This window comes from Cucumis sativus, chromosome 5 (genome assembly GCF_000004075.3).
Source record: "Cucumis sativus cultivar 9930 chromosome 5, Cucumber_9930_V3, whole genome shotgun sequence".
Lineage (NCBI taxonomy): Eukaryota > Viridiplantae > Streptophyta > Magnoliopsida > Cucurbitales > Cucurbitaceae > Cucumis > Cucumis sativus.
The window spans coordinates 11,937,670-12,009,758 of NC_026659.2; the positions used below are offsets into that span (position 1 = coordinate 11,937,670).

General features: G+C 31.5%; 3 protein-coding genes and 1 long non-coding RNA gene across 9 annotated transcripts; 1 reads left to right on the forward strand and 3 right to left on the reverse strand.

Moving 5' to 3' along the window:
• Positions 1-11,747: 11,747 nt before the first annotated feature.
• On the reverse strand, positions 11,748-12,659 carry LOC105435404 (MLP-like protein 328). The gene is made up of 2 exons (XM_011656177.2): positions 12,430-12,659; positions 11,748-12,238 (listed from the first exon to the last, which is right to left on the reverse strand). Exons 1-2 carry the CDS (start codon positions 12,620-12,622, stop codon positions 11,970-11,972), a joined length of 462 nt encoding a protein of 153 aa, XP_011654479.2. The 5' UTR covers positions 12,623-12,659; the 3' UTR covers positions 11,748-11,969.
• A 6,701-nt stretch (positions 12,660-19,360) lies between these two features.
• On the reverse strand, positions 19,361-20,310 carry LOC101203043 (MLP-like protein 328). The gene is made up of 2 exons (XM_004151715.3): positions 20,074-20,310; positions 19,361-19,862 (listed from the first exon to the last, which is right to left on the reverse strand). The coding sequence occupies exons 1-2, from the start codon at positions 20,264-20,266 to the stop codon at positions 19,594-19,596; spliced, it is 462 nt and encodes a 153-aa protein (XP_004151763.2). The 5' UTR covers positions 20,267-20,310; the 3' UTR covers positions 19,361-19,593.
• Positions 20,311-29,345: 9,035 nt separating this feature from the next.
• LOC105435405 lies at positions 29,346-33,426 on the forward strand. Of its 6 annotated transcripts, none has more exons than XR_969408.2 (5): positions 29,349-29,737; positions 31,815-31,907; positions 31,999-32,088; positions 33,028-33,075; positions 33,154-33,426. It is a non-coding gene; the product is annotated as an uncharacterized LOC105435405 (long non-coding RNA). The 6 variants fall into 6 exon arrangements; XR_969406.2 differs by having other exon boundaries at positions 33,172-33,426; XR_004217062.1 differs by having other exon boundaries at positions 33,032-33,075.
• Positions 33,427-57,619: 24,193 nt separating this feature from the next.
• Positions 57,620-58,548, reverse strand: LOC101206688 (MLP-like protein 328). The gene is made up of 2 exons (XM_004142232.3): positions 58,285-58,548; positions 57,620-58,158 (listed from the first exon to the last, which is right to left on the reverse strand). Exons 1-2 carry the CDS (start codon positions 58,475-58,477, stop codon positions 57,896-57,898), a joined length of 456 nt encoding a protein of 151 aa, XP_004142280.1. The 5' UTR covers positions 58,478-58,548; the 3' UTR covers positions 57,620-57,895.
• Positions 58,549-72,089: the final 13,541 nt, after the last annotated feature.

Genomic DNA, 72,089 nt, shown 5'->3' on the forward strand with positions numbered 1-72,089 from the left:
TAATGCAGAAATAGGCAAATTAATTAATTAATTTAGAAATATGCAAAATAATTAATTAATTTAGAAATATGCAAAATAATTAATTATGTCAGACCAAAGTAATAAATAATTACTTGAGGATGTCAAATGGGTGAAATAATAATTAACTGCAAAGTGTCAAGGTATGATTAATGCAAGATGCTAGCCAATTGATGTCAAATAATTTTAGTGATTAATTAATTAATACAGAATACAAATAATTTGAATGAGTAATTGACCTAAGATGTCAAATGAGTGCCAAAATAAGTTAACAATATGCAAATAATTAGCTCACAATGGAGGATGCCAAAAATTAAAACTGTCAAAAAAAAAAAAACTAAATAATCAACGCAGCGCATGGGTGTCAAATTAATTAACTAGATGCAGAACTCATCAATCAAAATAGTCCAATGGCCAAATGAATGTCAAATAATTAATGATGATGCAGAAAATTAACACAGATCAAATAATTAACATAGCATTGGTAGTATGCTAATTAATTAACCAAATGAAATAATTAATAGCAGCCAAATCAGATAATTAACTCACAACATTCAAATGGGTGCCAAATAATTAAACGGATGCAGAACTCAACCATCAGAATAGTCAAACTGCCAAATAGATGTGCAGAAATGAGTGTAATCAGATGCAAAACAAACACTATTTAATTAGGGCAGCAATCAAAAAGTCAAATGGGAGCCAAATGATTCAATTGATGCGAATAATTAAAAGATATGAAATGAGTGTCAAAGGATTAACACAACAACTAATTAATGAGTGATTTAAATGAATAATTAAGACAGCACCCAAATGGGTGTCAAATAATTAAGCTAGTATCATCAACTTGAATAAAAAAAAAGAACTTACAAGGTCTGCCTTAAATGCAAAATGTTTTGAGTTGATCCTCTTCACCTCTTCCAAAAAAAATTCTTTTACGTGTCTCTCTTCTCTATCAAATAATCCTCCTAGCAAAAGAAGTTCCCCCCACAATTGAATCTTCTCATTCTCTTTTTATAGGGAAATGTCTCATTTTTTTTAGATAGAAGTGGAGTAGGTTTAGATAGTGAAATGTAGTACAACAGATAAATGGGGAAAATGTGGAAGAGTGGAAGAACGTGAGAGATTGGGGAAGAAGGTGGAAGAGTGGCAGAACGTGAGAGATTGAGAGAAAGTGGGAGGGTTGTGACTCAGGAAAACAGGGGATGGTTGAGAAAAATAGGGAGAAGGAAAAAAAAATCTTTACATTTAATTTTAATTTTAAATATGTTTTTATTTTTGTTTTTGTTTTAAAACATAAATTTAAAAATTAAGATTTAAATTTTAGAATTTAAATTTAAATTCACATTCAAATTCTTTTTAAAAAAATAATAAATAAATTAATAAAAAAAATAAAAAGGCAGGACAAAATACGGTATCTACAGTTTGCCCCCCTTTTTCCATCCTGAAAATATTTAAAGGTGGACAAAGGTAATAGATAAGGTATTTGGGCCAATTTTTTTATTTTTTGAGAGAGAAAACAAAAAATCAATCTTAGCTCTAAGACTAGGTTTGATAAATAAGAGAAAGAACCAGGCTTCGACCCCAGCTTTAGATCTGGGCTCGATTTAACCAAATTTTTTAAAAAAAAACATCAACCTTAGCTCTAGGACTAGGTTTGATAAATGAGGGAAAGAATCTGATAGACAGGCTTCGGCCTCAGCTTCATATCTGGGCTCGATTTAACCAAATTAAAAAAACAACCATCAACCTTAGCTCCAGGACTAGGTTTGATAAATGAAAAAGAAAAACCTGATAGACAGGCTTCGGCCTCAGCTTCATATCTGGGCTCGATTTAACCAAATTTGAAAAAGAACATCAACCTTAGCTCTAGGACTAGGTTTGATAAAGGAACCTGATAGACAGGCTTCGGCCTCAGCTTCAGATCTGGGCTCGATTTAACTAAATTTGAAAAAGAACATCAACCTCAGCTCTAGGACTAGGTTTGATAAATGAGGGAAAGGACCTGATAGACAGGCTTCGACCTCAGCTTCATATCTGGGCTCGATTTAACCAAATTTTTTTTTTAAAAAAAACACATCAACCTTAGCTCTAGGACTAGGTTTGATAAATGAGAAAGGACCTGATAGACAGGCTTTGGCCTCAGCTTCATATCTGGGCTCGATTTAATCAAATTTGTAAAAAACAACAATATTAGCTCTAGGACTAGATTTGATAAAGTGGACTCATCCTTTTTTAAAAACTTATTTTAAATTTAATTTAAAAATATTATGCTTTTCAAAGGAATAAATAGCTCACTACTCCATTTTACCAATACCATTAACAATCTATCTGCATAATCGTCGTAGGATAGAATAAGACATGTATCACGAGAACTTTTTAAGCTGTAGAACTCGCCTCTCTTCGTATCAAACAAATGAATCCAAACTGCGAAAGATTGTACTATGTTGTAATGACATAATGTTGTTTTCGTCTTGGACTTCACAAAACATGAATCCTTTAGGATTCAGACTTCCAATTGCAGCAACTCAACAATCATAGAGAAATTTGTCTGGACTTGTAAACACTTACAATTCCTTAAGTCTTAACAAGAGAAAATCATAGCTTTTACTTGGTTTGCAAATACAATAAGTTGTACTGAATCATTGTTAATTAACAAATAGATAGAACAATAGACTAATGAATAATTGATGTTTACTATAAGTTGATGATATTTTTTTAAAAAAGATGAAAGAATGGATTGACAAATAACAAAGTGTTTGATAAATATGATAAGAAATGAAAAGATAACAACGATTCTTGGAATAGGAGTACAAAGAGAGGAGGTAAGGGATAATTTATACATATGAAATAACATTCTAAGAACTAAAATGTAAGTTTCCTAGAAATACCCTTGACTTCTTTCAACACTACGAAATTTTCTATGAAAAGGCCTCACGCATAATATCTTCGAACATAATCTGAATTCACATGATTTTTTTAGCTTAACACCATCCATATTGGTTAAAAGCAAAGCTCCTCCTGGAAAAGTCTTTTTCACCACAAACGAACCTTCATAATTAGGAGTCCATTTTTCTCGATGATCCTTTTGAAATGAAAATATCCTTTTTAATGCCAAATCTCCTTCTCAAAAACTTCGAGGGTGCAATTTTTTATTGTATGCTCGTATTAGTCTTCTTTGGTAAAGTTGTCTGTGACTTAATGCTGCCAAACATTTTTTTTTTCAATGAAATTCAACTGCTCATAACGACATTCAACTTCATATAACTTAGCTTCCATGATAACTCTCAATGAAGGTATCTTAAGTTCTAAAGGTAGGACAACTTTTATACCATAAACCAAATAAAATGGTGTTGCCCCTGTTGAAGTATGAACTGATGTATGATATCCATGCAGTGTAAATGGTAAAATTTCATGTCAATCTTTGTATGTTGTTGTCATCTTCTCAATAACTCTTTTAATATTTTTGTTGGCTGCCTCAACTGCCACATTCATCTTGGGTGTGATATGGAGTCGAATTTCTGTGATTGATCTTGAATTTCTCACAAAGTTCGTCCATCATTTTGTTATTAAGGTTCTTGGTATTATCTGTAATAATACCCTCTGGTAGACCATAACGACAGATCAACTCTTTTTTATAAACTTGAGCACCACTCCTCTTGTAACATTGCAGTAAGATGTTGCCTCTAATCATTTAGTGAAGTAATCAATCGCCACAAGAATAAAATGTTGATCATTTGAGGCTTTAGGATCAATGGGCCCAATAACATCCATTCTCCATAAAGAAAACGACCATGGTGCTGACAAGACATGCAATGGAGATGCTGCTGCATGAATCTTATCCATATAAATTTGACATTTTTTACATTCTCTTGCATATTTTATACAGTCTGATTCCATCGTTGTCCAATAATAACCAGATCTAAGTATTTGTCTAGACATAATATGTCCGTTCGCATGTGTTCCACATATTCCTTCATGAATTTCTGTCATAATTTGTTTTGCTTCTTCCACATCAACACATCGAAGGAGTACCATATCATGGTTTCTTTTATAAAGAACTTTACCACTTAAGAAAAAGTTCATGGCCAACCTTCTTATTGTGCGCTTGTCATTCTCTGAAGCTCCATATTTCTCTACAATTTATGTATTGCTTGATATCAAAATACCATGGCTTATTATAATACAGGTGGGCTCTGCAAATACTGCTTAATTTTGTTGAAAGCTTCTTCACAATCCTCATTCTATTTTCTTGGATTGTTTTTACGTAAAAGCTTGAAGATTGGTTCGCAGGTTGAAGTTAAATGCGAGATAAATCTGGATATGTAATTTAGTCTTTCAAGAAAATCTCGAACTTCTTTTTCTGTTTCAGGGGATGGCATGTCCATGATAGACTTCACTTTATCTGGGTCTACTTTGATCCCTTCTTCACCGACAATGAATCCGAACAGTTTTCCCGAGGTTGCCCCAAATGTACATTTGGATGGATTTAATTTCAATTGATACTTTCTCAACCAATTAAATAATTTTTGGAGTATAGTTGTATGATCTTCATTTGCTTTGGATTTTGCAATCATATCATCAACATACACCTCTATTTCCTTATGCATCATATCATGAAAAAGTGTAACCATTGCTCACTGATATTTGCCCCAGCATTTTTTGAACCAAAAGGCATTACTTTGTAGCAGAATGTTCTCCAACAGGGTAATGAATGTTGTTTTTTTTTTTTATCTTCTTCAGTCATTTTAATTTGATTATATTCTGAAAAACCATCCATGAAGGAGAAAGTTGAGTATCCTGCAGTGTTATCCACCAACATGTCGATATGAGGTAAATGGAAGTTGTCTTTGGACAAGCTCGATTTAAATCTCTATGGTCCATACACATTCTCACTTTTCTGTCTTTTTGTTTGCTTTTTGGATACTGGAACAATGTTTTCCACTCGTTCAGGATATTTGGAGACTGTGAGGAACACTGTTTCGAATTGTTTAAGTACTTCCTCTTTTATTTTAAACAATATATCAAGCTTCATTTTACGTAGCTTTTGTCTTACTAGGTTGCATTCTGGCTTCATAATGTACTACAATATCCGTATTTAATCCCCGCATATCCTGATAACTCCAAGCAAAAATATCTGAGTACTCACGTAACAAATTGATTATTTTTTTCGAGTTTCACTGGTCATTGATGTGCCAATTTTTACATCTTTTAATTCCTCCTGAGAACCCAAATTGATTACTTCAACTAGCTCTTGGTGAGGACCTAAGACCTTATCTTCTTCTTCTACTAATCTTAACAGTTCTGAGGATATTCCTCTGGCATTTTCATCGTCACTCTCTTTGTCAGATTCCATAGTGTATATTAAGGTATCAAGGGTAGAACTGGAATTACTAACATCTTCGTTCTTATGAATGTTGTCTATGAAAAAGTTTGGACTTTTGTGTTTAATTTGCAAGATGCAAGAAAGAAAGCAGAGAGAAGAAGTTGGAAAGAACGAAAGGAAAATGCGAAGATTTCATTAAATAACAAATAAAACAGTACATTCATATTGTAAAGCAAATAAAACATTGTGGCCTTGTGTAGAGCCACTATAAAATAAAAGGAATTTGACAAATAAAAGCTTAATCATTACTCTTGAAATTCTTTTGAAAATGTAGGTATATCTACAACATCCCAAGTATTAAGCTCGAAATCAGGTGGACATGCATAAACTGTTTCTCCTTCATTTTTTGCACTTTTGAAACAAAGCAATCTACAATGTTCACTTTTGGATTTTCATGATTAGGCAGTGGATTGTTGTTGACATCCGGCTTCTCACCAACTTTTTTGAAGCTTAACCATCCATCATTAATCAAAGATTGCACATTCCTTTTTAAAGCCAAACAATTTTCAATTGAGTGTCCTGCTCCTTCGGCATAATAATCACATCGAGCATTTGAATCATCATATTTTGGATAAGGAGATTGTATAGGATTCATTGGGATAGGAGCTAACTGTCGATTTTGAATTAGATGAGGTAAAAGTTCTGTATATGTCATGGAAATTGGATCAAATTGCCATGTATCTTAGTTGGTCTCGCTACCTTGACCTTGTACAAATGGTTGAGAAGAGTTTGAATTAATAGGCTTTTGGGCTCTAGAGAAAGAGTGAGTTGGTACATAGTTGTTATGAGGGACGTGAGAACTAACATTGCTTATATATGAAGAAAAATTTTGGTCATGTTTTCTTTGGCTAAAAAAACGATTTGTGGTTCCCTAAATTAGGAAAACCAAATGCATGAACCTCATCTTCTTTCTTCTTAGATGTTGTTCCTTTCTTTAATCCCTCATACTCAGCTGAAGTCTCTGCTAATCTTCCGTGCTTTATCGCATATTCAATTTTTTCACCAATAACAATAATGTCACAAAAATTGGTTGTAGCATTACCAATCATTCGATCATAGAAATGGAGCCCGCAAAGTATTCATATATATAGACGTCATTTCTTTGTCTGTTAATGGTGGTTGAACCTCTGCACCCATATCTCTCCATCGTTGAGCATATTCTTTAAAGTTTTCTGAATTCTTCTTCTTCATACGTTGCAAGTCTAAACGATCTGGAGCCATATCAATATTATGTTTATATTGCTTTAGAAATGCATCAGCTAAATCCTTCCAAACATGAATGTGTGTATTATCTAATTGAATATACCATCGAGTAGCTGGACCAGTCAAACTGTCCTGAAAGCAATGGATCAACAATTTATCATTACCAATATGCATTGTCATCTTTCTACAATACATTATAAGATGACTCCTTGGACACGATGATCCATCATATTTGTCAAATTCGGGAACTTTAAACTTTGCTGGAATGATCAAGTCTGGCACTAAGCACAACTGTGTTGCTTCTATATTTCCATAAACATCAGTCCCTTCAATTGCTCGCAATCTTTCTTCCAAAACATCTAGTTTTTGCTTAGCCGAAGTGTTCTCATTTTGCCTCATGTCTTGAATTTTAGCCTGAGCTTCCAATTGTTCTATATCTGGGACAGGAGGTGGAACATCAAAAAGTGGATTCATAGCAACATAGTGTCCAGCGGTTTGAGACTGTGTAATGTTCATGTGGCGTGACGTAAATGTTGGGGGGTAAATGGGATCATTAGTGTCTTGAACTGGATTGCTTGATTGTGCTGTTTCTATGACGACTTTTCCTTTTCCTATTGAAAGCAATTCCAGTATTTTTGAAACTTGTTCTCCAAGACTATTAATATCTTGTCTCATTTTATCCATGTCTTTATCTTGTTCTTCCATGATTCGACTTTTATGCATCGTATTGTAAGGATGATGAATTGGAGTAGGGTGAGCTATGTTTTACTTTGATTATTTTGAAAACTTTGAAGACTAAAGAGCAAGGGAAGAAAGAGAAAGAAAAATTTCAAATTTCAAATTTCAAATCAAAAATCAAAAATCAAAAATCAAAATTAAAAAGAAAAAAAACATGAAAAGAAAAGAAATAAGAATTTTATGTACTTTAGCTTAATTGTTTTTTAATATTTAGTTAATTTTAGAAAATATAAAGGTTTTCATGTACCTCTACAATGTAAACATTACTTTCTTTAAAGTATGCATGAAGCCAAATGACCCAATTTCTAGGGAACTAAGATAAATAAAATTTAAATATCAAACTCAAAATAATAATAATATAGAAAATACTGTTATTGAAATTCTTTTTTTTTTTAAAAAATGAAATATGTATTATTTAAAATTTTAGGAGAATGTGAAACTTTGTTAAAATAAATAAATAAAAATAATTTGAACAGTTGACTTTTGGATAAAATATGTTAAAAAGAAACTGACATGGTGTTGGTATCATCTAAACTCTTAGAAATTAAAGGCCTTCAAACTTATTCTAATGTTATTTAAGAAATAACAAAAGAATTAATCTGAGCGAGGATTTTTCATGTGCCTACATGGGAGTCGAAACCCCTCGAAGGTCAACACTACTCCATCCTCAATTCTAGTCCTAAAAGGTTGTAGCCCGGGTAGAGGGCTTGTGAGTGTGTGTAAATGCATGCTGGCATAAAAAAAATGTACCAATAACATAGTACAAATTATTACATATGAATCAATAAAAAAAAAACAAATAATTAAGTGAACCAACATATTATAATATAATAAGAATAAAAGATAAAAATGTACTGGCTTGACTCTCTTACACATTGCAATGTCCCCAGTGGAGTCGCCAAGCTGTCGCGACGTGATCGCTACGCGGAGCGGCCGACCTCCCCGTTTATTTAATTTTAATAAATAGTTTTGGAGTCGCCACCAACCATATTAGGGTGTGATTGGTCACCCAAAAAAAGAAAAAAAAATGGTCTGCGTACATTCAGAGATTTAAGTTCGGGAGTCAGTTGTGTGTAGGGAAGGTGTTAGCACCCTACAACACCCAAAAAATGGTTACCCAATTTTATCTTTTAAATTAAATTATAGAGGTTCACAAAACAAAGTTTTTATTTAGGTTTTGTTTAAATGTCCCATGTTTATCAATTCATATTTATGAATTCATATCGAAGAAAGTAAAACCTAAGCATGAATTGATGATTATGGGTGGCATAAGAGCCATTAGAAAAATTAAGTTTATTTTTGTTTTAAAAGATTTTTATTCACTTTAAGAATATTAAGATACCAAAACTTGATATTTTAATCTCTATCATAGGTGTTTAATGAGAAATTTCATGTATCTAGAATGAAAACACTACTCAGTCTCATTTAAAATATAAAATGTGTTTTATCTATTAATTAAATTTCAAACGAAAAAATTTCATGTATTCATGGAATTTAAATTATAAAATCCATAAAAAACAATACTTTCTCCAATTTACATTTTTATATTTCAATTGGAAAATGAATAATAACAGTAAGCAAAACATTATGAAATTTGAAAAATACTTAAAGAGTAATATGTTGAGATAAAATAAATGCATAAAACAAATACAGGATAATGTAAGCAATATGCAGAATGTACAAAATGATTAATTAATACAAGCAAGATAATTAATTAATGCAGAATGATGCAAAATAATTAATTAATTCAAAACATGTAAAATAATTAATTAATTCAAAAGGATGCAAAATAATTAATTAATGCAGAAAGATGAAAAATAATTAATTAATGCAGAAATACGTAAATTAATTAATTAATTCAGAAATATGCAAAATAATTAATTAATTCAGAAATATGCAAAATAATTAATTATGTCAGAAATCACATGTACTTGACGTTTATAAACTGTCAAATATAATTTTACTTGACGCTTAAAATATGTCAAACATAAAATCACTCTTATTCTTAACACTAAATTACTTGACGACTAAAAAGTGTCAAGTAATCTCATATATTTGACGTCTTTTACCTGTCAAGTAAACTGGTCTTACTTGACGTTTAAACACAGTCAAGTATACCTTCCTTATTCTTGACACTAGATTACTTGACACTTTTAAAAGCGTCAAATAAACTTTTACTTGACAGTTTTTAAGCATCAACTAAAGCCGATTTTGAAGTAGTGTAGTTACCATTGTGACCAAACTTTCAGGGTGTACAATTAATAGAGATGAATGAGCAAACATTTGTTTTAGAAAGCAAAAGAGTTATTGAGAGACAAAAAGAGTTCTTTAAAGGCAAAAAAGAGTTCAGCAGGTGAAAGGTCTTAGAAATTTTTTTATATGTATTATATTTGAGATATTATTTATGCTAAAAGGTAAACTTAAGGTAGTATAACTATTTCGAAGGCTATGTATCTTTTTAAAATCATCAATCACAGGGTTATTTAGCTCACTTTTTTCAAATGTTTTTCACTTTTCAAGAAAGAGGTCGTGATACACGGCCCGATGGCCAGCTATCACACCACTTTGTTGTTAGATTTTTGTTTACTTAGTGATTAGTAGCTCAAGATAAAACTACATCATGTACATATGTCTTAAGTTTAGCGAACTTAGTTAGGATGTTGAATAGTTGTTCTTGTTTTTTTTAACCTTTAGTTATTAGTATCACGTGGTTTTGCTTTTAAACAAGGTGGTGTTTGGAAGAGTTCTATTTCACAAATAAAGATATTGTTAAAGTTATTGGCTCGTTAATTTAATTCTTAAATATTAAGTTGCATTTATATGGTAAAAGTCAGTAGATAAGACTCAGTTGATGTTGTTCAAAAGGAAAATGATGTCGGTTGACTTTCCACCATCTCTCGAATCGAGAGTAGGTGATTCGGGAGAGGTGTGGTTAAAGTAATTTGGATCGGATAAAAAGTTTGGAATTTGAATTTAAATTTGAAGGAACTAAAAAGTTTTGGTGAAGCTTGCTATCCTTCGCCATGGGCCACCTTCATCTTCTAAGTTCGCTTCTGATCTGGAAAGCTTTCTAAGGAAAATCCCTGGAGTCATCTTCCTTTTCCAAACTTTCACTCTCTTCAACACAATTATAGCTTATTTTCTTGGAAACTTGAAGGGTCTCAATCTTTCACTATGGTCCTACTCAATCGGTATATGTACATATATGATTGTAAATTTTAATTTATTTGGGGTTGAATACTCAAAAGTTTATGGACCAGTTCTTGGCTTACCCTGGTTGATTTGGTCTTAGTTCAGGAGTAAATAGTTTAGAAATTTGGTTAAGGATAAAAGTAGGATCAAATGCATAGAATAGAGAACATCATGAATAAAATCTAAGCTAGACTCCTTTTGACATTCAATCTTTACAATTTCTCTTTATTTATTGCAGTTTATTTTCTTGCAATTAAATTTCTCTCAACCAAACATAGGTTGATTGAAATTAGTGCTTCCTGAGTTTTAACCAAGTTTACCACTAAAATGAGTGCTTGCATGGTATATGATTAATTCAGTAAAAGTAGTTGACACACATTTCGGCGACAAAATCCATACGTCAACACCTCCACTCATTATGTTTTAAAGTAGTTTTAAATGAAAAAATTAAAACATTTGAATTTGATTTTTAAATGTAAATGTTTCATGACTTATTTATATATATATGTTTATTTTCAATGTTTTAGGGACACTTGTAAAAGTAGCAAAAAATAATAGTGTCTGTATCATCTATAACTTACAATAGTAGCAAATTTAAAAGTCAATAACTTTATGAATATCATCTATAGCTCTTCGATAAACCTTTGATTACCTTCTGATATCACTAATTTTGTCAAACGAGGTGGTATGAACTGTTTTTTTTCTAAATGTTTTTTCATTTTCGTATAAATTAATTAAAAATTATTATTTTACATTAAAAGAGTCTGATCAATCTTTATTTAAAATTACATGCACGTAGTAATAATCGAAAGTAGAGATCTGGAAGAGGTGAAGTGGTTACATTCTCCAATCTTTAATTTCTCATTAAATATTTTTATTGTTTAATTTGTTACTTGGATTTAATTCCTGCCATTTTGGTTCACTTGGCTATTTGTATATAGTTTCTAATCCTAATAATTAACCTGACCACGAAGCCCATTCTTCGAGGAAGCAAAATGGAAGGCAACAGACATGAGTACTTTTTTTTTTTTTTTGTTACTAAGAAAATAAGTTTTAATGACCCTACTAATGAAGACATTAGCTAAAGTGTTGTTGACAGGAAATGTGGTTGTTTAAATTGTTAGGGTTAGTTCTATGTTTATTTCATAAATATATTGCACATTGTATTTAATTTGGAGGCAAAAACTTGAATATCATATCTTGACAACACATATCATAAACTTAAAAAGTAATATATTATATGTATAATAATGGAGCTTCATCAATTTTACATATAGATGACAATTATTTAATGGAACATACATAAATAGAATGGCATAATACTAAGGATATTAAAGTGATTATTCCATATAGATGACTTCAAAATAAAAACACACAATCGACAATGTCATAATGCCTTAGCTATTGTGAAGCTCGTATACGAACAAAAAGCTTGTCATTTAAGGTGAGATTCCATGTCTTTGGTTATGCCATTCATGATCTCAATGTATTTGTATGGATAAGGAGAGCTGTGATTGAGTTTCTCATATTCTATGGTTAGAATGGCCAAGCAATGGTTGGGATCATCACCTTTTGGCACAAACTGATAAATTGGGATGAATTTTTTATAGTACTTGAATGCACTTCCTTCTAATCCAATCAGTGTTACTTTTCCATTCACATCATCAAATTCCACTTGCTCTTTCAAAACCTCCGGTTTACCATCTTAACACATAAAAAAAAAAATTAGAATATGATAATATATTGTGTAGAGACGATCATATATTCATTCAATAAATAAAAGAAAACGAAATACGTTTAAGATTTTAAAAGTATAAAATAGAATGAAAGCAAAAGTACAAATAGGGAAATAAGAAATGATGGATTGTTGTTGAAGGGTTTATACAGATACGTACCGGCAAAGTAGTTCCAAATTTTGATAGAGCCATGACCATGAGTGTCCCAATCACCATCATGAACATCAACTTGTTGAATGAATTTTGGTGTAATATTTGGCATATGCTTACAGTTATCTTTGAAGATTTTGTAGCATTTTTCTGCAGATGCATTTATTGGTAATTCACTCACAAGTTTCCCACCAAGAGACATTGTTTCACTTTCGATAGAATGCTTTGCTACAATGTCCAATGGCTTGCCCTTCTTATAGGAATCTCCATTATACACATCATTCAAGATAATTTATTGTTATGCTGAGTAATATAATGCCAAATAGAACTTATGCCTTATTGATGTCAAACCATCTCATTAATAATTTTGAATTTCACGCGTAATAAAAGATATTAAGATTAGATTAGTTTAATAGTATAAAATTAATTGTCCATCAATTAACTAATATTTCTATGAATTCCATATAGATTCAATACTGATACGATAAAAAATAAAATTAAAATGTTCACTCAGTTTGGATGTAATTTTACTTAATTTAAATTTATTTTTTTCAAAATATTTATTAAATTTCACTCCTTTTCGATGTATTTATTTAATTGAAACTCAATATTTCCATCAACAATATGTCAAAGTGGTTGGGTAATTACATCTATATGCAATCTATCAAATTCTTCAATTGTAGTTGGTCACTTGCATCCTTATTATTTAAGTAGGGTGATTTGTGTGTATGGTGATAGTTATAAATGTAGTCTAGCAAACATTTAAATATGATTATAAAACATACAAGTATCCAATCTCTAACAAAAAAAAAAAAAAAAAAATCATCAACAATGCCATATTGATGGTCTATAAATAATATACATAACATGATTAACAGTCTATGCAAAAAAAAAAAAAAATGACAACACTATAATAATCTCGAACTAATATTATAGAGAAAGTATTTGTCAATAAATAGAACTTTTAACGACGTGATCGATTAGTATTCACATACAGTGTTTAATTTAAAAATAAAAATAAGTTATTTTGAAAAAAGTAACGTTTAAAAACTAACTCAAAACAATTTTAAATTAGGAAATTAACTGGCGTGAATGACAAATTAATAGTACAATATTTAAAGTTTGTTGTACACGTTCTCAATTTTGCAAATATGATATTTTTTAATGCATAGAATTTATCGAATGCATTAAGTATATTAAGTATATATTAGTGATGTATCATATCAAGAATATCAAATGCATCGTGTGTATATTAAATATGTGTTAAGTGTATAAAGTGTATCTATTTGTATTTCTTTCTGTAATCTCGTGGATTGGTATCGTGTTTTGCCATTTTTGCAAAAATAATATTTGTGAGCTATATTCCTAAATTTTAAAACTTCATTAACTTTTAAATATTAATTCTACAAGTTTTAATCAACCATTTTAATGTTTAAAAGTCTATAAGATACATTTGCATTTTTATATTAAATATTTAATCCTACCCGTGTTAAATATTTTATTACATTTATAAAGTATTTTTTAAAGAAATATTTTTAAATAAAACAAAATAAGATAACTTATTTACAAATATAACAATATTTTATTTTTAATGTATGATAAACAATGATAAACTTCGATATATATCTATCCTTTTTTTAGCAATAGACACGAACATATATTTATTTAAGTTTTTCACAATCCATACTAAACATAGAAAATAAAATTTTGCAATATTTGTTAATGTTTTCTAACAATTTACCATTAAAAAGAATTATATATTTGTAGAATGGAGGAAGTGTAATAAAAGGTGAAAATATAATTCTTTGTTTCGGTTGAATTGTACTTTTTTTTCCATTTTGGGAATTATCAATAATAGAGTTAATCCTTATATTTGAATTGCGCTTCATTAATTAAGTTATGATGTCAATTATTCTATAGATATTAAAGGTTATTCTCAATAATTTAAAATAATAATGATTTTATATCTGAAAACAGATATAATTGCTTTTTCTTTTATACTTGTATCACCTAACCAATATTATTGCATGAATAACTTTGTGAAATTAATTGGTAAAACATATATATATTTAGAATATATGGTTATAGCCACATATATATTTAGAAAATAAAATTAGAAGATTATTGGAAAATTATCAATAGACATAGGGTTGGTTTGGAATTGTTTTGAGTGAGTTCAATGCAATTGATGTATCCAAACTTTAACCATTATATTTGGTATGTTTGGTTATATAATTAGAGAAATTTATTTAGGTGATGAAAATTTTGAAACTATTTATAAACTGTTGTAGGTGAATTTTAGCCAATTAAAAGAGAGTCTATGGGAGCGCGTAAGTGAGCCTAGTGATAGCTTAGTGGACTCATGAAGTGAGTCTAGACGGCCTCAGTGGCAGTTCAATGGACTCATGTGGTGAACCTCAGTGATCTCTGTTTACATGAGGTTTCGAAGAAATGTAATTCGTGGAATTGAAGTTTGTATATTGATTAATATAGCGGATACAATCTCTAGTATTTACTCATTTGATGTTTTCTCTCGAATACAAGTTAAAACTTAGAACTTCTTGATCTTTGGTATTCGGGACGTTGTAGTTGCAAGTCAATTTAAACTTCGATCTTCTGAAATCCAAGTAAAGTTTCATATTTCAAGTCTTCAATCTTTCAGAAGTTGTTGATCTCGAGGTTGATACGAACTTGCACCTCTTGAGAGATTTTAGAAGTTTAAGTCTTCAATTCTTAAGTACTTCAGTACTCCGAAGCTTCAATTCTTCCTTCAACAAAAGACCCCCTTAAATGAGTGACAAATGTCTCTATTTATAGAGAAATTTCATGGACTTTAGGTGGGCTTGGGCGTAAGCCCATTTTCTTGTTGGGCTTGGACTTGGACTCATTTGCTTGTTGGGCTTGAGCTTGGGCCCATTTGTCTATAGGGCTTGAACTTGGACTTGAGTCCATTTTCTTAGCAGGCTTGGGCCCCCTTGTTTGGCTCAGTTTTTATTAGGGACTTGCATTGGGTTGGATATGAAAAAACTTGATTACCCAAAATCCAATCAAATTATAATCATCACCATTTTGTTGTGATGACATGAAAAAATTTAATTGGCCGAAATTTCTTGCTCAACAATCTCAGTGGTAGCTCGATGTACCCTTAAAGTGAAAGTAAGCAAGGTTAATATAAAATATGCTCATTTCGGTTAAGGAATGAATAAGTTATGATCTTCTCAAGTTGGATCTTTGAATCCGGAAAATTCTTGGCAAATTTGTGAAAGTTTGATTTTTATTCCTTGAGTAGGAATCTTTGTATGACATCTTTAGTACGTCATATTAATATGGCATAGAAGGAAAATAATATTTTAACGTTCTAATGCTCGGTTATGGTTTGTTTATTAGGTCAAGAAAAAATAGACCAAGTCTACAGACGGAGGTTCTCGCCAAGACTGCAGTAACAAAAAGAATTTCAATAGTGATTTCCAAACTTGTTTCCTAGCCAAATTGTTTTAACATACTTTGAGTTTATTTATTTCTCTCATCAAGTCCCTCTATTTCCATTTCATCTTGTTTCCTTCTTTGTGTCATGGTCATCAGCATCATCAGACGTGTTTGATGATTTGTATAAATATAAGTTATTGCAGCCTTTTCTGTAAAATAATGAAGTCTTATAGCATAAGAATAAAAACAAAAGGAAAAAGTATATACTTCGATTAACTTGTATAGCGCATCCCGTAAAAGAACTTTGTCCCTGTTTTATCGCGCTTTTAGTTTTCTTTATCGCAAGATATAAGCAAAAAAAAAAAAGAGCTCGATGATAGAAGGCTACACTAGGAGAAGCATCCAACCAATGCGATGACAAGCAACTAAGCTAGGTGATCTGATGCACTAGCAGAAAAAATTGATTTGACGTGTATTATCAGAAAAAGGACGAAAGGTCGTATATGCCGCGCTGATACATCCTATCAGAGACATTAATGAAGCATGAGCTGCCTAGTCACATCAGTCCTCACATATAAGTAGAGGTTTGATATACTTCAGAGAATAGGTGTGTAATATTGGCGGGAGAGCAAGTTCATGTCATCCATCCTTTCTTCATCCCTTGAGTTTTAGGTGAGAGTTAGAACAAAAAGAGAGAGAGAAAGTTCTTCCCCACAACATTTTCCACTCTTAGTCATGCGAAGGGAAGGAGAGAGATAAGTTAGATACTCCTTTTTATAAGACAGTTATTTGACGTTCAAACCTCTCCTTCTTCATCTTTTTGAGTATTTTTTAGCTTTTAGCATCTCTCCGGCTTTGAAAACAAGTTCAATATCCTGGAGGGCTGATCGTCTTAAGCCTTAATCCAAGAACGGTTACGTGGACAACTGAAGGGCTTGATGCATTTCTCTCTATCCTACTTTTTGTTTTTATTGTATTACTATGTAAAATGCACTCTATGGTCGAATGGCCTAAATTTTTATTTATAATAGTAATGCATTTCTTCTTCCATTCTCCCATATTTCTTTTATTATGGAGAAGTCACGACGTCAATTATTCTATAGATATTAACGGTTATTCTCAATAATTTAAAATAATAATGATTTTATATATGAAAATAGATATAATTGCCTTTTCTTTTATACTTGTATCACCTAACAAATATTATTGCAGGGCGCCCGAGATGAAATTAATGGGTAAAACACATATATATTTAAAACATTCGGTCATAGCCGCATATATACCTAGAAAATAAAATTAGAAGATTGAAAAATTACTAATAGACATAGGGTTTTGGTTTGGAATTGTTTTGGGTGAGTCAAATGCAATTGATCTATCAAAACTTCGACCATTATATTTTGTATGTTTGGTTATATAATTAGAGAAATTTAATTAAATTATGAAACTTTTGAAAATATTTATAAATGTTGTGGATGAATTTTAGCCTACACAAGGAGAACCTATGGAAGAGCCTAAGTAAGCTTAGTAACAGCTCGATGGATACATGAGGTGAATTTACGATCTCAATGGTAGTTTGGTGGACTCATGAGGTGAACGTAAGTGATCTCAATGGTAGCTCGATGGACCCATGAGGTGAAACTAGGTGAGTTTGATATAAAATATAAAATATTTTGGTTAAGAAATGAACAAGTTATGAGCTTCTCAACTTAGGTCTTTGAATATGAAAATTTTTGGGCAAAATTGTGAAAGTTTGATTTTGTTCCTTAAAGTTGGAATCTTTGTATGACATCTTTAGTACGTCATATTAAGTATAGCATACAAGGACAAGAATATTTAGGGTTCTGATACTCAGTTATGTTTTGTTTGACAAGTAAAAAAGGAAATAGACCAAGTCTACAGACCGAGGTTCTAGCCAAGACTGTGAGTGTAACAAAAACAAATTTTGATAGAGATTTCTAAACTTGACTACTAGCCATATTGTTTGAACATACTTTAAGTTTATTTGTTTGAGATGCATCGCAATTTAGCAAGCTATTTTAAAAGTATATGATTTAAATAACTTATAAAGTTTAATTAAACATACATTGTTTAAAATGATTTCTCGTAAATGAGTTTATAGTTTTGAGTATATGAGTTTGTAAGAGTTTTAGCAAAGCATGAGTTATAAATTTATAGTTTGCCAAGAGTAGAGAATTTGCAAACATGTAGTGTTTATGTTTTCCATAAAAAGAAAGTTTATAGTTTTAAAGCATGTTTTATTCTAAATCAACACATATTGTACCTTGAAAGGGCAAGATTATTACACACATATATATATATTTGAAACAAGGACTCCTATCTTAGAGTTTTGATCGTTATAATTGAGATTATTCTACTATCGAATTAGAGGTGGATTTGGCATTGATTTAAATCTGGGAGTTTGGCTAGAGATCAGCTCGGGTAAATGGTAACTGGCGCGTGTGGCTCAATCTGGGAGTTTGGCTTGCGACGGTAGCTTGCAAAAGATAATGAACAGAGGTGGAGATGTCATCAGAGTCTGATTTCATACAATGGAGAAACATCGAGACCGATCTTCAGTTTCGATTTGTTCCAGTTCGGGACACACGACCCGAAGGAGAATCACTTTGCGCTTAAACTTGGCGGAAAAGCTCGGTCGACAACGACACTTTGCGGGTCTACTTGATGCGATGAAAAACGTCTTGAACGGAGCATCGCTCGACGGTGAACGAAGGCAGTTAGAGGCGGCAACGGCTAGGGTTCTTTGAAGGAAGAAGAAGGTGAATAGTTTGGCACGTTTCATGAGATGAGTTCTTAATATAAACAATAATATTATTAATAACAATTATGAACCGGAGCACTTGCAAAAATAGTAAAATAAGTTGTAATAATTAAGTCTATCTCACACACATTTTATTATTTATAAAAATGGCAAAAATGAAGTCCAACTCACACATCAAGAGGTATAATGTCACAAATGCCCTTGTTACTAGTATACGTTTGATACACCTTATATACGTCTGATACACCAGATACACCAATTGATATACTCGATAAATTTGATTGATATACTTGATGCACCTGATACTCTTTGATACACTTAATACCGAAACATTACTAATATATGTTTGATACACCTGATACAGTGCAAATACATTTTGTATTATTCACCTATTTTTTAAAGGAGGAAAAATTCGGATGGATATTATTACGACCAATTCATGGTACTGTTTTCATCGCTACAAGTTTATGACAAAGTGGGTGTCCTTCGACATTAACGAGTTAATCCTACTAATTTTAATGATCCTACTAATGAAGACATCAAGTCGTAAAAAATAAAAAGGCGGATTGTAGAGTTATTAAAATCTAGTTGTTTAAATTGTTAGAGTTAGTTCTATGTTTATTTCACAACACTGTATTTAATTTGTAAACTAAAGACATATTTGATTAGTATGTTAGGATCAAAACAAAAAAAGTAGGCAAAAACTTGAATATCATATCTTGACAACACATATCATAAGCTTAAAAAGTAATATATTATATGTATTAATAATGGAGCTTCATCAATTTTACATATAGATGACAATTATTTAATGGAAGATGTGTGATTAAAATACATAAATAGAGTGGCATAATACTAAGAATATTAAAGTGATTATTCCATATAGATGGCTTCAAAATAAAAACACACAATCGACAATGTCATAATGCCTTAGCTATTGTGAAGCTCGTATACGAACAAAAAGCTTGTCATTTAAGGTGAGATTCCATGTCTTTGGTCATGCCATTCATGATCTCAATGTATTTGTATGGATAAGGAGAGCTGTGATTGAGTTTCTCATATTCTATGGTTAGAATGGCCAAGCAATGATTGGGATCATCACCTTTTGGCACAAACTGATAAATTGGGATGAACTTTTTATAGTACTTGAATGCACTTCCCTCTAATCCAATTAGTGTTACTTTTCGATTCACATCATCAAATTCCACTTGCTCTTTCAAAACCTCGGGTTTACCATCTTAACACAAAAGAAAAAGAAAAAAATTAGGATATGATATATATTGTGTGTGGAGCCGATCATATATTCATTCAACAAATAAAAGAAAATGAAATGCATCGTTTAAGATTTTTAAAATATAAAAATAAAAATTAATAGAATGAAAGCAAAAGTACAAATGGAGAAATAAGAAATGAATGGATTGTTGTTGAAGGTTTATACAGATACGTACCAGCAAAGTAGTTCCAAATTTTGATAGAGCCATGACCATGAGTGTCCCAATCACCATCATGAACATCGACTTGTTGAATGAATTTTGGTGTAATATTTGGCATATGCTTACAGTTATCTTTGAAGATTTTGTAGCATTTTTCTGCAGATGCATTTACTGGTAATTCACTCACAAGTTTCCCACCAAGAGACATTGTTTCGCTTTCGATAGAATGCTTTGCTACAATGTCCAATGGCTTACCCTTCTTATAGGAATTTCCAAGGTACAATTTATACACATCATTCAAGTTAATTTATTGTTATGGTGAGTAATGCCAAATAGAACTTATGCCTCATTTATGTCAAACCATCTCATTAATAATTTTGAATTTCACGCGTAATAAAAAATATTAATATTAGATTAGTTTATTAGTATAAATTTTCATCAATTAACTAGTATTTCTATAGATTTAATATAGATACGAAGAGTGAATAGATATTTCAATAATCCTACTGAAAAAATAAAATAAAATGTTCATTCAGTTTAGATATAATTTTACTAATTTAAATTATTTTTTTCAAAAATATTTATTGAAATTCACTCCTTTTCCATATTTTTATTTAATTGAAACTCAATATTTCCGTCAAGAATGATGTCAAAGTGGTTGGGCAATTACATATATTTTATGCAATTTACCCGATTGTTCAATTGTAGTTGGTCACTTGCATCCTTATAATTATTTAAATAGGGTTTTTTGTGTGTACGTTGATAGTTATAAACGTAGTCTAGCAAACATTTAAATCTGATTATAAAACATAAAATTATTCAATCTCTAATAAAAAAGTCATCACCAATAACATATCGATGGTCCATAAATAATATACATAAAATGGTTAACCATAAAAATGACAATTGAGTAATATAATATAAAGAAAGTATTTGTCAGTGAATAGAATATGTTTTAACAGTGATAGATCTATCATTCAGATATAAGTATTAGAATACTTATGTATGTTTGAATTAAATTTTCAATTTTTAAATTTAAAAATAAATTATTTTCAAAAAATAAACCGTTTGAAAACTACTCATATTTTTTAAGTGTATTTTAAACATTTTTCACCAAAATAAGATAACTTATTCATAAATGTAACAAAGTTTTATTTTGTATGCATGAGACAATGAAAGACTTAGATATACATCTATCACGTCTTTTCTTTTAACAAATAGATACTCACATATATCTATTTAAGTCTTTCACATCCATCTAAACATAGAAAATAATTTTTTTTAATATTTGTTAATATTTTCTAACGATTTATCATTTAAAAAAAATGGTATATTAATGGAGTGGAGAAGTGTAATGAAAGATAGAAAATATAATTTATTGTTTAAGTTGAATTGCACTGTTTTTTTTCCTTTTTGGGAATTATCAATAATATTGTTATTCCTTATATTTGAATTGTGCTTCATTAATTAAGTCATGATGTCAATTATTCTATAGATATTAAAGGTTATTCTCAATAATTTAAAATAATAATAATTTTATATCTCAAAACAGATATAATTGCCTTTTCTTTTATACTTGTATCACCTAACCAATATTATTTGCATGAATAACTTTGTGATATTAATTGGTAAAACATATATGTATTTAGAACATAAGGTTATAGCCACATGTATATTTAGAAAATAAAATTAATTAGAAGATTATAGAAAAATTATCAATAGACATAGGGTTGGTTTGGAATTGTTTTGAGTGAGTTCAATATAATGCAATTGATGTATCCAAACTTTAACCATTATATTTTGTATGTTTGGTTATATAATTAGAGAAATTTATTTAAGTGATGAAACTTTTAAAAATATTTATAAACTGTTGTAGGTGAATTTTAGCCAACTCAAAGAGAGTTTATGGGAGAGCCTAAGTGAGCCTAGCGTCCATGGATTGAGTCTAGAGGTTGTTCAAGATTCATGAAGTGAACCTCAATGATCTCAGTGGTAGTTCGATGTACTCTTGAAGTGAAAGTAAGCAAGGTTAATATAAAATACGCTCATTTTGGTTAATGAATGAATAAGTTATGACATTCTCAAGTTGGGTCTTTGAATCCGGAAATTTCTTGGCAAATTGTGAAAGTTTGATTTTTATTCCTTATGTAGGAATCTTTGTATGACATCTTTAGTACGTCATATTAAGTATGGCATAGAAGGAAAAGAATTTTTTAAGGTTCTAGTACTCGGTTATGGTTTGTTTGACAAGTAAAAAAGAAAATACACTAAGTCTATAGATCGAGGTTCTAGCTAAGACTGTGAGCGTAACAAAAACGAATTTCAATAGAGATTTCTAAACTTGACTACTAGCCAAATTGGTTTAACATGCTTTAAATTTACTTGTTTGAGATGCATCCCAATTTAGTAAATAGTTTATAAAGTTTAATTAAACATACATTGTTGAGAATGATTTCTAGTAAATGAACTTATAGTTTGAGTAAATGAGTTTAGAATTGAATTTTGAGTAGATGAGCTTGTAAGAGTTTTAGCAAAGCATGGGTTATGATTTTATAGTTTGACACGAGTAGAGGATTTCCAAATACGTAGAGTTTATGTTTTTCATAAAAGGAAAGTCTATAGTTTTAAAGCATGTTTTATTCTAAACCAAGACATATTGTATCTTAAAAGCGCAAGATTATTACACAGAGGATATATATATATATATTGAAACAATGACTCCTATCTTAGAGGTTTGATCATTATAATTGAGATTACTCTACTATCAAATTAGATGTGGATTTGGCATTGAATTAGCTCTGTCATTTTCAAGGGATTTGTTTATGGTATACAGAGGAAAACTAGTTTGAGTATCTACTTAAAATGCTTTGCAAAGATTAAATTATTTAGTGTGATTTATTGAGTTAAACTATTTATAAATGTATTGATGAGTTTGTTACTTAAATGTTTATAACATGATTTGTTTTAGAAATCTAGTCACTCATTAGACTTTATAGTTCACCCTTTCAAAATGTTTTCTCACTTTTCAGATAGAGATCGAGTTATCGGCGGTTGACACTCTGCCACAGTCTATTATAAGGTCTCAGTTTTATTTCCAATGTGTGGGTAGAGTACTTCTGCTTAAGAGTATGTATAGTTCCCTAAGTTTGAGTTTTGTAAATACTAGTGGGGTAGTGGGTGTTAGTCTTGTAAATTGTTATACTTTGGTTGTAAATATCTTTAGCAAGTTTTGCATATATCTTGATGAGTTTTAGTTTGGGCTACACTATTGAATAAGAAATTTTGGGCGAATCACAAATTGCCACGTCATTTACTAAATTAATCATGAAAAAAATACAAATAATTAAATTTGGGACTAATTAAAAAATTGGCATGAATGTCCTAAATTAAAATTGAAGACATAGATTGGCCAATTCTGGTGATGTCACATATTTTCATTATGACCGTTGGATCAAGTTATTTATTTTGATCTAATTAAATATTATTTACTTAAACTAAAGTTCAATTGAGCCAAGAAAAATAATATTAATTTAGTCCAAAGGCTAAATATGACCTAAATTCATGTGGTTGAGCCCATGGTTTCGAGTCCATGGACCAACCAGGCCAAGCCCATAAAGTCCGTTAAAGAACTCTATAAAGTCCGTCAATAGTGTTGTTCTCTTCATTTGTGCGGTGGGAAAATTTTGAGATCAAAAGGTCTAAAGAGAATTCTCCTAAGAGTCAGAAGACACCTAACTCTTGAAGTCGACCACCCTAAAAAGTTGAAGTTTCTTTGAAAATACAAGTTTTCTTTCAAAACTCCAACTTTAAGAACGCCACGTGCTCCGTTTTCTCAAATCAAGCGTAGGCAACCAACCGAGAGAGAATCAAAGAATCAAATACCAAAGATCGAACAACATTTGTATCAAATGAACACAAATACAATATCAACACAAGTTCAACTCTAAGAATTAAATTTCTCTAGAAATTTCGTGTGAACAAATTGGCACACCCAGTGGGACCTCTCTACCTCTCATCTCTCTCTCGTCATCCAAATCTACAAGCAAACAATGACATCATAGAAAGTTACATCCAAAGCAACTACTGCAAATGATGCTTACACTAGACTTCTCACCTAGAGTCACTCAAAGGGGAGCATGCAAGAACAAGAACAAAGTTCAGTCCTCACAAAGAAAAGTTGGGAAGAACTGATAGAATCTCCTAAACGCAAGATCATCATAAGAGCAAATCCCCTGTTCAACAACTCTACTCTTTCTTTCGATCTACCAGAGAAAGAATCAAACCTTAAAGTAGTGTCTGTCATGATGGCTATGTAACAGTCAAGGCCAGCCATCATGACGAAGATGGAGAGAAAAATAAATTTCTTAATGAAAGCTATCAGGGAGTGAGATCATGAAGTCGTTGACTTGAAAGATCAAATGAAGGCTTGTGAAACTGATGAGTCAAGTAAAACTCCTGCTTCAAAGCAAAAGATAAAAAAAAAGTTGTGTTGCAGGAAAACCAGACGCAATAGTCCATCGCTGTCACCTCCCTATCAATTTAACGATTGAAATATGATAACAAGCGCCATAAGAACTCAATATGGAGGACCGCCACAAACTTATTTTATGTACTCCAAGTCATATACCAAGGGAATCAATGACATGTGAATGTCTGTTGGGTACCAACCTACAAAATTCTAACAATTCGACGGAAAAGGCAATCCAAAGCAACACATTACTCACTTTGTTGAAACATGCGAGAACATAAGATCAAGGGGAGACCAACTAGTCAGGTAGTTCATTCAAAGTTTGAAAGAAAAGGCTTTCAAGTGGTATACCGATCTGGAGCCAGAAATCATTGATAGTTGGAAAACAACTGGAAAAGAAGTTTTTAAACCGATTCTACATGAGTACCAGGCACATCGTACGCATGTTGGAGTTGACAAACACCAAACAGTGGAAGGGAGAGCCAGTCATCGACTACATAAACCCATGGAGAGCTCTAAGCCTACATTGCAAAGACCAGGTTCACAGAACTGCGTGTAATGGAGATGTGCAACCAAGAAATGCATTGGGAACTTCTCTATATTTTGCAGGAAATAAAACTCCACACGTTTGAATTGTTGGCAACTTGTGCTCATGATATGGAACTAAGTATTCCCAACAAGGGAGCAAAAGGTTTCTTGGTTTACGAAATGAGGAATGATGAGAATGAAATCAATGATATTGAAAAGATTGGGAGTAGTGTCACAAAATAGTCTATGGTTGTTCATGAGACTTCATTGAAATCTTTCTCCAAAAGAGAATAAACAAAAATAGAAAGAAAACATGATGGTGAAGAGAAGCATCGCCCCAACTCGTAAAGAAAGGCAGAAAAAAGTTTATCTATGTTCCGACTCTGATGTTGCACACATGTTAAAGTAGTTGCTAGAGTAGTTGCTAAATGATCAACTTATTCAAATAAATAGTTTAAATAAAATGAGTTTTTTCTTTTAAATTTCTTTTTCAGTCAATCCAAATAATTCTCAAATCTACCCCTTAAAATGAGCAACAAAAAAAAAAATAAAAAACATATATTTAAATCCAAAATTTGTCCGCTAAATATAACATACCCTTAAAATTTTAAATTATGTATAATCATGTATTTATTTATGTGTCAAATATATTCAAATTTTTAAGTCTTTCAAATTTATTTTCTTCAAATTTTACTCGATTACGAAGATTCATATTTTTTTCATAAATAAAAAAAAAGATAAAACAAAGATGAAAAAGAAAGTTTTATTTTGTTCATTTATTTTTATTCTTTGAATCAAAATGTACCGCTTCTCATTTTTTAATTGAGGAAACAAAATATTTTTTTTTTTTTCTTTTACATATAAGAAAAAGAAATTATATATAATTTTTCTCAAAACAATAACAAATTTCCCTAAATACTTTGATTTAAAAAATTATTATTTAATACATCACATTATAAACAAACTTTTATAAGGGGCTGATTTTGTTCCATCTAACTAATTCAAATTATTTCTATCTTTAATTTATTTAACTCGTCATCCAAAAACTATTACAATAATTTTAAAAATATTTTAAAATAGAAGTAAAAGTAGAAGTTTGATTTTCGTAATTTTGAAAACTAAAATTAAAGAAAAATAGATGTTTGTTATTATTTAAACATTTATTTTAAATAAATATTAATGAAGATTTTTTGTGTGGTTTAGATGAGGTACACAATTAAGTGGTCAATAAAGATGTGAAAGAACTAACTAAAGAAAGATAATGCAAAAAAAAAAAAAAAGAGAGAGAGAGTGTGTGCTTTTCCATTTTTTTTAACTTCATAGATAAAAAAATAATTGAAAATGTGAAAATCCTCAATCAATGATTTCATATCGGTCAAACGTGTGGACTGGCATAAAATGCCAAACCAATCCAAGAACAATAACTCCTCTTTTTTGTTATTTAAGATTTTGCTATATTTATAGATATCTTTATTTTTTTTGTTATTTAAAACCATTTTTGTTTTAAGGGATTGCATAGAAAATTAAAAGAAAAAAAAAATCAAACATCTATATTGGGTTTATATTGCTTTATTCATTTATGCTTTGTAATGACAGTTAACAAAGTATGAAGACAAACAATTCGTAATGTTGAAATATATTTTATAACGAAAAAATCTACTACACTTGATTATTTCTGGTCGAATAAACGTACTTATAATTTTATACTTTTAGATAACTTATATCGTTAAGTTAAATACTTAGGATTTATTTACTTTGAACTCACTCGTGCTCGTGACACCTTTTCTATTGTATTTGTTTATTTATTTTTATGGAAAATCTTACTTTTGTTTAGAATATACCAAAAGATTTTAACAAAATTCTATAATAATTATTACATTATTATTCATGTGTGTTTATTTGTAATCATACAAAAAAATTCACTCTTGAAATTTGATATTTTTTAAAGGTAATTTTAATTTTGTTAAGAGCATCCCAACAAATTTTAATGAAAATTTAAAAGAAGTATTAACATTATTTGTGTTTGTTAATTTATTTTGTCAACTATTCAAATATTTCTAAAATTGATTTATTTTTTTAAAATGAGTAGAATTTAATTTTTAAGAAAAAATTATATGAAAAAAATTAAGAAAGAATACAAAATTTATATGAAAAAAAAAAGAAGAAAAAGCAATTGGATAAAAATGTATACAAATAATTGAAAGAAAAAAAAAGACAATAAAATTTATATGAAAAACAAAGAAATTAAAAAAAAAAAATGGAAGACTCGCCCAAGGAGAGAGAAAAAAATTACTACATTTTCGTAAATAGTTTTCAAACTGCTGTATTTTGGTAAAAACTTTTAACAATAACAATATTTTAGTTATTAATCCGGTTTTTGTCTTTTAGTTTAATAATTGGTTTCACTATCAACAAGGTGAGCTTGGTTGAGTCGGTGAAAATTAATAATTCAACGTTCTGTCCATCAACCATACTATTGAAGTTGAGTTGGTTATATTAATTTATATCAACTTATGTCAATCCCTTTCAATGTTTTCAAATATAATATATGACAATTTTACCATAAACGACTATCGCTACCACAATTCGATGGCATATATTGATGACCAACAATTCTCGTGCCAACTTTAGTAATCAACTCTCAGCTTCAAAAACAAATATGATGTTAATCACCTGGTGATTAACTATGGTGAGAATCATCGTCTTTGATTCCCAACATTGATAGTCATCTCAAGATACCAACGTAACTCTAGTGAAGTTTTGTAGCCAAGTTTGACAACCATATGAGGTAACAAAATTGAATCATCAGCTCGTCATTTTACGAACTGTCGTTGTAGATAAATTATTGGTTATGTAAATAATTACATTACTTGTCTACACCAACTACAATAATTACATGCAGAAATTGTAATGTATATCTTCACTTATCGTGTTCAAATCTAAGTGTTTAAAATCTTGAAAAATACAGGTAATTTGAGGAAAAAAAATGCTATCGATTTTAAGTTAAAAAAAAGATAAAGAAAAAAAGAAAAAAAAAAACTCAATTATGCACTCTTAACTTCTATATTTTTTTTGAAAAATTGTCCAAAATAGAAAATTTGACAAAATGTTTACAATATATAATAAAATTTTCAAATTCTATCAATAATAGACATTGATATAACCACTAGTGATAAGAGTCTATTAGTGTCTATCGTTTGATAGCATTCAGAATTTTGCTATAACTTGTAAATATTTTAATTTATTTTGTTATTTTAAAAAATGTTCCTATTTTTTTCTCTATAAAGCATTACTTTTACCGAACAAAAAAAAAAAAAGGAAAAAAAATTATAACTTTTCTCATAAAGTTAATAGAATAATAGTACTTTTCTTGTCATCTGTATCACTTGTCATATCTACATCAATATATGCTTAGAGTTTAAAATCAGATCTTTTAAAGCGTCGAGCATAATCAGTTGTACCACTCAGATATCGAAAAATCCACTTTACGGCTTCCATGTGTTGTTTCCCTTAATCACTCATGTACATCCTAGCCACTCCCAAAAAATGTGCAATGGAATAAATCAAAATTTGCCTATAGTTGAAGAATATGACACTCTCCCCATATGATATGTTTCTTGCCGAGAAGTTGGTGAGTTCTTAGATAATTTAAAGTGACAAACTAAGGGAGTACTCAAAAGTTTTGCATTTTCCATGTGAAATCGATTCAACAACTTTTTCACATACTGTTCTTGTGACAGTGTCAATGTACCATCTTTCCTTTCAATCTTCATCCCTAAGATTTGTTTAGTAGCACCTAAATCTTTCATATCAAATTGTTTATTAAATCAACTTTTATCTTTAGAATTTTCTATTTATATGAACCTACTATTAACGTGTCATCAACATATAACAATAATATAAAGTAACAATAATTTCTTGTCACTGTTATTGACATACAAAGTCCTCGACTTGCTTCATCGACCAATTACTATGACCCCTTTTATTACCCTTTTACTTTCCCTTATCAAAGAAAACATTGCATCCTTAACTGTCTAAGCGTCCTGCGGAAACAAATTTTCAACATATTTACTCTACAAGAAAAGTGGCCTATTATGAAAGTTGTATACATCTCAAATTGAAATGAGAGAAGAAAAAACTGTCAAATGCCAAAATCCGCGTTTTTTACGGGAAAAGATAGGACATTTTCGGATTTCAAGAATTTATGACAGTTTTTTTGTGTTATAAATCTTTGATAACTTTTAACTGTCATGAAATAAAAATAATAAAAGAATAAATATTTATTTTAAATTAAAAAAAAACAAGGAAAGAAAAAAGGGGAACTTTGTTTTCCATTTCCCCCAATTTCACGAAGAAACCCCTTCTTCTTTCTTTTTCTTCCTCTTCCAATCGCACGATTCCCCTTCTCCATCGCATGTCGTCAATTCCCCACAATGGTCTCACACAGGTTGTCGATTCCCCTCTTCCACTAGGCTCCTCCGTTCGGTGATAACTCAAGGTGGTTATTGCGGTAAAGGCTTCTCTGTCTGATTCTTCTTTGCAACGTTCTTTTCTTCACAATCATCTCACTCATATCAAAACCCTCCTTCGTCCCCCATCATTGTGCCCTCTCTCAGCCACTGCCCTCTCACTCTCCAAATCGCCGGTCATCTCCTACCTTCGTTGTCGATGGCGGTCTTTTAGGTATTTATGGATCTAATCTTTACTCTTTGTACTTTTCTTTGAGTAAGTCATCCCAAAAAAGATGGTTTTATGGTATTTGAGTAAAGCTTTACGCTATTTGCTAAATTGCAAAGTGGTTTCTCGACACAAAATCCCATGGTCGAAATTTAATAAGAATAAAGTTCTTGCTCCTGCCGATTTTTTCAATTAAACTTGAAACTCAATTCTCAACATTGCATCTAAGATATGTCCTTCACAAATTTTTGTATTTATTCCTTAATTTTTCTAGTTTTCTGGCCAAAATGCCCATAATTTTTCTGATGAAGTTTTCATATTCAAAACATGTCATTCTCATCATTTTTTTTGTTGAGTAAAATGTTTGCTTCTAGAAAGGTATGAACTCTTTTTCTATGTTCAAAATAAACTTACTTTTTATATATATCTTCTTTATTCTCATGACATTATCTGTTAATCAGTCAAAATAAAGTTGCTATTTATATTTAAGGGTATGAACTCTTTGAACAATATAATATGTCATCAAATTAAATTATGAAAGTTAATGCATTGAATGGGTCTATGTTTGCTATTTTTTGAGGGTATTACTTTTTTTTCAATGCATATGCGTTGTTTGCTTTATTGTCAACCATGCAAACATGCTTTAATTTCACATGTTGTTAAATGATCGAAGTTTTAATTAATTGGTATCCTATGAATTTCTTTGATTCATTGCACTGTTGAGTAAAACTTGATTATTGAATGTACATGGAAGGAAATCATTTTAGAATGTTATTATAATGGAATTCTGGTGAACTAGATTTTACTTTGCTGGTTCTAATTTTATTAGTTAACTTTCTTTTGAGGTAGGGGATGACCATTTGAATAAAATTTTGATTAGTCAAAACATAATCTTGATTGTTTATGATTAGTTAACATGTTTTTGCTTGGAGAAGGGGGAATTGAATATGGTTTTAGAAAATATTGGCTTTTTGTTGATACTTAAATCATATTCTTAGTGATGGTGCCAGTTCCTTCCCATTTTCCTACTTCGCCTCTCTTGTGTGTGTGTTTACTTTGATCAATTAATATGGTACATATCTGGTGGTATTTTATTTATGTTAGTGATTTTGGGATCTCACGCTTGAAGTCACAAGCATTTCTTTCGTCAAAATCACCTGTTGGGACTGTAAGTTATTGTGTTTGTGGCATTATTCCACACAATAACTGTAAGATGTTTCGTGAGTCTGGACATTTTATTAACCTACAAAAAAGACTGCTTCCTATTTATAAGATGTTTATTTGTGCTTCACTACTTGTGTTCTTTATGGTAGAGAATTGTATTGACTTTCATGGGTAAAGGAAGGAAAACTTGCGATCTTGAACAATTAGATAAATCTAGTCTTCTTTCCAGAATGCAAGTTTCTACTTCCATCTACAAAGGTGTTACTGTTAGAGAGAAGTTTCTAAAATTCCTACGTCCTTTCTAGTATATATTTTGATTAATCAAGCCTACAGTTTCTCTGTATAGAATTGTCTTAGCTTTTAAATGGTTGAGAACTTCTTAAGCAATGGATATTATATATTTCTTTAGAGATGGCTTTCAAATCATTTTTATGGTTATTGAAACTGTAGGGAGGGAGGTTCTTTCAATTTCTAGTGTTTATATTAGAACTCGTAGTTATTGTTTATGGTAAACCATTAGATCTGGCTTGTTCCTTGAAAAAGCTTTTGGCTATTGAAATTTGGCAAGACTGTCTTGTATACATAAAAGATAGTTTGTATTGTAATTGTTCTTGAAATAATGAACGGATACCACTATTCTAATTATATTTCATACCACTACTATTTTTTTTTTTTTTTTGTTCTTTCCCAGCTCCATAACATAACATCACTCAAGTCTTGTGTGTAGTGAATGCAACTAATTAAAATTAGGTGCTTGTCTTGCAATCTTTTTACATATGCACTATTTTCTAACAACACAAATTGGGCAGATTTTCATTCGATCCTACTGAAACATTGGGGTTAAATGTTGCGTTGTGCTTCTATACAATGTATACTTTGATTTCCTAATTAAGGTATATTTTTCTTCACTATCTTTTAGAGTTTTCAAATCGAGAGAAAAAATAATTAATTCGATCATGACATTGGAGAAGGCTAAAGAGATTGTGGCTTCTAATCTCGTCATGGTCTTCAGGTTTCTCTTTCGTTCTTTCTCTTGTAAGTATTTTTTTCCTAATGATTTTTTCTGATTGCAAAAGTGGTTGGTGTTTTTGTGTTCTTTACAGCAAGAGTTATTGTCCATTCTGCCGTCCAGGTGAAGAGATTGTTGACTAAACTAGGAGTCAGTTTGAAGGCTATTGAATTGGACACTGAGAGTATGTAATATATGTTTCTGTGTTCTATTGCTTGCGGATTTAGGTTCCGTGACAATTTCATTGTTTTTCTTTTGTAGCCAATCGGTGAAATCATGATTACTTTGTGATTTTCAGATTTTGTAATTTAACTTGTTTGTGTATGTTTACAAAAATATTTATTTTTTGATGCATATTCTTGTTCTGATTCTTTAAGATAAAGGAAAACTTTCAAAATGAGAACTCTAAGCATTACTCTCTGATAAATATTTGGAATTTCACAAGAGTAATTCATTCTAACATTTTTTACTATTTTGTTTCTTTCATATGGTATATTGTTTTTCTTCGTATTTGGAGACATGTAAGTTTTATCTAATTATGACATATGATTAACTAATAAAAAAACTTGTTCACATATCCACATCCCAATGTTCGCCCTCCCTCTCTCAAGAAGTTTATATAATGAGGTTTGTTTATATTGTTATTAACACCATTCTAGAATATGAGTTTTAGGCTAAACATGTAATCATCACAAAAAGGTTGGGCTTAGATATTTATATCTCCTTACGCTAGATTCCAAGTGTTCATTTTTTATGCAAGATACAACTACTTAGGATAAGTAATGCATGATGAAGTATGTTACTATTATACTAAAGTCTGGTGTCTAATTTTGCAAAAAAGTTCGACACAAAAATGTTGTTTAATTCATTGGTGCTTGTACTAAACCTCCAAACCTCTGTATTGTAACAAGTTGTGATAAGTGATAAGTAAATGGCTTCATATGTAACGTTTCACTTCTAGAAACTTTGTTTCTTTCCTTTATAAAAAGTCCTCTATGATTTGAAATGCCCTCTCGTCGTGGTTAGAATGTTTGAGTTGAATCATATTGTGTAGTGTCATTATGCTTTAAAACATTATGGCGCGTGAAAGATTAGTATCACTCACCTGTGGATTGTTTGGTAGGAAGTTTTGTGGGATGATTCTTCGTGGGTCACTAGATGATTGATTTAGGTATACAAACTTTCTGTTTTTGTTTGCTTGTGAATTGATTTTCTTTGAAACTGTTCTTTAGTCATACTCTAAAATAAGATTTTATTTTCTTACTAGGTTTGGAAGAATCTATTGGAGCAGTGAAGCTAACTTGGAGCAAGTGATTGATATAATATTTTTTGTATGATTGGTAGCAAAATATTGATTCCAATGTACTGATTTTAGGCTTGTTGGTAGCTAAAGATGTCAATGTTTATTCTTTTTGTATGTAAACTACCTTTTAACACAAAATGGTTATTAGTCAATGGGTATATGAATATTACAAAGTGTATTATAGCGTATATATATTAAAGTGTCGACTATTTGTTTCTATATGAGTGTGATGTATTATAACATTATTGTCATTCAAATGGTTTGTGTAATGGTGGAGCGACAAGAAGAACATAGAAAAACTATAGTGATCGAAGAATTTGCAACAAAAAAAAATGTCATAATATATAAATTCGTGACATTCCTTAACTGTCGTTAATATTAAAACAATGACAATTTTTTTTATTAAAAAACTGTCACAATTGACATATATTTGACAGAAAAAATCGTCATAAAATAAGAATTCGTGACATTTTTTAACTATCGTTAATCTCGAAAAGATGACATTTATTATTATAAAAACTGTCACGATTGACATATCCTTCACATTTAAAAAACGGTCATAATAAACAAATTTGCGGCATTTTTTTAACTGTCGTTAATTTGCAAATGATGACAATTATTTGTTGTCATAATAGAAAAGATGTCAGCAAGGTTAACCTTTAGCATTTGCAAATGATGTCAATAGAAAAAATGTTTATTCACGGGCATTTGCAAATGATGACAATTATTTTTTTTAACTGTCGTTAATTTGCAAATGATTTTAGGCTTGTTGGTAGCTAAAGATGTCAGCAAGGTTGTCATAATAGTAGTTAACGACATTTATTTTCTGTCATGAAAAAACTTATTGCGACAGTTTTCGAAAACTATCATGGAATGACTTTTCATGACTCCCGATACTATAATCGTAAATAATTGTCACACATTTAGTTTGCGACAGAAAATAACTGTCGTCATAGACCATTTTTGTTGTAGTGTTCCAACATGACGGTACGTTGCAAATTTTCCAAGTCAAACCATTTGCCAATTTTAAATTCACATCACTGATCCCAATGACAACCAAAGGTTCTCCATCAATAAGATACACTTTTCCATGATTTCCTGCAACATAATTTTCTAGAACGTCACGTTGACGAGTAATATGAAATGACACACTTGAATCCAACATCCATGTGTCATGAGAGCTTTGAACTGCCAAAGTCAGAGCATCTTGAATTTCATCTATAGCAATATTTGCACCAGCTTCATTCTCCTCGCTCTCTTTTACATCTTTGCAGTTCTTTTTCAAATGTTCAGTCTTACCACAGTTCCAACATTCAAACGCAGTCTCTGGACTTTCTTCTATTCTTTCTTTTTGCTATTACTCCTTCCTCTTTCCACTTTCAATGCTGAACTAGAAGTGGAAGCAACACTTGAGTCTCTCTTTTGCAAGCGCAGAATCTCTAACCTGTGAAAACTGCAATTCACTTTACCACATAAATTAGAAAGTGCAGCTTTCATGGTTTCCCAACTATCAGCAATGATCTCATTAACAATATAGCATTCACTTCATCACTAAACTCTAACTCAAGAGCAACTAATTTGTTTAACAACAAATCAAATTCATTTAAAGGGGGTGTGATAGATGTACCCTCCGCCATTTTAAATTAAAGAATTTGATTGCAAAATTCGATTGGTTGTTTACTGAAGCCTTCTCATACATGTTCGACAAAGCTGTCATTGGTCCTGCTGTGGTCGTCTCCTTTTCTCTTTGTACATTATTCGTCAAAGTCAAGAGAACGGTCCCTAGCACCTTTCCGTCCCGTTCTCTATTACCAATGCAAGTTCCACTAAAATAGTCAGAGAGAATAGTACAAGAGTTTACAATGCTTCAAAATGATTACTCTCACTTTTCTCTCTAGAAAATACTCATATTACAGAGCTCATATAACTCTCCATGGAAGAAAAATAGCCACAGTAAACAACGCAAAAGGAAACTCAGTCGACAGTATTTTTTTCTGGCAAATACACAAACCCACAAATATGAGGAAGCTCTCGGGAACTCATCCATCTTCCACACACCAACCATGTCAATTTAAAGAGAAATATCCATTTTCCATAACAACACACCTCCACACCTCCAATTTAGCCAATCACATCTAATAATTAGCTTGTTGGTTAAGCATGCTTAATGTGTAAGCAACAAAGAAAATCATGTGGGATTTGATCTTCACTGTAAATGGGCTTGATTTTGGGTTCCAGATTTTCAAATTATCTGCCTCCCAAAATTTAATTTATAGGAATTTGATTACGAACCAAATGCCCGTGAATGAATGTAATGATGAATTAACCTTGCTGACAACTCTCTATTGATCATTTATCTTAGGATTTTGTTCAATTTATTTGGTTGCATGTAGGTCTATATTTTTCCTGACACCAAGAAAAACATAAAGAAAAACAAATGTTGTCAGTTGTGTGTGATATTTGAGTGGATAATTTATGTACATTTTAGTATGATTTACATTGGATATTCATACAAACTAGTAGAATGTAGCACCATCGTTTTTTCAATACCTATAAAATTTGTTTGTTTCAAGGGTCGAGATTGGATGAGTCAACCATCCTATGCGGAACCCTTGTTGTTTGACACAAGAGTTTAGGAAGCCCAAGACTTTCCACACCAAATACTATTCAAACCTATGGATTCCACTTTGTTTCTTTCTTAATTTGAGGTAAGAACTTTGCAGGCCAACTTCAACCTCTAGTCATCACGTTCGGCAAACTTTCTACCACCAACTCTGGCCGTCATGGCCATCGGCCAACTTCGAAAACTGTTTATAAGAATACTTTTAGCGTATACAATAAACCAAATAAACATGTTAATAAAAATATTTCCAAAAACGAGTTGTCAAACACACGATCTATTCTTATTTGAAAGAGTTTTTATGAAAAGTGTCAAAAATAAAAATATATTTTTCAAAAACGTTTTTTTGTCTTATATTGTTATTCCAAGCATGCATTTATTTTAATTACAATAGTATTTTTTAAAATACACTTCCGTTTTCTTAAAAAAATAATTCTCTAGTTTTTTTAATTATTAAAAGTTTTGAAACATCTACTATTTCCTGTTGAGATTTAAGATGGAAATATTCAACAAAGTATCAGTACTATTGAGAAAAAATGGTCTTGAGATGCTACCTTTTGTTTACACATCAATTGGGGTTGTCCATTTTCATTTAATATGAGGATGAAACCAAGTTTCCCCATGAAAGGCTATAAATCAACAATATGAGTATGATTACATTTCAAGATGCAGATTATGTTGCAAAACGTCTAATATTCATTGTTGCTCCAAAAGAGAATAAACTTTTAAACGCGAGTCCTCCCATTTTATCAAAGACAGCTGGGGTAGTCTTTCTCTATTCAATATACTTGGTCAATCCAACTTTCCTTATTGAAGTTTTAGTGTCATCAGATCAGAGCAAACCTGCACTTTTCATACTAAAGGATGTTCCTCTCATTGGAGATACTAGCCAAGATGATTATATTAACGACAACTTGGAGTTTTACAACTTATTAAAACACTCTCCCAATACAATAACCAATCCTTCCTAGAACTTGATCCTATAATTAAGATATCATTTCCATCCTGGACCTTGAGAGGCAACTCAAACTCCTTACTACCTAGAGGGAAAACAAAACATTAGAAAAGCATGTGCTAAAAAGTCTAGTGAGTGCTATTTTTGTAACATCTTTAATTTTAACTCTTATTTCAAGTCCACTAGAAGTACGTAAATAATTGAAGGGGTAAGAGTCCTAGTAACGGAAAAATTAATTGAACCTAAACTAAAATTAATTGGAAACTTAAAAATACCATTGCATTAGAAAAACAATTACATAAACAAATTTATATGGCTAAGCATGCTTTCAAATTAAATACAAAAATTACAGAGAAGAACAGAAACGTATCTCTACGACTATGTATTTGCCAATCACCAATTTTGGGGCATCACCACTTGGAGACCTTCTTATTCTTCGAGTTGAGATTAGTTTGTGTGTGAACCAAAAATGGAAAGAGAATTTTTGTTAGAGATAATTTTTTTTGAGAGAATACACAGAGGCAGAGGCAGAGTATCGATGAAAAACTTTATCTCTCTTTGCCATACATTTAACTCCTTAAAGAAGAGGGAAGTTGGAGAGAATATGAAAGTATTGGAAAACCACCGACGTTCGCTATTAATTTCATAAAATAAATAAATAAATCATATTTAATTAGTATTTTATTGAACTTATAGTTGAATGAACATCTCTCATATAACCTATGTATAGTTTTAATTTAAAATCAAATTAAACTAATGAGTCTTTTAAAAATCAGAAAAAAAAGAGACAAAATATTTACACCATATAAAATAATTTTGAAAATGGAAAAAGTCCACAGGCCCACAATGGAAAATTCAAAAAATGCACCGATTAATTGACATCTGAACACGCGTAATATATTTGGGAAACCATCGTTTAGTATTTGAGAAACAGTCGTTTAAGATTTGCCTTCTCAAATCTAAATGATCAAATATAAATCGAAACGATTTTTTAATAATTTATTTTTGTATACGATTGTTTAGATTGATCGTTTAAATTTGGGTTGTTCAATCTCAACGATTTTTTGAAAAACGATTGTTTATATTTGGTACATGATCGTAGATTTGGTACACGGTCATTTAGATTTGACCGTTTAGATTTGAACAACCAAATCTAAACGATTTTTTTTAAGATACTTTGCTACACGATCGTTTAAATTTGACTATTTTTGTACACGATCATTTAGATTCAATAGTTTAAATTTAGGAAGCCAAATTGAAACGATTTAGACTTGGCTTTCCAATATCCAACGATTTTTTTCACAATCTTTTATATTTGTCACACGATCTAAACAACCAAACAAAAGTTTGAAAACAAATAAAAAAAATGATATTGTCTAAAACGACCTTAAACATATTGATCAATGCTTCCAAGTTCTCAAAATCTTCAATTTCTCATAGAAACAATATGAATAATATCAAGTTCATGCTAATACTAAATGGATTTTCAAGAACTATGAGAGAACTCACTAAATTTATCTAAAACCTTATTGAAATCGCCTTGACAACACATTAATGGCTTTCTAAATTTGAATCTAATACAAAAAACTATTATATGTTTTGAGCTTATGCAAGTAACCCCCAAGCGAAGTCCAAAGGTAATGGAAAATCTATCTTCATTCATTAACATTAAATTCAAGGACCTAAGTAAGATAGACAATCTTATCTAAATGAAGCGAAACAATATGTTTACTTGGGTTATTTAGGGTTGAACACAAGGAAGTAATATCAAAGCTTAGTTCTAGGGTCTACTTATCAGCTAGGCATTATGACAAATGAGTTAAAAGAATAAAAAAATAATCAAAACTACCCAACTATCCTAGAGATGTTGTAAAGTTAATTAAAAAAAATGGTTGTGCAATAAAGGAGTGAGTGAACTAACTTGTATAGGGAAGGCGGTGAAGGAATGTCTAATACTACCATGTGAATAAGTTATACGACCACCTCAACACGATATACCTCTCATAACTAGTTTATGATTAAAGCATGCTCATTTTGGTCTCCTTTTGAAATCTAAATGACTAAACCTAGCTAAGCGAGTTGTATCTTGTAGTGTTCACTTATAATACTTGGAGTTCTTTCCATTTGAGAATGACAACCTCTCAGCGCCTGGTGTCCACACTTGTTCACCTTTCGAAGTACAAATGAAGGAAGTCATCTCGCCAAAGTTGAGAAAACTCTTCCTTTCTTGTGTTATAGCCACGTCCTTACTACTTACCCTCTCTGGCAGTTAGCAACATACATTGGCCAAATGTAGAATGTAGCTCAGCTAACGCAACAAGCATTATAAGCAAGACTACTTGTTAAATATGAATCATAAACCTAAACTACAAATAACATACAGACAGATGAATAGTAAAAAGATGAATAGATTAAAAAGTGTAAAACATACAATGTATTAAAGAATGTAGGCCTTTGGCCACTATACTGTTGGGATTTATGTCCCAAAACTCGTAGATTGTAAATATAATCCATTGTCTGTTGTTAATAAAGTGTTATTATTGTAATAGTTATTATTGATTATATTATTAGTTTTATCTTAATAATCCAAATCCAATAAACGAACATCCGAAGCTGTTTATGAGTCTTGAATAGTATGTAGAGATATACATGGATAATTGTTTGAGATCAGCTTAAAGGGTCTATATTATAGGGATAAGGTTGGGTACCTTATCCTGGTAACATTACAGATACGACTCACTTTGTATTTGATACAAATGCAATGATCCAACGCGTTCGTGTAGTTGACATGAGAGTGAGGGTATTACAAGCACTTTAAGAGAGAGTGTCCATAGTTGAAGGCATAAATGCAGAGTGACCAGAGGGTCGAGTCCCTGTCAGTAAAGCAGCTGATAGCTTCAGAAGCTTGAGGATAGGAGACTAGTGGGTTAAAGAAAAAGGGATTTGTGGAAAGGCATCGCTAACTGGGCACAGTGTATGCCATGACTTAACAAGTGAGGCAGAAGACATGTGAGATGCCATTACTAGTACAATTCTCATCTGTTAGTTTCTCGCTTAAGTCTTATTTGATCTAGGTGTTATGCATTCTTTTGTGTCTAGCATTGTTTATGAGTAGGTTGGGTAAGAAGTTAGAGCCTTTAGTGGAAGAGTTAAATATGTATAACACAATGGGTGATGCAATGGTAGTTACTCAAGCGCGTTGCGAGGTGTGAAGTGTTAGTGGAAAGTATCAGCTTGCCAATGGACATTTTTCCACTTGAATTACAAGAGTTAGATGTGGTACTTGGAATCAATTTCCTATATGCACATTTTGCTTCTATGGATTGGAACATGAAAGTAGTAGTTTTCATAAAACTAGGATTTCCAAAAGTTGTGTTCAAAGGCCTACAAAAAGTTGTTTCAATTAGTTTAAGCTCAGTTTTGAAAGCTAAGAAGTTATTAAGGAAAGGGTGCCCAACATTTCTTGCACATGTGTTAATAGTGCAACAAGAGAAGTTAAGGCCAGAGGATGTTTTAGTGTGAGAGACTACATGTATATGTTTCTAGAGGAAATATCAGGATTGCCACTTGATAGAGAAATAGAATTTATCATTGAGTTGTCGCCAAGGATAACACCCCTCTCACAAGCACCTTATAGGATGGCTTTGAGGGAGCTAAGTGAACTAAAAGAACAACTTCAAGTGTTGGTTGACAATAGATAAATTGGATCTAGTGTATCACCTTGGGGAGCATCAATTTTGTTTGTCAAGAAGAATGACACTCTAAGGTTGTGCATAGACTACTGATAGCTGTATAAGGTCACAATACCTAATGAGTATCTCCTACCACGTATCAATGATCTGTTTGACCAGTCAAGAGGTACAATAGTATTTTCCAAGATTAACTTAAGATCAAGCTATCATGAGTTAAAGGTCAAGGAGTCAGATATTCCTTAAATAACTTTGAGGACAGGGTATGGCCATTATGAGTTCTTAGTGATGCCATTTGGTCTGACGAATGCGCTGATAGTGTTCATGGATCTCATGAATCATGTTTCCATCTGTATTTGGCCCAGTTTATGATAGTATTCAATAGATGAAATTGTTTTATATTCTGTGGATAAAGGAGCCTATTGTCACGTGTGAAATTTTGACCAAAATCACCTCCATAATTCTGCCAATACATGCCCACGACTCCCTTAGTAAGGCCAAGGGGAGCCCCAACGTGGTTCTAAGACAGCCCACAGGTGGCCACAACACATGCCCACGACACTAGCGGACACCTCTTGAGGATAGCTCACATGCTCCGCACGCGTGCCATGATGATTGCCCATGATAGCACATATGTTAGCCCATGTGCACAGCCTCATGGCACGTCCAAATGCCCATTGATATGGCCATAGGCACCAAGCACCAGCACCCACCATTAGGCCCATGTGCACAGGCACATGCACATGGCCAAGCAGCTAGCCAAACACCCGTGCGCATAGCCCCACGCGCGACCAAGACAACTACCCACGCACGCCCATGCATGTCATGTGTGGCACCATGCATGTGCACCCCACCATGCACGCAGCCCCTGGGCGTGCCCATGCCCAACCATGTGCGCAGAATCGTGCACGCAACCCACGCATGCTATAGGTGAGCACGTCCTCCTCCACACTGACTCGTGTCTACCCAACGTCCATATGCCCCAAAAACCTCCAGAAGCTACCAGAAGGCCCACAAACATGCCCATCTGCGTGCTGGACCATCCATGCTAGACCTAGATAGCCTAGAAGCCTCTAGAACACTTAAGGCAGTTCTGGAACGTGCTAGAATGGTCGCAAAGCACCCAAGATGATCCCAGAACATTGTGGATGACGCTGAAACGTGTTGGAACACTCTAGAAGGCTACTTTGAAGGTAATAAGTTTTATGAAAGGTCTAGTCCACTTTATAATGTTGTAGGCTTCCTTGTAATGGGTGAAACACTTATGTAACCTCTAGAATGTCCCTTGGCAAACCTTCTAAGGCCCTAAGTCGGTTGAGGAGATCTATTAATACTTGAGGAGAGACTCATTTGTACTCACCTTGCAATTTGGCATGTATTAGCCAAGCAAGTCAACCTTGCCTCATTCTAGTCCTCTTGCACATGGTATCCCCGTGGCAAAGGACTACATATTTGTACCCAATGTGTATTCTTTCATTCTTGAAATGTAATGTATCATTCCCAAGATGTATCCATCGAAGCTCCCTTATTCTTCCAACCTTTCTCATTCCTTGCAATCATCTCAACCTTTCTAAGATGTATCCTCTTGCACATGTTATCATAGTGCTTGGTGCACTACCTTTCCAAATGGCTTACTTGGCTATGTGGGCGCTGTAATTAGACAAGTGCTGCATATATGGTTAGCTTGAGAAACTAACCACGTGACACTATGTAGAGCATTTGAAAATCATTCTATAAATACTGCATGGTGAGCAACTTTATGTTAAGTGTAGTAAGTGCGACTTTTAGCTAGATCAAGTTATGTTATCAGGACATGTGATCTTAATAGAAGGGTTTAGTGTGGATCCATAGAAGACAGAGGCAATTGTTAGGTGGGAAAGGTCGACTAGGGTGACTGAAGTATGTAGTTTCCTTGGTTTAGTAGGATATTATAGGTGGTTTGTTGAGGAATTCACTAAGTTATCATTACCTTTATCATCCTTGATTAGAAAGAATGTTAAGTTTTTTTTGTCATAAAAGTGTAAGCAAAGCTTCCGAGACCTAAGAAAGAGGTTGGTCACATGCCTGTCTAAACACTTCATGTTACGAGAAAAGAGTTACAATCTATTCTGATGGTTTAAGGCAAGGTCTTGTATGAATGCTTATCTAAGAAGGGAAGATAATAGCTGTTGTTTCGAAACAGTTGAAAAAGCACGTTCGTGACGGTAGTATTTGCTTTGAAAATATGGAGACACTATCTATGAGGCCCATGTTTGAATTAGAAGAGCTTTAATCTCTAAAGAAGGTATTTTAGTAGATTAAAATATTTGAAGTTGGCATTGAAGGTAGGTGATGCGTTGATGAAAGTACACGTCCAAGTAATGAGAAAAGGATCAATTGGGCGTTTTGGTGTAACAGGTTCAGAAAGTTGATGTTGAAGTGTTTTTAAAGCATTTTTTCTAAGTTTTGTGTTGTATTTATGTTTAACGTGTATTGTATGTTGTTGATGTTGATGTTGTTATTTGAAAAGAAAACTAAAGAAGTAGACTCTGGCGATAGAACGATTATGCAAGAAGACACATATGATCATTGTGGTAATAAGCAATTAAGCTAGGTGATCTAATTCACTAGCAGACAAATTTGATTGGTGCGGATCTTAGAAAAAGGATGATAGGAAATTTTGCGCAGTGTCGGTGTAAATTTATTTTAGAAATCATGGATGTCATATCATTTAATAGCCTAGCACGACGTCTACGCAACTTTTTCAGAAAGATTAATAAGATGTCAATCAACATCACTCCCCACCTATAAATAGAAGACTCTACTTCATAATAGAGTGGGCAATCTTTGGTTGGAGAGCAAGTTTATACCGTCCATTTTCTCTCTCTTAAATTTTAGGTGAGAGCTTAGAACAAAAAGTGAGAGAGAGTTCTTCCCTCACCATTCTCTCCTTAAGAACCAGCAAAAATCAGAGCCAAGGAGTATGAGAGATCATACTCTAAGGCTTGCACATTTCTTTGTATTCCATTTTCTTTTTATATCGTATTGCTTAGTTAAATGGCTTCATTGCCGATAGGCCTAAAGTTATGTTTATAATAGTAATGCATTTCGTCTTTCATTTTCTTATTTCTCTTTTACTATCCATGTTCACTCTGTTTAGTTAGTCCATGAGTAATGGGATGCGTTTTTAATACTATAGAATCAGAGTGCATGTGTTTATAAGTTTTATTTAGTTAAATGCAGACATTAATGCATTGTGTATTCGAGAGAAAGACAATGATACTGATCGCAACGACTTGACAAGTGAAAGCATGTAGTTAACTAAGCAGACGATGGTGAGATTGTAACAGTACAATCAATTTGTCGAATTCATCCTTCACATAAGTTACATAGATGTTAACTTGTGCAGTGAAAGCATCGAAAGGTTGCTTGCGCCTTAATTAAGAATAAATTACTCACAATGAAAACAAACTAATTAGATACAAATCATAGCTTGACTTTTAGGTATTTAAGTCCTGAGAGGCAAGCAAGATGGCGAAAGCGTCGAAAGGTTGCTCGTCTTAATTCTGAAGTTATATATGCTTTATATCACCTTGGCTTATTAAAGCGCAATCTATCGCGATTAGTTAATTAAGCATTTTCCATCTCGTGTCATCGCCATGCTCACTTTGCACCACCAAATGCTCCTTAGTATAAATAACTAGGATAAATTATACTGTTCATATATTCACATTGTAGAGATTATACCGCATGAGTTTAGTTACACGATTATTTTGGTGGGAACCTTAATTCTCAACTCAAGAGCAAGATAGAAGAAGTAGAGAAGAGTTTAGATTTGTTTGCAAGTGTTTAAGCAAAGCAAGGGTGCCGTCTGATCAAGCTCAAGTTGAGTTTCCTGTCAAGAGGACTTTGAGACGTTAAGAGTTTTGGCAAGTTTAAGCTAAGGAGGAAGAGCTAAAGTCTAAGGACTAGATCCAAGTCCAAGTTTCTTCTCTGTTGTTTAAGAATCTTAAAAGCAAGTTTACTAAGATAGAGCTTTTTGTTTTAGGGTCTAAATTTGTTGGAAGCTCGTGTTTGAGGTAGGACAAACTTGTTGAAGCGGTCTTGAACAAGCTAAGACCACCAAAGAGTTCAAAGAGATCAAGGTTAGTAAGAAAAGAGTTCTCTTGAGTAGAAAAGAAAAAAGATAAAGAAGTTGAAGAAACTTCCTTTACTTGAAACCTAAGATTTACCTGAGTTTTCTTGCAATTTAAAAGGCAAGAGGAAATAGGACAAATTTATAGATTGAGAATCTAGCCAAAAGTAGGGAGTGACAAAAATGAATTTAAAAAGAATTTCTAAGCTTGATTTACGAATTTTTTTTTTAAGCATGCTTTGAGTTTCAGTATTTGAATATACTAGATTTATGATTCTATCTATTTACCAAACTTGAGTTTCAAGTTTAGAAATTAGTTTATGAGAAAACATGTTTGAGTTGAATTTCTAAAGCATTCAAATTGAGAAATATTTCTTTAAGCATGAGATTTATGAGAATGCATTTGAATGTTATGTTTTGAAAGTATTGGAAGAAAGAAGTTATTTAGGCAAAGCTAGATTTGAGAATTGGCTTAGTGCAAAAGTTTTATATGAGCCTGCTAAATTTATTGAGTTGAAGTTTTAGAGATTTCTAAATATGTTTTAGTCTATGTTGAGATGTTTTGAGTTGATAGCAACCCTACGAGGGAGATTGTCCTATGCACAGACGTCATCAAATAGATGCCTAGAGTTTTCATCAAATAAACTAACTAGAGAAGAGATTAGGTCCTCCATGGACGCCTATATTTTTCATCTCATTATAGCTATGTGAGATAGGGTGCTACTGGCGACTAGTGTTTCATCCCGCAGTTATATGAAATCAAAGGTATAACAAGAAAGAAAATAGAAAGTTGAAAGCTAAGTTAAGAAGAGAAAGTTGCTAGGCTAAGTTTATGTATTTATCGCTCAAAGTTTTCATGAATACTTTTATTTTAAAAGCTGTCACTCACAGGGTTTTCTAGTACTAGTGCCTACTAGAGCTCCGCCTACTCTGCTAGAAATTGAATAGAATTTTGTACAGTTCATTCTATTCATGCATACTAAGTTGTGTTTAAATTAGAAAGGCTTAACGGTGTTGTTTATAATAGATTTGAAAACGGTTTTTGATTTGAGTGTTGTAATAGTGATGTCTGGTTGAGACTCTAAATTTAGTTTTGTCTATATAAGACCAATAATCAAGTTGTCCATTGGCTGAGTAAACCTCAAGATGTTCTGTAAAGATTTAAATTCTTGTTTCCAAGTTTAAACATTTATTACTGCACTTGATGTATATGTTTATTAAAAACAGATAAATAATTAAGAGTTACAGATTAAGAAAGGTCGATAGATATGTCGTTAGAAGAAGAACATTGTTGGTTGGCTTCATGACACATCTCGAGCTTAGTAAGGAGGTGCTCCAGAATGGGGTGTGACATGTCATATGTTTAATACATTTCATGTACTACAAATATACTTTGCACTCTTCACTGATACACTCAATTGATTTAATACACTTGATTTACTTGAAGTTTTGCCGATACACCTTTGATATACACTTGTAAATTTGATTAATGTACTTAATAATGATTCACTTTACTTATATGTTGATATACTTGTTAATGATACTGAAAAATAGATGAGACGATCAATAATATCATCCAGCTATATCAAAAGTAATTAACTAAGAGAATAGCTAAAGAAAAAGAAATAACAAATAACACAAAAGGCTTTGTTAACCCAGTTCGACAAATTCAACCTATATATGGGGAGCTGAAATATTATTAAGATTCAAATATTATTAAGATTCAAATGAGTAATCAACAACACTCTTAAGTTATAACAGAAACTTAATCAAAGACAGGCTCCCCTTAATTTGTGTTTGAATCTACTTGAAGATAAACTCAAGCTCCCCTGAATTCATAGACCGCAGTTCAACTATTTCAGTCTTCTTTCATATTTCTTATCTACAGGTGTAGCGTAAATTCCACTTGCAGAACTTCACAGTAATCCATCTTCATAAAGAAGGGAAGTCAACTACCTTCTCAAATAATAATTCTTCAAGAGAGAACTTATTTAAAACCAATTTTTCATCAATGTGCACACCAAACTAAGCCCATAGCTTAGCTATTTAAAGATCACGATAATATATCTCTAGCTTCTTTATGCAAATATATAGATAAAATATTTCTATTATGAAGGAAAACATTTTATCTTTTAATAATATCCCTATCTTTAAGTAATATCCTTTATTTTAAATAACCACATTAATAATAATAAAAAGAAACTTATTATTTCTTTTTGACAAAAATATCCAACAAATACAAAGAGTTATATTGCACATATCACTACTACAAAAATTGGTTTACATGACGTTAACACAGTGTCAAGTAAACATATACTTGACGTTTTTAAAAGCGTCAAGTAATCGACTGTCAAGTATAGTCACATTACTTGACACTAAAAAACTATCAAGTATATATTTACTTGACAGTATTTTAACGTCAAGTAATCTATTGCACTTGACACTTATTATGTGTCAAGTAAGGTCGTATACGTGATGCATTTTATGTGTCAAGTAAAGTCCTATACTTGACGGTTTTTTCACGTCAAGTAAAATCGTATACTTGGCATTATTTACATGTCAAGTAAGATAATATACTTGACAGTATTTACCCGTCAAGTAAAATAGTATACTTGACACTATTTATCCGTCAAGTAAAAGTGTTTATTTGATTCAAGTAAGATGGTATACTTGACATGTATTTAACGTCATGTAATTAATATATTTAATATACAAAAATTTTCATTTCATGTTTCCTACATTACGTATATTTGGTTTAATAAAACATATCCATCAACAAAAAAAAAAAAAAAAACTCTCCAACCAATAGTTACACAACAAAAAAATGACATAATTTAGTATAATAAGTAAACCAACAATAATTTCATTAATCTCAACAATGTCACCAACAATTACATAATTTCAATCCAATACTGTTAACTAAATTTACTATATATGGCCTATTCCAAAATCAACAATAATAATAGTTATTTTATATAACAAAAAATGTGTGTGGTATACCAAAACTAAAGTATATCCTCTTGTTATACCAATGAACAAAAGCTCCAAAAATATTGAATGCTCTTTGCATCAATTGATAAGAAAGATAAAAACCAAGTTCCCCTTAAAGAAAAAACAACAAAACAACTATAAGAAGTTTTAGATCAAAATAACTATTTATGATGGAAACTCTTGATTGATTAGGAGATCAAGAGAGAAGAAGATGGAGGGGCGTTTTTGTATAAGCAAAGCTTAAATCTAACATAAATAATATTCACCACACCACACTTGGCCTTAATCTCTCTAGATCATGTACCAACCATATGTAACTATAATATCAGGCTAATAAAAACAGATCTCAATTTTCAACAAATACAATGCCAATAACAGCACCCAAATACAATGCCAATAACATTATAAAGATACTGCACCCAATATCTCATCCAAACGCAGTACAGTTCAGAGGGTTGAAAGTTTTAAACTTTAGTTACAAAACCTCTTTTAGCTAGTAGCTATAATACATACTTATACACACACACACACACATATAACAGAATAAAAAACTTTGGAGGAAAATAAAAAATCAAAAGAGGATACCAAATTTCTACCAAGATCAACCCAAGAAGGAAGACACGGCAAACCAGTATCTAATACTCAAATAATTTAGATCCTAGATCCATAAAAGAAATCAGAAGAACATATCCATGCAGAAGTACAAACATAAAATGACTGATGCCTCTACTCCATTTGTTCTCTTGAAGTGTCAATTATAAGAAATTTGTCATAAGTGAGAGAAGTTAGAAACTTAAATGAAGCATGTATATATGAGATCATTCATAACTAACTGGATTCAAACACATAAAGAGACGGTCTACAACTTACAGAAATATCCGTAAGAAGATCTACCAAAGCACTTGATGTAAAACATACAACACAGACAACTGCTAGACCACCAACCTGCATGTAATAGAATTATTCCCGAATCTTGAGATTTATTAAATTTCAGATAATGGTCCTACAATGTATACTTTGTGGATAATATCTTTGATTTTAAATTATTAAGCAATTTAATCTTAACGGATTTCACATCCACATCCATACAAATTCAGGAACTAACATTTCAACTGAAAGGAGAGGGAAAAGAATTACACAGTAATTATATATAACTTGAGTCAATTAACTTCACCTCTGAAGAAGCTTCCTTGGAACGAACTTTTTTCAATCGGTAAAATAACATAAAACCTGAAAAAAAAATTAGGAGAGGAAGAAGAAAGAAAAATCATATTGGGTCAATCATATAAAGAGATTGAAGAAAAGAAAAAAATCAAATGCAAACTACCAGAATATCACATCAAACGATTATGAAGTTCTTAGAAGAAAGCCAAAAATATCAAGAGAAATTGCTCACCATAGAAGTCTAGTGCTCCTCCTGATAGGATGACTATAATAGCAAGAAAACCTTCATAATTCTGAAAATAACCAATAAGTTGAAATAAAAAGCATTTAGGAATTAATTAAATTGTATCAATACAAGTACAACTACATGATGTATGTGTACTTGTGGTTTGAATATCAACATAAGTATTGAAGAGAAGGCAATTCCTCATATTAATACTTTAGGATGTGTGTGGACTTGTGGTTTGAGTATCAACATAAGTACAGAAGAGAAAGCAATTCCTCATTCTATATGTTATAAAAGATGAGTACAGAAAGAGCATACATGGTCCTTGTGTGCACAATTTCAAGTTGAAAATGAAAATAGTGTTGTGGTAGCTCGAGTCTTTAAGTGAGACCTTAACATAGTTCTCAAAAATAGAGTGGTGATGAGGAAACAAACAAAGCTACAATTATTGTTGTTTTATAAATGTTTAGATTAGTAAGTATAGAAATAACAATAACGGTCTTGAGAACAAGGTCTAGAATCTTCAGATATCTTTGGGTGGCTTGATGCAACGTCAAGATTTTTCAAACAATTAAAATGAACAACAAGCACAACTATATGACCATTATGCATAATATCCATTCAAAACTCTAGAAAGAATTTCACCCCAATAATTTTCTAAAAACTGATATAAAAGAAGAAACTACCTGAGTTAATCAATAATTTATCAATAAATTCATGCTTGAGCGAATTAAAACTCCATACCTTCGGTACCCCTTGTTGTGGTGTAATATTCTTAGGAAACAAAAACTTTAAATTGCATTTAGTTAGTCCAAATCGACAGTTCAATAATTTTCAAAGGGATAAAAGAAAATAAAACACACTCACTCAACTACACCTCCAAGAACAATTAAAACAAAGTCACTCAAGACAAAGGGTAGCTAATATGGAGGTGAGCTAGAGAAAGTAAAGAAAGTGTAGCCAATATGGAGTAAAGAGAAAATTCCTCAAACAAGTTGTAATATCTACCTTTGTAATACAATAGTAAGTCTCGGTAGCTTCCCATATTCTTCGATCATAGACATATTCTCTATCATTATAAAAAAGGAAAACTGCAGAAAAAGAACTTTACTAATTGATTAACATAACACTAAGAACCCATAATCAATAGCATATAGGTAGGAAAATATCATAACTCCACTTTTCAAGCTTATTCCTAACAAGAGTGCAGACGCAAAGTAATGTACACTATTGGTTTCATCAAGTAGGACAATTCATTATGACTAAATGTACCACTGCTCAACATTGACTCACTAAAATTTTTATATACACAGAATCACATAACATATATATTTCTTCATAGAAACTCAACAAAAGTTCAACACATAACCAGCTTGGCACTGCAAATTTATGGAAAAGAGGGAAAATTGGATACAATTTATGGATTTAATTAGATGATTTGCAGAACATTCCAATGGCAGAGGAATAAACTAGAAAGTGAACTTTAAAAAAAAACATGAAAGAAGAGAAGAAGTAAAATTACAAAAACTTAAAAGTAGAAGCTTGAACATGTCCCAATGATCAGATAACTTAATCTACAAGTGTGGGAGATGCTATTTTCTTAAGTGGGCAAGCTAAAAATAACTTAAATTATCAACCGCAACCACCATTTCCAACACTCACACTCTTTCTGCAAAACTAATTGGGTTAAATTCAGTCAGGCATTACCCCAAACACAATATGGGCTGAAACAGAACAGCCAATTAAGAAGTCATATTTTACCTTCTAACAACCATATCTTTGATTGTTTCATTTCTCCCACCGTACCACGCCTTCTACTCCCAAGTACACTGCATCATAGATTGAAATTTGAAAGCAACAATAGAGAAGAATTATACGCTATAAATCGTCGGCCATAGGAGTGTAATGAAAGAAAAAGACCTTCTTCTACTTCGACTATGTTGACGATTTTGGTTGAATTGATTTTGGTCTCCGTCGTTTCAAATTGTTTTTCTTTGAATCGATTTCGTGTAATTAGAGAATGTTCAAAGCTTATCAGTATGGTCTATGTTGTTTCAGCAATCATTGTAAAGCTCTTGTAATCCCCTATGCTAGAAAACCTCGCCTCACGAACCCCAGATCATTTATCTAGCACCAATTCGATAGAGAAGGTTACTTTGAAAAAACTTGGCGGCGGCGTGTTACGAGGGGTGCGGTGGCATGCGACGTGGAAAGAAGAGTTGCAGCGCGTGCGACGAGGGGTTTCAAATTCATTACTGATATGCTTTAACAATATATTGTTGATATACTTGATAATGATATACCGAGTTACATCATTCATACACTTAATAATACTCTAATTCATTACACTGAGTTACATCATTCATATACTCAAATTACGTAATAAGTATATTAACAAACTAATACATATAATATAAGTATATCACAATACTGATATACGAAACTGAGAGAAAGTAAAACCAAAAAATTAATGTAAAAAAAACAAAGTTATTTGGAATCAAATTCAACTCAAAATACACATCGAAGAAAGTAAAAAAAAAACTCACAAATGGAGTTAAAATACTCCGATCAACAACCATTATATTATATTTCATATTGCAATTATTGTACTATTGATATTTTAAAATTAAGATTAAGACAAAAAGAATAAATAACTTTTATAGTATAAGAATAAAGAATAAATTTATTGAAGAAAACTACCCTACAATGACAGTTATATATCTCAAAAAATGAATGGAAGAAAAAAAAACTGTCACGAAATATAAAATAACTTTTATAGTATAAGAATAAACAAATAATTAGGGCCTTAAAAAGTTGGAGAATAAATAAATAATGAGTAGGACATTAAAAAGATGATAAATAAGTTATTAAAGGATAGTTTCGGAATAATAACAAATTTAAGATGAAGAAGTGAAAATTTTGCTATATTTGCATAATTCTAAAACAATGTGCTAAAATTGCTATATTATATTCTTAAAATGCTCCCTTATGCAATTTTCCTTAATTTTATCACGTTTTCTAATAATTATATTTCAATATATATGATTATCAACTTTTCACGTATTAATTGTTTTGCAACCAAAATTATGTAATTAATAACATTCTCCACCAAATTTCAAAATCTTTAATTAAAATATACATATCTACATATATATTAATTAATCCAACACATTATACCAGGTAAATTCTCTAAATTCCAATATTCCAATTAATATAACACCTATAATAATCTATTCATAAATTATTCAAGATAATTAAGTAACAAAATTAGCTTAAATATTTTTGGATGCTAAACATTATATATCATATTGCAATTAATGTACAGTTCATATCCTAAAATTAAGATTAATGCAATAGAAACTAAAAGAATTCATGGACGCCTAGTACTAGTAAATCCACTTCAAAACCAGAAAAATAAAAAAGAAGCAAAACTAGAAATAAAACTTAAAAGATCGGGAAAATTAAAAAATATCAAACTCCTCAAACCATAAGACAAAATCAAAATCAGAAGTCTATCTTCGTATGAATTTCGAATAACTTAACAAACGATTCACAAATGAAGAAGTCCTTATAAATTTTAGAAACCAATTGAAACCTACGGATGAGGAATAACCAGAAAGAACAAATTGCAGAGAACATAAGAGAGAATATGACTAGGTTTTTTAAAAAAAGTGAGAGAACAAATACATGTAGAGTAGTTTAACAACAACAATGATAAATATTTTCAAAAATAAGAATTTTGACTTGTTTGCAAAATTCTAAAAATAGGTAATATATTTGTTAATATACTATTCTAAATAAACCACCAAATACCCTTTAAAAGTGGAAGAATAAATATATTATTGAATGATAGTTTGATAATAGAAAAATTGCATAGGATAACATTTTGAGAATATGATATAGCAATTATAGCACGTTGTTTTAGAATTTTGCAAATATGGCAAAATTCTCATTTCTCCATCTTAAATTTGTTATTATTCCTAAACTACCCTTCAATAACTTATTTCTCTTCTAATGTCCGACTCATTATTGATTTATTCTCTTACTTTTTAAGGTCATAATTATTTGTTTATTCTTATACTAGAAAAATTATTTATTCTTTCTTTCTTAATATTAATTTTAGAATATCAATAGTACAATAATTTCAGTATGAAATATAATGGTTGTTGATCGGAGTAATTTAACTTCATTTGTAACGTTTTTTTTACTTTCTTCAATGTGTATTTTGAGTTGAATCTGATTCTAAATTATTTTGTTTTATTTTTTACATTAATTTTGTTTTGATTTTACTTTGTCTCAGTTTTGTATATCAATGTTGTGATACACTTATATTATATGTATTAGTTGGTTAATATATTTACTACGTAACTTTTTATTTTTTCAACTTTTATGCAATTCATTAGAGTATTATTAAGTACATGAATGATTTAACTCAGTGTATCATTATCAAGTATATCAACAATATATTGTTAAAGCATATCAGTAAAGTGAATCATTATCAAGTATATGAACCAAGTTTACAAGTGTATATCAATAGTATATTAAGTGTATAAGTAGGACTTCAAGCATATCAACTGCATTTAATCAATCAATTGTATAAGTCAAGAATACTAAATATATCTGTAGTGCATGAGGTGTATCAAACATATATTAGTAATGTTTCAGGTGTGTATCAAAAGGTATCGAGTGTATAAAAAAATATCAAGTGCATCAAGTGTATCAATCAGATGTATTGGGTGTATCAAGAAGTATCATGTGTATCAGACATGTATAAGGTGTATCAAACGTATATTAGTAACGAGGGCATTTGTGACATTTTACTTATTGATGTGTGGGTTGAACTTCGTTTGTGCCATTTTCGCAAATAATAAAATGTGTGTGTTATGGACTTAATTATTATAACTTATTTTGTCATTTTTGCAAGTGCCCCTGATAATAATAATAAATTTAAAATAGAAAATATTTAAAAGGTGCACGTGTCATATATGCTATTTACTATTCTAAGAAAGCTACCTACTCCAATTTCCTATCAAATAACCTACAAACATTTTTTAATACGTACAAACATGATTTTATTTGTTGTGTTTAAAATTAACGTAAATGTGTAATGTTATTTATTAATATAAGAACTTGATTTAAGACAGAAAATTGTCATAAATAGAAAATATATATATATATGTTAACAATATATAACAAAAAGCTTAAGAGATCATAGAGAGAGTTTAATTCAATAAATTACAAATATAACAAAATATGTGAAAAACTATCATTAATAGACCACATTGACAATATCGATCTATCATGGATATACCATAAAAGTCTATCACTTTGTATTTTATTAAGAATGTTGGTATATACTTAGTTGTTATTTCTAAAATTACCACCTATTATAATGATCCTTATTAGTAATTAAAAGGATAAAATGGTCCAAAAATGTTTTTCAAACCTAGGAGCGTTTGAATATATTATAAATTTTATTATATATATATATAATATTTCAAATAATATATCTATTAAGGAAACTCATGTACCACGTGCACAAGTTTCAATTACACTATTATTTTAGTCAACAATTTGTGTTCCTACTTTATATAAAATAATTCATTTTGTTTATTTATATTATTTTTTAAAACAATTTTTTAACTGCTTTTAAGGATTACGATAAAAGTAGGAAAATAAATTAAAATATTTTTAAACTATAGCAAAATTTTAGATTTTATCAATGATAAAAATTTATAAACTTCTATCACTATCTATTAGTGTCACTGATAGAAGAATATGTGTCTATCAATGTCTATCAATGTCTTTTATTGATAGAATCTGAACAATTTGCTATATGTTGTAAATATTTTGTCAAATTTATTATTTTTTACAATTTTCCTATTTTAAATACGTTATTTTCTTTTTTCAAAAACTGCCTTACTTCAGAGATTAATTGTAATGACCCAGGCCCAGAATTCGAACCAAGATCTTCAATATTTTCGTGTAACCTGACAACATCATTCTTACTATCTTAAAGGCTTATTATAATGAAAGTTGTCCCCACAAACCAACACGAGTCTTTTCAGCATGCTTTGTCCTCATTCACATGCATCCTAGAAAAATTCTCAGGAGAGCACCTACCATAGAATTGCTTAAAGCTAAGCACGCTTAACTTTGGAGTTTGTATGATTAAGCCACTGAAAAGAAATATACACTTTGTTGGTATAGGTAGTAACTTTGAATTCTTTTAAACCTTTCTTAACATTAATTTCATGTGCTTGGGATCTATCTCATTCATATGTGATACTGGTTTATTCATGTCTCACTCCTAAACTCGGGGCATTATATTAATCGAGTTATAAACTCAAGACTAAAAAAGTGTATGTGTGGATACAAAGATAGTAACGGTGAAAACACTCAAACTACGTGTACCAAAATTTTTTTAATAAACAAAAAGGAGGATTATTTTAAATGACAAAATTGTTGTAAACAAAAATGTTAAAACTATTTATAAAACATACTAAAATTTCACGGTTGATAACTACTTATAAATTAAAAAATTTACTGTAATATTTTGTAAATTTTGGTAGTTGGGTGCTATAATTAAATATGTGAAAGAAATTCAATATTTAGAGAGAATTGATTGATTAGATGATTTAGACAAGTGATTAGAAGAATGAGATACTAACTCCAAAGATAAATAATACTAATAATAAAACAAATATAAAAAAGATTAGGTTTTAGATTTTGTGAACTTTTGAAAATTAAAGCAAATAATAATAATTGCGAACGACTTTTGACAACAAAATTTGTTTTATATTCATACAATAATGCTATCCTCCAAGTTAACGTTATTACTAACTCTACCACCCATGTCTTGTAAACCATCGACAATTTCCACATCCAAAACCACACATTCAAATAAAACTTTATATCTTGTACATCAAACTTGAATCATAATTAATCTCAAGACAATATGATCTTTCTTTTGACATTTAAATTATCTTAAAGTTTCATTAGGTTAATACATAACAAAAGCGTGGAGGACTTATAATCCATAAAAAATATATGGTTCATTTTATATTATATTCCTACAGTAATGATTTCTTCCAAGTCATTACTAACTCTTGCATTCTTGCCTAAAAGTCTAAAAAAGACAAATGGACAAAACCCCTTTAGATAAACTTTATTCATATATATATATGTATGAACATTATTTGTACAAGTAATATAATTATAAAATTGTTAGTCTTTCCTAATTATACTTCTTTTTCAGAACACAGACAAATGATTTGAACTTTGAAGGGTAAGAAGAAATCATGAATAGGCAGGAAAAAATCTCACTCCTTCTTATTGATGATGGAACGTAACGATTATCCTGATCTCATTAAATTTTAAATCAAAGAGTATTTTGGTTGTAGATTACAACTGTTAGCCTTTATAATTGTCCACTCAACAACCTTATTCTCAAATATATGTTATTCACTTTTATTTTTAGTTTCAAAGCATTTATAAGAAAACCCTAAACCAAATGATTGTTGGGGTAAATATGTATATGTACTTCCATTTACTATTCTTACTCTTCACTTGTACTAATTCGCTATTTATCTTCTTAACTCAACAAATAGTCAATCACTTTTCTTCTTCGTTATGGGAATTATTTGTATTCTTATTCATCATTTTAATAGCCCAAGCATACTCCTCATTTTGAATAAATTAATAGAGGTAAATTATGATTCTTGGATCAAATTAAATGCTAGGATGATTGGAGTACTCAATAGATCCAGTCGACACTAGGTAATAAACACACTAAAAAATATTAAAAAAATATTTTGACATTTCACTTATGTTCTAATAACATTCGCTACATTTGTAGAAATAAAGAAAGACCGACAATTTTCATATGATTTTTTATAATATAAATATGTGAATTTAAAATTTATATCAAAAAAAGAAAAGAAATATATATATATATATATTTCGTGGAATATTGTTGAGAGAATCGAAGTTTGGATCACCGAATTTGTTTGATTTTTTTAAAAAAATATTTGTTAGATAACAAATGAGAGCTAGAAAATAAGTTACGATTTTTATCTTGGATGAGTTTGTTTTTTCTCTTTTTAAAATATTACATTTCTTTTAGGAAATCATTGAAATTTACGAAGAAATGTAACAGATAGATTTGAACACACAACCAAAGGATTGTACAAGGACACACAGTAGAGTAGAGTAGAAGTAGAATTTAGACAAAGTAAAGTTAAATTTAATATATATTGTAATCTTACATTTTAAAATTAATATTAAAATATAAAAATCGATAACGTTAGAAAATACTACCTCTGTCCTCTGAATAAATCGGTCCGGGCCAATGAAACCAAATTTTGATGTGGAACTGTGAAAATTAGCAAATTCTTGAAAAATGATATGTAGCATCCTACGTTTTTACGTCTTGAATATCCAACTTTCGTTGTCCCTTACACAATTTTACTTCATAAAATGTATTATTTCTTGAAATTAGTCATAATTGTGACTCGCTTTGGGATCAATACCCATATGTTATATTTGTCATTTTCTCAATGCATTTATGAAATATGGAAGCAATAATTCATGGGAAAAAAAAACTATATAAAATTTCTGCTAGTGTCTAGCTAGAAAATAGTAAAAAACTAAATTATCCAAATACACCATACAATATATATTATATATATATTTTAAGCAAGCATAACAATAATGAGCTTCATCCATTTTACAATGAGAATGACCCTTATTATATTTTTACATTACCCATAACTTAAAAGAACCATAGTAATAAAAAGATATTCAAATCAATCCTGAAACAGAACTCGTAAAGCAAACCGCAACCCTTTTGACTCAAACATAATCAAACATACCCAACTGCATGCGAGAGAAAGATGAAGCTCACAGAAGACATACAGCACATCATATTTTATTTAAGGTGAGATTCTATGTCCTTGGTGAGGTTATTCATAAGATCAAGATATTTGTAAGGATAAGGAGAGCCATCATTGAGTTTCTCATACTCCAGTGTTAAAACTGCTAAGCTATGTTCAGGTCCCTTTGGCACAACTTGATATGTTCCCTTGAAAAGTTTGTAATGCTCAAATACATCTCCTTCCAACCCAATCAAAGTTACTGCAAACTTCTCGTCATCAAACTCCACTTGTTCTTTGAAAACCTCAGTCTTACCATCTTAATAAAAATCACATAAGAATGAAATAAAACGAAATGAATCAGTAAAAATTAGAGAGAAAAAGAAAAAAATGTGTGGTTGTGGCCGTGATCATTGTTGCAGTTATGGTTATAATTTATACGTACCGACGGTGTAGCTCCAAATCTTGATAGAGCCATGACCATGAGTGTCCCAATCCCCTTCATGAACTTCAACGTTTTGGATTATGTTTGGGGAAATATTGGGAACATGAGAAACTTGGTCTTTGAAGATTTTGTAGTACTTCTCAGCAGGTGCATTTATTTCTAATTCACTCACAAATTTTCCCACAAGAGACATGGTTTTCAAAAAACTCTCAATAGATACTAAATAACTTAAAAGAACGTATGCACACAAAGAAAACCTTAATGCCTTCCCCCTTTTATGGAACTCCTTATGATGAATTATTATTATTATTATATTCCAATGATGAATTATTTTTAAATGATACTATATTATTTGCTCAATCATTTTAAATTAAAGGAAAAGTTATAGATATTGTTAAAAAAACAAATGTTTTGATCATATGGTTGTTGTGTCATGTTGAACCACTGCCTTGAAAGCAAAACTTGGCTCGACTTCAGTGCTAAATCGTTTATGCTGGTTTCTCTCCAAGGTTAACACAACTTTCTCAACCCAAACGCGAACTATAGGCAATGCGCATAGAACCTCATGTAAAAGTGAAAGCTTTACAAAAATATCCTTAAACTTTTTCGTAGAAGGCAGCCACACATTCACAGTCACGTTTCTTGCTTCATCAAGTCGTTTCTTGCTTCATCAAGTCTATCACAGTAACCACTTAAAACTGAGCTATGGAAATTTCACATCTAGTCCATATCAAGACCAACTTCACCAAGTTTGTCAAAGAAAAACCACTCAAAACTGAGCTATAAAGATTTTACGGTTATCCATCAAGTCCATACTAAGACCACTCAAAGAAAGGGCTATGAAATTTTGAAAGGTTTTAGTTTCATATCCATCAAATCCATTTAAGGACTACCCACACGTGGCTATGGACCATCAAGCCTACCGTAGTAGACTACCTAGAAAAGGGTTATTGACCATCAAATGTTTGAGTCTCATTACTCTTGTTGAAAATCTTAAAATTACTCTTCTTATTAGGCCTTTGGAGAGATGACCTACAAAATTCCTCTCAAACCTCACATACTTCAAGAAGATAATTCATTCATTTAACTATCATTTCACAGTTGCAAGTTTTAGACGAAAATGCCTTCTTTTGCCATAACACGCTACTCTTGGCAATACTTATGACAGTGCACATGAATCCTAATAAAGATATATTGGTAAAGAGGCCCCCAATAATGGTACATCTTCCATTAGGCTTCTATGTCATTCATCCTAATGTCCTTATACAATAGTACATTTCTTATTAAAAACACACATCTACTAATATAAAGCTTACTTAATCATTCTGAGTTATTCGGTTTGCATACCTTACCTCTCTAGTATGATAGACAATAATTAAAATGCAAACCAAAATCTATTGTAACCTTAAGATATCTTAATAAATGAAGAAGAACAAGAAAATAATCTTAATCAAAATAATGTGTATATATAAATACTCAATTTTCTCACAACATATACAATAACAAATCTTGTACAGGTTTATAAAAAACATAATATACTTTCTATAATCCTAGCATATTCAAATTGAGAAACACTACCCCATTTATTTTTATTAAGGCTCATACTAGCATCATAAGGTGTTCTTACCAGAGCACCATTAAACTGTCAAGTTCCTTTAATAGTGCTCAATATGTGATTGACATAAATAAAAACATTCTCAATATACTTTAGAGCATCACACATTAGTCTCACATAAATTTTCACTTGATCAAAATGTGATAACTTTATAGCATTACCTAAAGTGATAAAAGCACATGACAACGAAAGATTTTACAGAACCATTTCTCAAATTAATTTTGAAATCCCAAAATACCAATACATTGACAAAATAATACACAAACTAATTTTCTTATTATACATTAAAAGCTAAGCATACTTTCTAATTATAGATTAGAGAATGAAAAACTTACTTAGTTTGATGCCTTTGAATCTACTAAAACTTCAAGTTAAGACACCACCCGTCAGAAACCTTCCTATCCTCTAGGATGGATTGGTTTGTTGGAACCAATTGAGATGAGAAAAAGAAAGGTTTTGGAGAGAAATTATTTTGCAAAATATCAAAATCATTAGTTCCATTAATTGATTAATTGATTAAAGAAAATTGTTTTCTTCTAGATATTAATAACTCTCTTTTCTTGATTGAGTAGGAAAGGGAGCATGAGAAAAGCATGAGATTCTACTAATTTAAAAAATATTAAATTAATAGAAATTTCAAATCAACTAATTAACTCATCATTAATCAATTAGTTAATAATTAATTAAATCAAATTTAATTAATATTTCATTTAAATCTTATTTAATGAATATCTCGATAATATCTTATACTTGTATATTAATTTAATTAAATTAAATAAAGGGAAAATTTTAAAAATAGTATATTTTACAAAATATTTACAACCTATAGCAAATCATATCACTGATAGTCATTGATATGTTATAGCGATAAAAGACTATAAGTGATAGAATTCAAAATTTTGCTATAGTTTGTAAATATTTTAATTTATTTTATTATTTTTAAAAATGCCTCTAAAATAAAACTAAACTATTAATTAATTTTCCAATTAATTAATAGTTAAATTAAATATCTTATATTTAAGTTAAATTAAATTTGAATCATATTCAAATATAAATTTCTCTCATAACCAATAATTTTAATATGAATCAAATTCACATTAAATTAATATTTGAACTCGTTCAAATATTTTACTCTCATAAATTAATTTATCTACAATCTATGAGTTGTAGGACATAAATCCCAACATTACCAATATTTATGTTTGTATTACATAAATCTTTCCATCAACATACAAACATATTATCACACAAGCAACTCCAAAAACTTTTAGGAAACACATATATATAAGCAATTTACTTCTAAAGACATTGTTTACTAAATTGTTGTTAAAGTTTTTCTTATTAGTTAGACTTTCAGAAAACTAGTTAAAGACCATAAAGAAATTTGACTGTTCGAAGTTACCATTAAGGAATATCATCGTTACATACACTTGATGTATCAGAAGACCTCATGCAACTACAAAAGCTTTTAATTTTATAGTGATTAACTTAGTCATATGGAAACAAGAATCAAAACATTTTAAATTCTATGTTTGATTCAAAATATTTTTCATAAGTTTAAAGTTGCACCTATGTACTTATGATCGTCTCCTTATTTAACTAAAGTGGGATTTGGATAGCATTCCCAAAAATTGTCCCTCAAACAAAGTTTCAACTTAATCTCCCTTAAAATATACATCAATCCATTTAACTCTTATCAAGATTAACTTCTCTCTAAAGTTTATTATCTATTTAGAATACAAATATCAATAATTCCCTAACTACTTTTAAGGTTCCACTAAATCTTTTTGTTCAACCTAAAGATTATACCAACAAGGCTAAACCAGGAAAACAACTCCTTATAACCACTTATTAAGGACTACTTGGGTATAAGCCCTCTTGTCTTGAATAAATAATGAATTTGCATATTCTCATACTACTAGCAAACTTTGGTATGACCAAAGTTGTACGACCAAAGTTAATTATAAGTAATAGTAATACTTTCAATTTCATGAAAATTAATTATCAAATTATGCAACAATTCATGACGTAAGTCATGTAGAACTCAGTCAAATATGACATACATTTCTACTCATGCTAGCATGGTAATTGTCACACCCCGCCCCGAGCACCTACTTGTTTGGCCTGAGACGTGGCATGAAGCCAACGAGGATCAATGTTTGAGATCAACTAAGGCTGGGTACCTTATCCTGGCAACACTATGGATATAACTCACTTTGTATTTGATATAAACAAAATGATCCAATGTGTTCGTGTAGGTGACATGCAAGTGAGGGTATTATATGCAATGAGATTTCATAAGACTGGATCACGAAATAAGAACCACTAGATGTAACTTTGTTAACTAGTTAGGTTTCTATTTCATTAGGATTACTTAGGCAACTTAGTCTTAATTCTGAGTGTATTATAAACTTCTGTTTGCAAAAGATTTTTCTTTAATTTGTATGAGTGAGAGTGGCTAGATCGTCGACTTAATAATCTTATCATTTTAGGACCAAGACCGAGTGGAGAGCTGGGAACATAAGTACAACTCTTGTTCACTCATTTCCTACTTTTAGGGTAAGTAGATGAGTGTTCCCTTAAATGGTATCTCCTCGACTTGAACAAAAGGCCCTACCCTCTCTATGGCACGAGAGGGGTTTCTATTTATTGGTAGGACCATAAACAAGTTGTTCATTAGAGGAGCACTAGTATTTAAGGATTATAAGTAACTTAGGGTAAAATTGTATTTTGACCTAGTTGGTGTTACGAACACTCGTGAAGGACAAACTTACTGTTATTTGTCTATATTCGTGGACATAAATATATCTACAATGAGAAGAGTTCAATTGTGAGTCTGTAGAGGAGTGTACCCACAGTTAATGAATATTGATTATTGTAGTTAATGAGGTTTGCCAATTAATATCATATCATTGTAGCTTTTGATGTGTAGGTCCATAAGTCTCCTTCATAGCTCGTAAAGGATAATGAGATTTATTTATATTGGTTATAATTTGAAATGCTCAAATTTACTTTGGAAATTAGTATAATGTATAGTAATACACTATAATATAAAGTTTATCAAATTTTATTATATAAATTTAATTTTGGATATGATTCAAAATTAATTTATGAGAGATAAAATATTTGAATGAGTTCAAGTATTAATTTAATGTCAATTGGATTCAAATTAAAATTATTGGTTAGGAGAGCAACTTATATTTGGATATTATTCAAATTTAATTTAAGTTAATATAAGTTATTTAATTTAGCATTAATTAATTGAAGAATTAATTAATAGTTTAATTTCATTATATTTAATTAGATTAATATAAAAGTATAAGATATTACAGATATATTCATTAAATAAGATTTAAATGAAATATTAATTAAATTTGATTTAATTAATTATTAACTAATTGATTAATTACTCCATGAAGGAAGGAGAGTTATAAATATATAAAAGAAAAACCGTTTTTCCTAACAAAAAAATATAACTAATAATTTTTATTTTATACAAAAGAGTTTCTTTAAAAAATCTCTAAACTTTTTTCCATCTCAATTTGTTCCCACCAACCATTCTCATTCTAGAGGATAGGAATGTCTCCGATATGTGGTGTCTGAATTTCGTGATTTACTTTGTAGATTCAGAGACGTCAAACAAGTAAGATTTACTTCAGAGTGTGATTATAAAAGTCAAGAGAACGCAAACTCCATAAATGGATAAAGTTTCTTAGGTTAATCTTCAATAGTTGTCTTTCCTTTCGATAGCCTATTGAAGTATGCCGCTAAGATCTGAAAATGGTAGGATCACACTTACGGAATGAATTGAGTTAGTTAGTGAATCCTTGACCGAACAACAATAGCTAAGTACTATAGGAAGAAGAGTTATTCTGGTATTAGTAATTAAATGAGATTGTCATAATTTAGGAGAGAAGTAGTTGATCACCCTTTGGTGGTTGTTACTTTAAACTTCTAAAGTATCGTTGCAAAAACTAAATCCTTTGTTTGATTAGGGTTCTTTGATTGCTTGATTTTGCTAAATTGATTGGATAATTTTGAGTAATGGGTTAAGACAAAGATAACTAATACGGTCAACTGTTTGATATTTCAACATGTCTTTTTCAATCATTCAACTTCTGAAAAATGAAAAATTAACCGTCGAGAATTATGCAACATGGAAGGCAAACCTGAATATGATTCATGTAGTCGATGATCTACGCTTCATCTTAATAGAGGAATGTCCTCCTTTCCCTACTCCAAATGCAGTTCAGACTGCCAAGGATGCATACAATTGATGGGCAAAGGCGAATGATTGGCCCACATCTATATCTTGCTCAATATGTCTGACGTACTGAGCAAGAAACATGAGTCAATGGTTACTGCACGTTAGATTATGAACTCCCTCCAGGAGATGTTTGGGTAACTGTCCATTCAAATCTAAGAAAGGCCATTAAATACATTTAAAATGCATGTATGGAAGAGAACCAATTTGTTACAGAACAGTTTCTTGCCTTATTGGTTTAGTTTAATGTGGCAGAAATGAACGGGACGATCTTGACGAGTCAAGTGTCCTTTATATTGGAATCTCTTTCGAAGAGCTTCCTTATATTTTGTAATAAATCAATCATGAGCAAGATAGAGTACAACATGACTACCTTCCTAAATGAGTTGCCCACTCTATGAGTTTTCAGAAGAGTTCATCCTTTGGAGCCAAGTCTGCACCTTCACTCCTTAAGTCGAAGAAAATCCAGAAGAAGAAAAGATGGAAGGGGAAGGGTCCTGTTGCTGCTACTCCTTAGGGCAAAGGAAAGACTAAGGTAACCGACAAGGGGAAGTGCTTCCACTACAACGTGGATGGACACTAGAAGAGGAACTGCCCCAAATACCTTGCTAAGAAAAAGAAGGAAAAGGAAGGTAAATATGATTTACTCTTTTTAGAAACTTGTTTGGTGGAAAATGACCAAAAGACCTAGATACTTGATTTAGTAGCCACTAATCATGTTTGTTTTTCTTTACAGGAAAATAGTTCCATCCAGCAGCTCGAAGAGGATAAGATGATGCTCAAGGTTGGAACGGGAGGCGTCATTTTAGCTCATGCAGTGGGAGATGTCAAGTTGTTTTTTGTAGAAACAAATTCTTGTTTTTTAGAAACTTTGAACATAGTTCCTAAGATTAAGAGGAACTTAATTTTTGTTTCTTTACTTATTGAACAATTGTACTAAGTTAGATTTTGTTAAAGTGAAGTGTTCATTTCTAAGAATGATGTACATATTTGTTCGGCTAAGCTTGAAGACAACTTGTATGTATTGTGATGTTTAAAATTGCTATTACTCAAAATAAAAGGCTAAGAATTTCTCCTAAGAACAATACCTACCTTTGGCATTTAAGATTAGGTGACATTAATCTCGATAGGATCAGAAAATTGGTAAAGAATGGACTTCTAAATGAGTTAGAAGATGATTCATTAACTCCATATGAATCTTGTCTTGAAGGAAAGATGACTAAAAGAGCTCTTTAGAAAAGGTTATAGAGCCAAAGAGTTCCTAGAACTTGTACATTTAGACCTATGTGGTTCGATGAATGTAAAAGCTAGAGGAGGTTTTGAATACTTCATCATCTTTATAGATGATTATTCAAGGTATGGTTATTTATATTTAATGGTACATAAGTCAGAAACTCTTGAAAACTTCAAGGTGTATAAGGCCGAAGTTGAAAATCTATTAAGTAAAAATATTAAAATACTTCGATCTGATTGAGGTGGAGAGTACATGGATCTGAGATTCAAAGACTATATGATAGAACATGAAATCCAATTTCAATTCTCAGCACCTGGTAAACCTTAACAAAACGGTGTATCAGAAAGGAGAAATAGAACCTTGTTAAACATGGTTCGTTCAATGATGAGCTATACTCAATTGCTAACCTAGTTTTGGGGGTATGTAGTAGAGACTGTAGTTCATATCTTGAACAATATTTCCTCGAAGAGTGTTTGTGAAACACTTTTCGAGTTATAGAGAGGATGTAAACCTTGTTTGACTCACTTCATAATTCAGGGTTGTCCAACACACGTGTTATTGACAAATTCCAAGAAGTTGAAACATTGTTAAGAGTTATGCCAATTTCTTAGTTACCCTAAAGAAACGAGAGGTGGTCTATTCTTTGATCCACAAGAAAATAAACTATTTGTATAGACAAATACTACTTTATTGGAAGAAGACCACACAAGAGATCATAAAACATGAAGCAAATTAGTATTAAATGAAGCTAATAATGAATCAACAAGGTTTGTTAATGAAGTTGGTCCCTCATCAAGAGTTGATGAAACCAACACGTATGGTCAACCTCATCCTTCTCAATCATTGAGAATGCCTCAACGCAATTAGAGGATTGTATCACAATCTAACCGTTGAAGATCTATTGTCCTATAAACAGGTAATGAACGATGTAGACAAGGACCAATGGGTCAAAGTTATGGACCTTGAAATGGAGTCTATGTACTTCAATTCAGTGTGGGAGCTTGTAGATTTACCTAAAGGGGTGAAACTTATAGGGTGCAAATGGATTTATAAGAGAAAAAGAGATTCAGCTGTAAAGATACAGACCTTCAAAGCTAGACTTGTAGCAAAATTGTATACTCAAAGGGAAGGGGTTGACTATGAGGAAACTTTTTCCTATATTGCTATGTTAATATATATAAGGATTCTCTTGTCCATAGTTGCATTTTATGATTATGTAATATGGAAAATTGATGTCAAGACTGCTTTTCTGAATGACAATCTTGAAGAGAGTATCTTTATGTCAACTTGAGGGGTTCATAACCCAAGGTCAGGAGCAAAAGGTAAGCAAGCTGAATCGATCCATTTGTCGGTTAAAACAAGCATCCAGATCTTGGAACATTGGGTTTCATAATGTGATCAAATCTTTCGGTTTGACCAAACCGTTAATGTATCTTGTGTATACAAGAAAATCATCAAAGTTAAAGTAGTTTTCTTAGTACTTTATGTGGACAATATCTTTCTCATTAGAAATGATGTAGGATACTTAATTGTCACTAAAATTTTGCTAGCAACCAAATTCCAAATGAAAGATTTAGGAGAGGAAAAGTATGTTTGTGGGATTCAAATCATAAGGGATCGTAAGAACAAAACGCTAGCACTGTCTCAGACAACTTATATCGATAAAATGTTGGTTCGATATTCAATGCAGATGTAATGACCCAACTATTTATACTAAGTTGAGGTCATTGCCACTAAAAAATAAAGATTTTTTATTTAAAATAAAAGAAAATACCAAAATTTAAAGGAAATGCTTTAAATATGCATTTATAAAATATAAGTAAAGTATGTCAAAATAATAATAATAATAATAAATAAATAAAATACTAGTTATGTCAAAATAATAATAATAATAAATAAATAAAATACTAGTTTGGGTCCCATTTGAATTAGATAGAAAATATCTAAAAGTACTCATGAGTTCTGAAATAAATTTATGTAAATCAAATACTGAAAATATAAATGCGGAAGAAAACATAAATTGTTCCCTATAACAAACTACGGTGACTTCTTGTCATTTGCTAGCTTACTTCTACCTCTACCTTTGCTTGAAAAATTAAATGTAGAAAGAGTGATTATAAATTTGTACTCAGTAAAGGACCAAATACTAGTCCCGCTACGTGTCTGTTAACTTTTCGTTAGAGTCCTGTAAGAAAGTATTGCATAGCTATTGTGATCTCGAACGCATTATATCCATTGATCTCGTAGAGACACATCTAGGCTCTCAGAGAACCTGAAAGAATCATCCTGAAAGAGAGTCAGGCTGTAAATGATCCCGTTGAATCACACATAAAAGCTAGCCACACAAGTATAAATAGGTGGTGATCCCGAGGGACACCCATATGATACGACTCTAACAGACAAAGCTAACAGAACACCATAGGCTATACATATAATATAACATAAATATTATATCCCAATCATATTGTATCTCAACCATAGTCTCATTCTTAACATATCTTATTCATAACATATCATGGTCATCACATATCTCAGTCATACATAACAGTTGTCTATGTAGCTATCTATATCAATCATCCCTAATAGTCACATAATGCATAATAAGGGAAAACATAATGTCAAGGGTCTCATAGGAGAATCTCTTAACTTGAGATTAATTAGCTAAATTAACAATTCCTTGGTTGACAGTCAATTCCTCCCAATTTACCTAGTCCTCGAGACTAAGGTTGAATCCAACACAACCTTGAATGGAAAAATTGCACAGCTCAAATCCTCCAATGACAATTAGTCAACCTTCAAGTAAATAACCCAACTTAATCAAATTGTGAATTTATCTCAAACCAATAATTATTGTTTGATGGGTATACATAAACTCATAAAAAACATACCAAAAAGTAAGAAATTTTCTAAACTTGACTCTCTACAAGGAAGCAACTCCGAAACAACTCAAGAAAGAAGGGTTTGTTCAGTTGTAGCTCGTGTGAAAACGCACGGCTTGGTTTGGGTGGAAGTAGATTATCACGCACGGTTGGGCAAGGAACTTGTGGATTGGGAAGAACAGCTCGACTCGTTTAGGTGTTGGCTTGCTCGATGACTACTGGGGACGAAGGCTTCACCGTCGAAGGGAGACCGAAGTCCACGTGCAACTGTGTGTAGTGGAGTGCGATGGAGGAAAATGAGAGACTCACGTCGTTTATTGGTACATGGAGATGAAGACATGTAAATGGCTCGATGATTCAAGTTCATAGTTAAGGAGAGAGATATGGCAATCGCAACGACAAAGATCGAAGATGGTGAAGGCCCGGCTAGGGTTTGTGAGGAAGGAAGAAGATGATGAATAATTTCCTTTATTTTCTTTGCACGCTTCACGAGGGTAATTATATATAATGATAATGATAATGATAATATTTATTATTATTATTTCTTTTCCTTTTCCGAATAACAAATTACACACACACACGCGTGCATGCACACACACAACACACACACACACACAACACACACACACACCAAACTACCTTAGGGCCAAACATCCTCTACTCACCAACCTCACCCCAAGAAGCAGGGGACCTACAACACTTACCATATAGAGCTTCAAATGGTGTCATGCAAATGTTAGTCCGGTAACTGTTATTATAAGCGAACCGCATCAAGTGCAAATGAGAGTCTCAACTCCTTAAGAACTCTAACACACAATTTCTCAACATATCCTCCAAAATTTGGTTCAAATGCTCTGTTTGACCATCAATCTGATGGTGAAAAGTTGTATTGAAGTCTAATTTTGTGCTCTTGGCAGCCTGAAGTCCTTTTCAGAACTTGAAAGTATAACTGGTATCTCTGTCAGAAACTATCGATACTAGCACTCCATACAATTTCACTATCTCAGTCATATACAATTATGCCCACTTACTGTCAGTATAAATGGACTTCCTTGAGATGAAATGTGCTGACTTTGTGAGCCTGTCAGCAATAAGCTAAATCATTGTATAACCTTTCGGGGTCCTACGCAGTTCTGAAATGAAGTCCATAGACACATTCTCCCATTTCCACTTTGGCACACTCAAAGATTGCAACAAACCTGCTAGCTTTTGTCTTTGGTGCCTTCACATGCTGACACACCAGACACTTACTAGCAAAGTTGCCACTTCTCTCTTCATATTTCTCCACGAGTATACTTGCTTCAAATCCTGATACATCTTTGTACTGCTTGGATGCATAGAAATTGGAGAACTATAAGCCTCAGTCAATAACTCTATCTTAACTACACTTTTGGCTGGCACACATAATCATCTCTTAAATATAAGTTCGTCAGTAGAGGATATAGAGAGAACTCCTAAACTTGCCCTTGTTCTGTTACAGAGTGTTTATCAACCAAATTAGGATCAGTGAGCTGAACAATAATAATTCTCTACCTCAAAGTTGGCTATACTGACAACTGAACTAATTGTGAGGTGACCTCTCCCATTGAAACTGCAATCTCAACTCTCCCACGATCTTTATGCAAAGGAACCTGATTGGTAATGAGTGCTGCAGAATGTGATACATTCATAATAAAACCATCATTGGCCACATTTCCCTTACCTGGGTGATACAAAATCTCACAGTCGTAGTCCTTCTCCAACTAAAGCCATCTGCACTGTCTCATATTGAAGTCCTTCTGAATGAAGAACTATTTCAAGCTCTTTTGATCAATAAAGATCTTAATCTTCAAACCATATAAATAATGCCTCCACATCTTAAGTGCAGCAACTACTACTACCAACTTTAAATCATATGTAGGGTAGTTCTGCCCATGAATCTTCAATTGACAAGAAGCGTAAGCAACCACCTTACTTTGTTGCATCAATACACAACCCAATCCTTTCTTAGAGGCATCACTGTATATCACATAACTTCCAGATCCATCTAGCACTGTAAGGACTGGTGCAATAACAAGTTTCTACTTAAGATCCTGGAAACTACTATCACATGTTGGGCTCCAAACAAAAGGAGTCCCCTTCATGGTCAGATTGGGTTAAAGAACTGGCTATACGAGAGAAGCCTTCCACGAACCTTCTGTAATAACTTGTCAAACCCAGAAAACATCAAACTTCACTAACTATAGAAGGTCGATGCCAACTGGTAACAACTTTAATCTTTGTCATGTCTACAGAAACTCCCTCACTAGATTCTATAAGGCCAAGAAAAGACACATGTTTCAACTAGAACTCACACTTGAAAAACTTGACATACAGTTTATTGACTCGAAGAGTCTCTAACACCTGATACAAATGCTCCTCATGCTCAGCCTCTATCTTAGAGTAAACCAACATATCATCAATGAAAACTATCACAAAAGTGTCTAAGAAATTCTTAAACACATTGTACTTCAAATCTATAAACACAGTAGGAGCATTTGTCAAGCAAAAGGATATTACAACAAACTCATAATTGCTATATCTAGAATGAAAGGGAGTCTTGGGAATATCTCACTGCCTCTAATCCTCAACTGGCGATATCCTAAACGTAAGTCGATCTTAGAGAACACAGTGGCTCCCTGCAGCTGATCAAACAAATCATCAATTCTAGGCAATGGATACTTGTTCGTGATTGTCACCTTATTGAGCTCTCTATAGTCAATGCAAAGACGCATCAACCCATCTTTCTTCCTCACAAATAATACTAGTGCTCTCTAAGGTGACACACTAGGTCGAATAAACCCTTTTTCCAGCAATTTCTGCAACTGGACCTTTAGCTCCTTTAGCTTAGCTGGAACTCTCAATATGAGACCAGTGTCTGATTCCAACTCAATAGCAAAATCAACCTCTATGAGGCGGAAGTCTTGGAAGCTCTTTTGGAAAAACATTTGGGTGTCCCTTTACCATTGGTTCAGATGATAAGGATACCCTAGGCTCTCTAGCGTCTACAACATTAGCCAAGATACTCCAAGTACCTTGGTTGAGAAGCTTACTAGCCTTCATGGCATAGATAACTTTGGGTAGGACCACAATTCCTACCCCCTTATACTTGAAACTAACCACCTCAAGAGGGTTAACCAACGACCTCCTTACGAGAAGAATCTATGCTTGCATGGTTAGCAAATAGCCAATTCATGCCTAAAATTACATCAAAGTATATTATGTCTAATACTAATAAAGTTACATCTAAAACATGGTCTGCTATTTTTATTTGACATGCTTTTATCTTTTCTTTCAACAACATAATTTCTCCAAATGGAGTAGTGACATATAACATATAACTCAAGGGTTCTACTTCTAAACTTATATGTTGAACAAAAACTGAGGATATGAAAAATGAGAGGACCCCAAGTCAAATAATACTAATGCAAAGTGTCCCAAGATTGGAAGTGTACCTGTTACCACTGTGCCAACTTTCTCGACCTTCTGTCGATTAGTGGCAAAAACACTCCCTTACTGGGATGTGGAAGTCTAGTTTGAGACAGCTCCGAACGATTTCTGAGGGCATTTATCAGCTATATGTCCAGGTTGCCTACATTTGTAGCATATTCCACTCCTTGCTAGGCAACAACTTGAATGAGGCCTTCCACACACTACTACAAAAATGGGTTTACTTGACGCTAGCAATATTTACATACTTGACGTTTTTATTTAAAAAAAGTGTCAAGTATGGACCATTTTAATGAAAAATGTCAAATATAGTTTTAAAAAAGTAAAATTTTCACAAAATTTTAA

Coding starts and splice junctions, on each gene's coding strand:
- LOC105435404 (XM_011656177.2), bottom strand. CDS start 12,622: ATGTCTCTTGGTGGGAAACTTGTGAGTGAATTACCAATAAATGCATCT. Junction 12,239..12,429: donor AATTTGGAACTACTTTGCCG/GTACGTATCTGT, acceptor TTATGTGTTAAG/ATGGTAAACCGGAGGTTTTG.
- LOC101203043 (XM_004151715.3), bottom strand. CDS start 20,266: ATGTCTCTTGGTGGGAAACTTGTGAGTGAATTACCAGTAAATGCATCT. Junction 19,863..20,073: donor AATTTGGAACTACTTTGCTG/GTACGTATCTGT, acceptor TTTTGTGTTAAG/ATGGTAAACCCGAGGTTTTG.
- LOC101206688 (XM_004142232.3), bottom strand. CDS start 58,477: ATGTCTCTTGTGGGAAAATTTGTGAGTGAATTAGAAATAAATGCACCT. Junction 58,159..58,284: donor GATTTGGAGCTACACCGTCG/GTACGTATAAAT, acceptor ATTTTTATTAAG/ATGGTAAGACTGAGGTTTTC.